This window comes from Lactuca sativa, chromosome 2, assembly GCF_002870075.4.
Source record: "Lactuca sativa cultivar Salinas chromosome 2, Lsat_Salinas_v11, whole genome shotgun sequence".
Lineage (NCBI taxonomy): Eukaryota > Viridiplantae > Streptophyta > Magnoliopsida > Asterales > Asteraceae > Lactuca > Lactuca sativa.
Window position 1 is genome coordinate 229912576 of NC_056624.2, and position 72089 is coordinate 229984664.

At 35.3% G+C, this 72089-nt stretch overlaps 2 protein-coding genes and 1 long non-coding RNA gene across 8 annotated transcripts; 2 read left to right on the top strand and 1 right to left on the bottom strand.

Annotated features, from left to right (window-relative positions):
* Positions 1 to 7794: 7794 nt before the first annotated feature.
* LOC122196656 (uncharacterized) lies at positions 7795 to 9389 on the bottom strand. Its single transcript, XM_042899807.1, has 4 exons — positions 9356 to 9389; positions 8922 to 9164; positions 8003 to 8116; positions 7795 to 7868 (listed from the first exon to the last, which is right to left on the bottom strand). Exons 1-4 carry the CDS (start codon positions 9387 to 9389, stop codon positions 7795 to 7797), a joined length of 465 nt encoding a protein of 154 aa, XP_042755741.1.
* A 31415-nt stretch (positions 9390 to 40804) lies between these two features.
* LOC111903267 (uncharacterized) lies at positions 40805 to 42157 on the top strand. Its single transcript, XR_002854087.3, has 3 exons — positions 40805 to 41084; positions 41348 to 41433; positions 41721 to 42157. It is a non-coding gene; the product is annotated as an uncharacterized LOC111903267 (long non-coding RNA).
* Positions 42158 to 46931: 4774 nt separating this feature from the next.
* LOC111903216 (uncharacterized) lies at positions 46932 to 57030 on the top strand. Of its 6 annotated transcripts, none has more exons than XR_008230479.1 (6): positions 46932 to 47236; positions 47653 to 47792; positions 47882 to 47964; positions 49785 to 55501; positions 55607 to 56695; positions 56801 to 57030. XR_008230479.1 is itself a non-coding variant. In XM_042899629.2 (4 exons), exons 2-4 carry the CDS (start codon positions 47675 to 47677, stop codon positions 56975 to 56977), a joined length of 378 nt encoding a protein of 125 aa, XP_042755563.1. In that variant the 5' UTR covers positions 46932 to 47236; positions 47653 to 47674; the 3' UTR covers positions 56978 to 57030. The 6 variants fall into 6 exon arrangements, 2 of the variants coding, with proteins under 2 accessions (XP_042755563.1, XP_023754760.1); XR_008230480.1 differs by having other exon boundaries at positions 49785 to 55159; positions 55258 to 56695; XR_008230478.1 differs by having other exon boundaries at positions 49785 to 56695.
* The last annotated feature ends 15059 nt before the right edge of the window (positions 57031 to 72089 follow it).

The window sequence follows — 72089 nt, forward strand, 5'->3', positions numbered from 1 at the left end:
TCCGCAATACAAAGATGATCCAATTTTACAAGACCAAAATCAACCATTTAGCGCTCATGTGCCTCAAGCTCTGCTCAACGGAATGAGTTGCGACCCGAAATCTCACGACATTTTCAAAAAAAAAAAAGGAGGGAGAAGAGTAGTACGTTACTACTGCTACTTGTGAAGCATTTCAACAGAACCCCGACAAAAAATCAATTAGCTTGTGATTTAAAGAAAATATACTAACTCACAAAATCGATGTTGTTGTCCTTTCAGATGATCGCTCCGGTGCCGCGACACTCGGAATGCTCCAACAACAAAATTGCGGAGTAGAACTCGGTCTGTAAAGCATTTACAAGGGACTTGTGAAGTGTGCACCGCTGACCAGTCACTCAAAGTTCCCATCCAGCGGGCAAGGGACTTGATGATATATGGTCCATTAGCATGGCCTAGACTGATCTAGAGAGCCATCCTGGCCTGGCGCGCTCCTGCTAGCCCTGCCTGGCCTTCCCCTGCCACCCTTGCCTGGCGTTCCCTTTCCAGCCATGTTGGGGACTCTCCTACCGGCCCGGCTTGGCGCTCCCCTGCCATCCTTTCCTGGTGCGCGCCTGCCAGCCTTGTCTAGGGTGTGCCCGCCAGCCCCGCTCGACGCCTCTGGGCAGCCTTGCCCATCTGCTTGCTAGTTGGGTCAGAATTGGGCTGGCCCAAAGGCCTAACCTAATTCCCTTTGACCTAATTGTCCACTATAGATAGAATAGTGCCTCCTCCATGATGGGGAACCTTTCCAGGGGACTCTTCCCCAAGTGGCTCAGCCGCCTCTAGACCTCTCCCCATGGCTCAGCCGCCACCCGTCGCTGTCAGACACCATACACCACCACCAGCACCAAGATGGTTCTCTCCGGCTATGGAGAACCATCTCAGATCTACCAGATGATATAACTTGATCGTCGGAGTCCGCTCCCGGGGCACAGTCCCTGGGTCAGCTCTAACAAATTTGCTCTGTGATGTCCAGATCTCCGCCGCAGCAGAAGACCAGAAAACTCGCCGGGGGTCGATGTCGCATCAATATATATATATATATATATATATATATATATATATATATATATATATATATATATATATATATATATATATATATATATACACACACACACACACACCATATGCATCTGTATACATCATATGCATAGACAAATCTACATATGCATATACATATGTATATGTATATAGTATATACATAAGAAAGTAAGCATTTGTTAAAACCAATAGCAATGCAAATAAAAGTTAGCATTTGTTAAAACCATTCAAATTACGTTAAAAACAAATTTTCTAAAAGTTGGACCATACTCGTCCCCGTCCTTGATTTTGTCTTGATTATCAACCCAAAACAGATGTGAATAAGCATAAACAACCTTACACTGATCTGGCTTCTTCAACAACTTTGCTGAATATTGTACCATTTTTTTTTAAAAAAAGGAAAATGTAAGTAGGGATAAAAGTGTAATTTTCACAATACAATACTAAAGAATGAATATTAAATGAAAACGGTAAAATGGTAAAATGCCGAAGCTGCCCGGAATGTATCATATGATGCTACAACATCAAAATAATAGAGTTTTAATTTCTTTTTATTATGCACAAACAAATCTACGTATGCAAATAAAAGCTAGCAAATAAAAATGTCTTTTCTTTTACGATATAAACGTAGAAAGTAAAGTTACCATTTGTTAAAACCAGAAGGAAAGCAAATAAAAATAAAAGACAGATTGAATGAGGAATGTTCTGTTAAGTGATACTGCCAAATTAATTGTTGTATTTAAATTCAAATTGTTATACTGGGTCAATTAGAGTTTGTTGTAGAGCATTATTTTTCTCCTGTTATTTCTCTTATTCACTGTATATGTACGTACCATTGGTTTTGAATAGAATAACAAGATTTTACATCTAAAACTATTGATATCAAAACCTTTCATATGGTATCAGAGCTCGGCTCAAATCCTTCTTCGCCAAGTTCTTCTCAGTCTTCATCCCCAGTTCATCCAAAATCTCCGATCAAAATGGCAGACCACTCGTCTTTCTTGGTTAACCCATCCATGAAAAACCTTACAGTTGTAACATTCCCTGCAACCCTAAAACTAAACCCATCCAATTTCCTGGCCTGGAAAACTCAAGTTCAGGCGCTGCTCTACGGTCTTGATCTCTTTAAATTTCACGATGGCTCTCACCCTAAGCCGTCACCAACTATTATTACCGATGGAAAACAAGTTCCTCATGACGACTATCCACAATGGTTCCGGCAAGACAGGCTGATTTTTGGTGCTCTTGTTGGCAGTCTCTCTGAAGCGATAGTCCCAATAATCCAAGGTGCTGATTCTTCTCGTGATGCTTGGGAAATCTTGGAGAAAACCTATGCTTCTCCTAGTCGTGGTCACATAAAACAGCTAAAACATCGACTGAAACAAACTACAAAACTTCCAACCCAATATGTTTCTGACTACATGCGACAGATCAAAACTATAACTGATGAATTGGCAATCCTAGGAAAGAAGATGGATAATGAAGAAATCATTGACATCATTCTTGATGGTCTCGATCAATCTCAATACAAACCCATACTTGATGCAATTCATGCTAGAGATACCCTGATCTCATTCAACGAATTACATGAGAAACTAATTAATCACGAGCTTTCTCTGGCCCAACAAACTCAGGTCACTGGACTTCACCAACCAGCAGCTGTGTTTCACATGCAACAGAACCATCGGCAAGGTTCCGGCCATCGTTCTTGGCCGCCAAAGAACCAAAATGTGTCTTCTGCCCATTACAACAGTTCTCCTCATCATGGACAAGGCATATTGCCCACTCCGAATTCTAATGGCCATTCTAATGCAGGTTCAAAACCGTTCCTTGGCAAGTGCCAATGGTGCCATCAAAAAGGGCACTCTCTCACACACTGTTAATCGTTCAAGAAGATGCATCCCAAGATCATTCCTCCACCATATGAGCGTAACATACAAACAAAACATGCTCAAGTCAACACCATGGGACTAGCTTTTGCTCCAGATCAGGCTAGTTGGATCTTTGACAGCGGCGCATCACATCATGTCACCACCGACCTTAACAACCTCTCTTTTCACGCACCGTATGATGGAACGGAAGAGCTCGTAATAGGTGACGGATCAGGTCTTCAAATCACTCATATTGGTTGTCTTTTACTTCACACCACACACACATCTATTATTCTTAAAAATGTTTTGTGTGTTCCTTCCTTATCCAAAAATATAATCTCTATTTCACGTCTTTGTCTTGATAACAATCTTCTCATGAAATTCTACTCTTCTGTTTTTGTTCTTTAAGGATCGAGCAACCAAACTCAAACTTCTCCAAGGAACAGCAACCAAGGGCATGTATGAGCTTCGCTCAAGACGTGTACCATCCTCACCAGCCTCACCTACAATCTATACCATGCATAAATCCGATTCCACTACATGGCACCATCGGCTTGGACACCCACATAATAAAGTTTTCAAGCTTTTATCTTCTCATATTTCTTTTAGTTCCAGTTGCCCTCTTTATTGTAATGCATGCTATATTAATAAAAGTCATCAACTCCCTTTTGCACATTCATCTCTTACGTCTACTTCTCCTCTTGACTTAATATTTTCAGATGTTTGGTGTTCACCTATAACATCTTTTGACAACTACAAATATTATATAATATTCGTTGATCATCACACCAAATATATATGGCTTTACCCTCTCAAAAATAAATCCGACTCCTTCAATGTCTTTATCAAATTCCAAAAGCTTGTTGAAAATTTCTTCAACACCAAAATTAAACGTTTCTTCTCCGATAATGGTGGTGAATTTCTCAAACTCGCCTCTCATTTCACTTCTTGTGGGATTTCTCATCTCACTAGTCCACCTCACACTCCTCAACACAATGGTTATGCCGAAAGACGACATCGACATATTGTTGAAACCGGCCTTTCCTTGCTTTCTCATGCCACACCTCCACTCACATTTTGGCCGCTAGCATTCACCACCGCTGCCTATCTTATCAACCGGCTTCCTACCCCAACCTTAAACAACCAATCTCCTTATTTCACCTTATTTCAAACACATCCAAACTATCGGAAACTCCGTTCTTTTGGCTGCCTATGCTACCCTTGGTTACGACCATACTCTCCTCACAAACTCCATCAACGTTCCACACCTTGCATTTTCGTTGGTTATTCTCCCACTCAAAGTGCCTATTACTCACTTGATCTCACTTCTTACAAAATATACACTTCTCGGCATGTTACCTTCATTGAAAATATTTTTCCTTTCTCTAAAATGACAAAATCCACACACGAAACCGAACCTCCAAACTTAGAAGTTTGGGCCCCTTTTTTTGTTTCAATTACTCCTCAAACTCTCCCTCTAACTCAGCCGTGACCCCACCTATCTCCTCAACATCTAATTCTACTCCTACTGATTTCACAATACCTATGTCTCCTACTCCATCATCAAATACCTCACCTACCTCACCTACATCCACCACTTCACGAACCTCCACTCCACCACCCAAACCAAACACACGCTCAAAATCCAAAACCCAACTCTAAATATCATAATTCTTATTACAAACTTTACACTCTCTCTTTAAATCCATCTACTGAACCTCCTACCATTGCTCATGCTCTTAAACACCCCTCTTGGCGTGCTGCCATGCAACTTGAGTTCGATGCACTTCAACACAACCAAACATGGACACTAGTTCCCTCCACACATGCTCCTAATCTTGTCGGTTGCAAATGGGTATATCGAACCAAGTATAATCCCGACGGTTCAGTCGATCGTTTAAAAGCTCGCCTTGTTGCTAAGGGCTTCACCCAACGCCTCGGCATTGACTATTGTGAAACTTTCAGTCCCGTTCTCAAACCGGCCACTCTTCGTTTAATCCTCACTCTTGCTATTTCCCAGAACTGGATTCTTCATCAACTTGATATCAACAACGCCTTCTTGCAAGGCACTCTTAATGATGACGTGTATATGGCCCAACCACCCGGCTTCATTGACCCTGCCTTCCCTTCCCACGTCTTTAAATTAAATAAGGCCATTTATGGTCTGAAACAAGCTTCTCGAGCTTGGTATGACGAGCTAAAAACTTATCTATTATCTCATGGTTTCAAACTTACTATTTCCGACTCCTCTCTTTTCACCCTTACGGTTGGTTCCTCCCCAATCTACATCCTAGTCTATGTTGATGATATCATCGTTACCGGTCCCTCTACTCCTTTAATCACACGTTTTATTAGTCTTTTATCCACAAAATTTTCTCTCAAAGACCTAGGTCCTCTTTCATACTTTCTTGGTGTTGAATGCATTCCACATTCTCATGGTCTTCTTCTCTCTCAACAAAAATATATAACTGATGTTCTCAAAAAGGCACAAATGAGTGATTGTCGACCTATTTCCACTCCTATTACCTGCTATGAACATCTCACTCTTAATGGCGCCCCTGCATATCCCTCTCCCAAGGATTATCGCGCCATTGTTGGAGCTCTGCAGTATCTCTCATTTACTAGGCCGGATATTGCCTTTACAGTGAACAAGCTCTCTCAATTCATGCATGCTCCTACCTTTCAGCACTGGTCGGCTCTTAAACGCTTACTTCGGTACCTCCAAGGTACCAACTCTAAGGGACTTCTACTACAGAAAGGTTCGGCTCTTAATCTGCATGCCTTCACAGACGCTGACTGGGCGGGTGACAAAAACACTTATCGAAGCACCACTGGTTATATAGTTTTTCTTGGTTCTAATCCTATAGCATGGAGCTCAAAGCGCCAAAGTACTTTAGCCCGAAGCACAACAGAGGCTGAATTTCGAGCGGTCGCATCTGCCACAACCGAGGTTCAATGGCTTGCAAATCTTCTTCAAGAGCTTCGTTATCATCTATCTACAGCTCCCACCATCTATTGTGATAATTTAAGTGCTACCACATACTCCGCAAATCCAGTTTTTCACTCTCGAATGAAACATCTAGCTTTAGACTTTCATTTCGTACGTGAAAAAGTGCAGCTTGGTTCTCTGCAGGTTACACATGTTTCTGGTGACGATCAATTAGCGGACGTACTTACAAAACCATTATTAAAACCTCGCTTTCAGTTGCTAAACTCCAAGATTGGTCTTGCTTCCCGCTCGTCCATCTTGCGGGGGAATGTTAAGTGATACCGCTAAATTAATTGTTGTATTTAAATTCAAATTGTTATAATGGGTCAATTAGAGTTTGTTGTAGAGCATTATTTTTCTCCTGTTATTTATCTTATTTCTCTTATTCACTGTATATGTACGTACCATTGGTTTTGAATATAATAACAAGATTTTACATCTAAAACTATTGATATCAAAACCTTTCATATGTTCAACCTAATATTAACATTCATACCATAAGTACATCCATACCCCAAACAACAGACATTAATCATATTAACTTGAAGAAACCAAAAAAGACATGTAGAACAGAGTTCTTATCTTTATTGTGATAATCATATTAACTTGAATTAAGATTCACAATGAGGAATAGAAGCTCTCATGTAATTCTACTTAAAAATTGCTCAAACATCTCAAGGATCAAAGCATCACACTGAAGGACCAACATCAACAAGCATGATTTGAATTTAGCAACGAATTAAAGAATGCGAATGGATTTGTAATAATTGTGACCCGTAACATTTAAAAGTTGCTCCCCAAAAGCCATCACATTTAGCTAGAAGATATCCTGTGTAACAAATAGTTATGGAGATACAAAATATTTAGATATATCGAATTTTTAAAGGATTTGATTCTTGTAGTACATTCATAATTTCATCCTTGTAAGGTGGTTCTGGTGTAATTATTCTTGCTACATGATGCTACTAAAACTTTAACATCCACATCCGAATGCTTTAACAATACATCGAAAATTAACGCACCCATTGAAGGCACAAGTGTACCTTGCATTTTGAGAGATGGTGTGCTTGAGTCACAAATGTCAGTAGTTTCAGGATTTTCTTATAGAAAGAATTAGAAAAATATTAAGGGTTAATATTATAAAAATCCTAAATTTTTAACCTGTAATTGGAAAAAGCCATAATATTTTTTTTATTATTGTTATGCCCACAACTTTTTCACAGAATTATTACTCTAGCCCACTTAACGAATTTTATGGTTAACTTGGTTAAATTTTTTGCAAAATCAGTCCTAAAATGTTCAAATTTAGTCCCTGAGGTTTGTAAAAAATTACACCACATTGCTTTTTAACTTTATTTTTCGTTTTTTGTATACTTTATTTATTTTCGGTTTTTTTTATAAATATATATACATTTTTTATTTTCTTTTTTGTATATACTTTATTTATTTTCATTTTTTAACTTTATTTTTCATCAATTTGATTTTTTTTACCTTTTATACCTTTTGTTTTCTATTTTATAGTGTATATATAGAATATATTAGAGTTTTTTTTTGGTTTTTTTCATATTTCTTTTCGTATTATATTTTATATTTTCATCTTTTTATTTTTTTCTTATTTGTTTTCCAATTATTTGTTATTATTATTATTATTATTATTTTTGTATTTTTAACTTATATGGACCGAGTATTTTGAAAATCTTCTAAATTTAAAAAGCATGCACTTCCTAAGCCATTTTACAATGTAATATACAAGAAAAACCGATACTTATACATGAAATATATAATATAATTCCTACATAATATATGAAAAAACACACATGACTATTTGGTTTCCTAAATGCTCAATTTTTACTTTGCAAATCGTTGAGTGCATTATGCAGCTAATGCATCATATTTACTTCGGTCTACCAAGTACAAATGAGCAATTCCTAGAACTTGAGGTTTATCTGCAACAATTGAAAAACAAAATTATCAACTTTATCTAAATTTCAGATTTTTAAAGATGCTAAAATATTATAATATAACAATTCAAATAGGGAATTTAAGGATTAAACTATAACAAAAAGAATGAAATACATACAAGGGTTAGGGTTGGTGAAGATTGATCTCAAAGCAAGTAGCACCTTTGAAATTATTAAAGCACAACTCCAACTATTTTCTTCCAAGATATCCAAGCTAACATTGCCTGGTGAATCTACATTGCAATGATATATCCGTGTTTTGAAATACAAAAAATAAAAAGAAATAATTGGAAAACAAATAAGAAAAAAATAAAAAGATGAAAAAAATAAAATATAATACGAAAAGAAATATGAAAAAAACCAAAAAAAACTCTAATATACTCTATATATATACACTATATAATAGAAAACAAAAGGTATAAAAGGTAAAAAAAATCAAATTGATGAAAAATAAAGTTAAAAAATAAAAATAAATAAAGTATATAAACAAAAAAGAAAAAAATAAAAAATGTATATATATTTATAAAAAAAACCGAAAATAAATAATATATACAAAAAACAAAAAATAAAGTTAAAAAGCAATGTGGTGTAATTTTTTATAAACCTCAGGGACTAAATTTGAACATTTTAGGACTGATTTTGCAAAAAATGTAACCAAGTTAACCATAAAATTCGTTAAGTGGGCTAGAGTAATAATTCTTTGAAAAAGTTGTGGCCATAGCAATAATAAAAAAAAATATTAGGTTTTTTTCGATTAAAAATTTAGGCTTTTATATCACAACACAACAAAGAGGAAAAAGTGAATAAATACACAAATTCTGGAAATGGAACCCTAATTTGAAACAACAGACATGAATCATAAAAGACAAATTGGAAATGGAACCTTAATTTGAAACCATCACTATGATTGGATGGTCGGAGATGAGAAACTCGACACTGAAGAAGCTAAGGAAGACATGTAAAATAGAGTACTTATTTAAATTCCTCGTGTTTGCCCCAGTTTCATGGATCTATCGATGCGGAAACACAAGACATTACAAAGACAAAGAACGAGAGCTGTAACGATGACGCCAATAATTTTAGAGACGGCGTCTTTGGCGGAGGCGTCGTCTAATTTGAAGAAACCGAGCACGTTAGCGACCCCTTTGGCGGCGCCGACAATGAGTGATAGAATGCAACCTAGTGAGATGCTCCAGTGACGTAGGAGAGGGCATGGAATCCCAGATGCGATGGAGGAGGAAATGAAGGTGATAAGAAGTGTTGGAGCTTGTTTAGTTAAATCTGTTTTTTGAGTAATTAAAATCATAAACTACAGAATGTATTCTACCCATGGAAAAGGATTATGCAAGAACATGTAGATTTATAATGGTCTTTAGTGGAACTTTTATTAAACCATATGTACATTAAAAAGGACAAAACAATGATTTGTTACATATTTTCTTTTGTTTTGTAATGTTTCACTTGCATTGTACATGAAAGAATTGTCTGCACGATTGCTTCAGCCATTAAAAATATAGCAAAAGATTGTATTGGAAGCAATTATTTGTTTTCTTTAATTAATGCTCAAAAAGCAAGCAAATTCAAGTACAAATCATGAAAATATGAGAAAATGAACTGAAAGTTCTTCAAATGACATTTTAGTGTAACATGTTAGCAAATGCTTATAGCACCAAGAAGTTTACATAACAAAAAAAGAGTAAATTATAAAAACAATCCTAACATTTGACTATGGAAAAAGGCAAGAATATGTCATTTATATCTCTTTCATCAAATATTTAGCAGTATTGTAAACAAATCTACAAGCTTCGGATAATCGATGGTTTGTCTTCTTATTCTCCGTGGTTAAACATGATGTATGTTTTCCCCTGCATATCTATTACATGTAAAAGTACTATCTCTCATATTTTTTATCTCACAGGTGGCCCTTGTTCTGCTCTTTCTATCCTTCTGTATGAAATAAGTATTTCTAAGATTTGCAGTTTTTGTTACTAAATCAATTTTTAGTTTTTTAATTATGATATTGTAGTACTCCAAATATAGGGTAAAGTGATCCTTCAAATAGTTCATTTAGTGCAGAAAACAAATTGTTGTGCATTTGAAGATGTCCATTTTTTATCATATGACAAGGCATCCACACCCATTAAAGGGAAAACCTGAACAATTTAAAAATGACATGGCCCATTATGTGCATTTTGCTTAGTTTTCTTGCAGAAGACCAAAAGACACCAGCTATTGCCTTTGCCTCTCCTCTATCAAGAACCTTACGCCTCGTTCCCAAGTTTAACAAAAGATAATATTGTCATTTGTGACATTATCAAGCTTAGAACCATGAACTTGACCATTGATTAAGAATTAATTTTAAGCTAGTTGAAACTAAAAATCAAAAGTAAGAAACATTTGGAGTTTTAAATAAATAAGAACCTGATGAGGGACACGAAGAAGAGAAAGAGTTCCATAACAGTCCAAGTAAAGAGCTTATTCGGATCCAATGTTTTCACCATAGACAAACTTGAAACACCCAAAATCAAAATAATCAAAGTGAGCAACACTTTCTTCTCCATTTCACCAGGGTCAAGTAAAATGCCTCAAAATCTTCAAACTGTGTTCTTTATTTATTATTTTCTTTTTTTGATATTAGGGTGTTATAAAAATTTAAGAACCTTGTAGAGGGAACATCTGGACAAACACATCAAAGCTTTTCATCCAACACCTGTAACTGATACGTTAACTTCCTCAAATCAATCTTCCTTCACATATTTGTTATCACCATTGGACCACGCCATAAGAAAACCCATCTACAAAATCAACCAAAAATTTAACATTATCATCAAAGTTTGAGCCTTTCACTATTTAAATTTACAACTAACTTGAGTTGTTAGTGCCTAAACGTAGAAGAAACCCATTAACTTGCGTAGAGAAAAAAATAATAATAAGAGAGGGTTGCAGGCCTTATAGATACTAAATAGTTACCTGATGATTCAGCAGCTTCAGGTCTTACGATAAGGAAATCTACCCCTTTCAATTCATGAAGCAATTTCTACAAATCACCAAAAACCCAGAATATTCCTGTTGGTAATTGAAAATTCAAGCCAAAATGATCGCATTACCAAACAAGAACAATATCCAGAATCTACAACAAATAACAGAAAATAGAGGAGAAGAAAACCGCTCCAAACATTCGTGTTTGATGAACTCGATACCTTTTTTTTAGGGATGAGATAAATACACAAGAAAAATCATGAGAAGGTGGAACCGAAGGAGAAGCAGACGATAGTTTCCAGCGGTATGCAAGAGTGGAGCTTTGGGGGAAACCCCGACGACAAGAAGGAAAACCGATCATCAAGTTTTCTGCTTCAGCATGAGGCCAGGATGACCGGAAGCAAGCAGACAGCTACCTCTCAGCCGGTGAACAACTACGTTTGTTGGAACTTAGTCTTACTTCACTCTGAGTTAGGGATGAGGGGAGGTTGAAGCAGGCAAGAAATCGTTGTGTGCTATGAAAAAGAGAGATATGATAGCGGTGGTGGATTAACTTAATGGAGATGTGAGAAATTGGTAGTGACATATCTGGGGGAAGAAGCCTGGTCTTGGGAAGACAACATAGTTTGCGGTAGATTCCAAGAAGCTGCCACGTATCATGGAGAATGGCATGGTGGAACGTGTAACCGAAGACCCGAATGAACAAGGATCCACTTTTGTCTTGATGCTGAGGTGGAACTCCAAAAAAAAATCACCATAATTCCAGCATAAATCATCCAAAAAATCGCTATTAAATCTCAAGACCCATTTTCCTCCGTTTTTAGTACATACGGTATATATATATATATATATATATATATATATATATATATATATATATATATATATATATATATATATATATATATATATATATATATATATATATAGGGAAAAGTGAATATACCCTTAAGGGTATATAAGCTTAGGTACCCAAACTCATCATAATACGTTGTTTTGTATCATATAATACATTCTAATTGTCTAATGTTCTTATAATTTAACTTCTAACTTGATTTACTTCCAAGATTTTTATAAATTACACATTTATCTTTCTCTTTCATAATTTTCATTTTCATCTACAATATATAGCCTAATAAGTGTTCGGCAAAAAGATGTGATGTAAGAGAAAGATTATACGGAAATTTCGAATATCTTGAAAGTAAATCAACTTAAGATTGAAGTTTATGAACATTATAATGAATATATCAAACAAAACGACGTATTATGGTGTGTTCGGGTACCTAAGCTTATATACCCTTAAGGGTATATTCACTTTTCCCATATATATATATATATATATATATATATATATATATATATATATATATATATATATATATATATATATATATATATATATATATATATATACTAGTTTATAACCCATGGGCACCACGGACTAGAAAGGTAAAAATAATTTTAATTAATTTATAAGGTAATTATTGAGCAATGATAAAAAAAATTAATAATTTAATAAATTAGAAAATATATATTACAAATAAATTTTTTGTTGACATGTTTGATATGTGTAAAATGGATGAGTGAATTAGTGGAAATTTAATTAATGAGGAAAAACCTTAGAATAACAAGTGACAAATAATTAATGTGAAGCTCTAATTGATTGACACGTGGCAAATGTGCTACTCTTTTATTAGGTAGGGAGATATATATATATATATATATATATATATATATATATATATATATATATATATATATATATATATATATATATATATATTAGGTGTGAAACCATGTATTACATGAGTTTATTTAAAAGAAAACTTAAATATTAAATTTTAATGACATGAAAAGTTTGAATTTATAAGAAAAGTAAAAAAGTTATTGAATTATTAAAATTAAAGTATTTTTTCTCTTTTAAATTAAAAAAAATAATAAGAAGAAGAGAAATTACATGAATGGTCCCTATGGTTTGGAGTAATTTGCGCGTTTAGCCCTAATTTATTTTTTAACTCGAAATGTTCATACTGTTTGTTTTTGTTACGTGTTTGGTCACTATCTTACCTAAAAGGACTATTATGTCCTTATTTTAATAAATTAAAATAATATTTTTAGGTAACATAAGGTGAGGTGGGGGTGAGGTTGGGGTTGTTTATCTAAATAAATTAAAAAAGCAAAGGAAAATATATGTTTTAGATAAGACAGGGACCAAGCGCGGAACAAAAACAAACAGTAGGGAACTTTCGAGTTCAAAAATAAGTTAGAGACCAAACGCGTATATTACCCCACGCCATAGGGACCATTCATGTAATTTACTTAAAAAATAATCTTCTCAAATAATGAAAGTTTTTTTTGTCACTTGTCACACTTTTATTCAATTTGTCAAATGTAATTTTGTGGTTATTTTGAATTAATTTTTTTCCACATGTCATTTTATGAGTTTTCTATTTTATTAAATTCAACTTAATACTTTAATATAATAATTATAATAAATGTAGTAATAAATGAATATCAATTTTATTAATGAACTTACCTTTTAATTTGAAAATTCTCAAAATTAAATCTTATTAGTTTCTTTTATTTATTTCAATTATTTGTTTAAATTTAAAAGATAAAAAATATTTTCATTATAATTATTCATTAAAGTCTTAAAAAAGCCACTATATTATTTTTTTTGTACGTTAAAACCCTTATATTTTTTAAAATGTATCATTTAAGGCATTGAGCTCGGTAAATCCTAGATAGTAAAAAATGTTAGGTACTCGATTCCCAACGTTTCTATTGTTACAATTCATTAGATTAAAAAAAGGGATATATACAATAAAGTTCCAATATTTTCATCGATTTAACAAGAAAGTCCTAAACTTTTAGTTTTTTTACAGTAAAGCCCAAATTACCGGTAGTTTTTGACACTTTTACCATTTTTTCCCGGTTTACCGGTAATTAGGATTTTTTTTGTGAAAAAAATAAAGTTTAGGACTTTCTTGTCAAATCGTCAATTAGGACTTTAATGTCCAAAAAATAAAGTTTAGGACTTTTTTGTCAGATCGTTGAAAATATTGGGACTTTAGTGTATATATAATTTTTTTGGTTAGAAATTTAATGGTATGATACACTTTAAGCATAAGATTTATTGAAACATTCTCTAATAAGTTAGATCCTATTGAAATCCTTTACGTTTGCTTCTTGTTAAATCGTTTTTTAAATCTAAACAAACCGACATTGAAAAAAATTGAGATAATCAAGAAAGAAAGAAAAAACCAGTGTAGTGTTGGCTTTTTGCAGTCTCAAAAATGGAGAAATTAGAAACCTAAAAAAACGAAATTGCCCTGACTTTATACAAACACAAACAACACATGCCTAGTAAAAAGGGTGTGAATGTGGATAAGGGAAAGAAGGGCAATTTTGTTTTTTTCAGTTTCTTATTTCTCCATTTTTGAGACTGCAAAAAGTAAACACAACCCTGGTTCTTTCTTTCTTTCTTGATTATCTCATTTTTTTTCAATGTCGGTTTGTTGAGATTAAAAAACGATTTAACAAGAAGCAAAACGTAAATGATTTCAATAGGATCTAGCTGATTAGAGAAGGTTTCAATAACTCTTATGCTTAAAGAGTATCATACCATTAAATTTATAACAAAGAAAAATTATATATACACTAAAGTCCCAATATTTTCAACAATTTGACAAAAAAAACTCCTAAACTTTATTTTTTGGACAGTAAAGTCCTAATTGACGATTTGACAAGAAAGTCCTGAACTTTATTTTATTGACAAAAAAAGTCCTAATTACTGGCTAACCGGGGAAAAAGGGTAAAAGTGTCAAAAACTGCCGGTAATTTGAACTTTACTGTCAAAAAAATAAAGTTTTAGGACTTTCTTGTCAAATCGATGAAAATATTGGGACTTTACTGCATATATCCCTTATATATATATATATATATATATATATATATATATATATATATATATATATATATATGAGTGTTTAAATGCAGTAAAAAAAATAATATAATGTTTTTTTTAATCCTTTCATGAAAATAGAATAGGTTTTTCTAAGCTCAGAAAACCTTAAATACGAATTTTAGAAAATGTAAGGGTTTTAGTGTACTAAAAAATAATATAGTCGTTTTTTTAAGCATTTGGTGAAAATACATTGGATTTCTAAGGTTTTCCCTTTTTGCTTATTTTCTTATAAATTCAAAGTTCTCAAATATTTGGACCTTTATATATATATATATATATATATATATATATATATATATATATATATATATATATATATATATATATATATATATATATATATATATATATATATATTTTTTTTAAATTAACTCATGTAGTACATGGGTCTCACAACTAGTTTAGATAAATAAACAAATGAAACTAATGAGACTTTAATTTATTAATTTTGAAATTAGAAAGAAAGTTCATTAATGAAATTGAAAAGTATTTATTATTATTTATTACATTAAATACTATGTGGAATTTAATAAAATAAAAGAAAACATAAAATGACATGTAGAAAAAAATGAAAATAATAAGAAAAAGTCATATGACATAATGTATTAGAAGATGACAAATGATAAAACTATTTTTATTTATCAGGGATTATATATATATATATATATATATATATATATATATATATATATATATATATATATATATATATATAAACCCTACAAATCATAAAAATACATAAAAAATACTTAGAGATCACAAATATTTTTTTGATATTTTTTACCTAAAAATCGTAGGTTTATTTACAAAAATCACTGAAAAGAAAAATAAATAACCGATTTTTTTTATGGTTTTTTTTTCAGAAAAAATTTCAGCTAAAATAAAGAAAAAGCTGCGAAAATTCATAATATAAAGTAAAAAAAAAAAAAAAAAAGATTTGTGATGTCTAAGGACGACCCACGAAGGGCAATTTGGGTATATCTTTTACTGCTAGTTAAAGTATATTGTGCTAATTACCAAAAACGTAAAAGTACAATGTTATAAATGGGTGGGTTTTCTATGTAAAATGCATGAATAAGAAAATGAAAATGAAAATGATATTGCGATTTAATGATATGATTTTTCACCTTATGGAAAACCTCTTACTTATCAACATCATTTTTTGTGCACTTTGTGGATATTGGGATAAATCATGAAACATCATCTTTGATTTCTGAATCAAGGCTTTAGGCACTTGCTACTTGGTTGCCCATTGATCTTTATTTTTACACAACTACTTCTTCATTCGATGTGACCTAAATAATTAAACATGAATTAGAAGGATTTTAGACTTTAAAAGCTTTTTTTTTATTTTGCAACCGTTTATACATACTTGTTGCATTCAAATAGGTATTTGATGCGTTATTTAATTGAACAAAAGTGATTTCGAATATCTTGTTAATGGATGTTGTGTGGTGGTAACTAATAAGTTCAATACTTTAACAACACTCATCCCCCTAATGACCTTTTTTATGTGTATCAATTCATGTGTCTGAATTAAATGAGGCACAATTACTAACTTGCACCTCATTTTATGTCATGATATTAACTATTATATATGATATTTGTGTAGATATAACTATGATTCTAATTAAAGGCTTACTTTGAACTATCCAAATATATTTTATAGATCTACCAGTAGCTAAGCTTCCATTAAACTGTTTCGATGGATAAATGTAATTTTAGTATAATACTAACAATTAACAATTATGTATTTGTTTTAAACCATTCTATACATATATAAACCTCAAAATTGAACAAATAAACAAACACTTTTTTCAGTCTGTTTTCAGATGGTCAAAAGTTTTGGTTTAACTCTTTTCTCGATCGGAAACAGCTGAGAATACGAAAATCCTTAAGAACACATCTCAAGTTAAGCAAACCAGTTGTGAATAAACTTTTGACATTACTTCTAGACCAAGTAAAATTAAGTGTTGATGGCAAGATCAACATTAAGTGTGATGAGTCTAGACATTCATAATGGACGAGTTGATGGTAAGACCAAGTAAAGTGTTGTGAGCCTAGATACTTGTGGGGTCGATACGGACCCGTTGCATGCATTGTATTTGTATTGTTGTATGGAGTATTTTGGGGAACTCACTAAACTTTGGCTTACAATTGTGGATTCAAATGTTTTTCAGGTACTTATCGGATTAAGAAGGCGGGACTGTACACACGCACATCAATGGTTTTATGATTTGAGATTCCACATTGTTTTCCTTATAACTCTGATTTTGAATTATGGTTTATGAACAAATTGTTTGACTTTAATGTGACTATATAAAAATGGTTGTTTATTCTATTTTAAAAATGAAAATTTTATTCTAGAATTTTAGATGTTACAATACTGCTAGCTAATTTTCTGAAGTTTGATTGCATCAGGTGATGTTCAAAGATTATTGTGGTGTTCCTTCCAATCGTCATAATGTAAATAACGAATCATAACTGTTAGAACAATTTACTTTGAAAATCTCTTTCAATTATAGCAATACAATTAAGAAATGGAAATGTACATTCATATTTTTATAGCATACGATCAAAGAGAATAGCAATGTACTTTACTATGGCTACCAATTCAGGCAATGTACTTTAGCTTTACACAAAAGAAACACCTTCTACCCCCCGCTACGCGGGGGAGACCTTCTAGTTGTTTATTAAGATACTTGTAACAATATTTAAAGTTTTTTTTTTTTTTCAGAAAAATCCTAATATTTGGGAGAAATTAATGAAAAGATCCCAAAATAAATTTTTAATAGAAAAACCCAAAAATAGTGTGTGATGTCTCGATCAATCAAGACTTAGGATGGAAATTGATTAGGCGGATTACATAGATCTAGGGGTGTGTATGTGATGGTTTGGTTCAGTTATTAGACAAAACCAAACCATAACCGTTATAATCACTAAATGCATTTTGGTAACCACTAGGTGTCGGTTAGTAATGGATTTGTTATTGATTAATATCGATTAATCATAATAGTACAAAAATTACATAAAAAATAGAAAGTACATTATTGTAAAAATGAAAAAAAAACAAAAAGTAAATTGTTATAAAAATGATAGAAAATACTATTTTGTTAACTTAGTTGTAATCTTTCATCTATTTGTAACAACCACAAAAATTTTACCAAAAATTTAAACTTTTCAAAACCAATTCGGGTAAATAAAATTATTCAAACACCAACATAGTTTACAAATTGTTTTCCAAACGGTTTCATATCAGAGTTTCCAGAAACCCCAAATCATAAAATGTGAGAATGTGTACATCACGCCTTCGCCTTACCATGGTCACGTAAAGTACTTGAAACAATAATCAATAAATGTACGCTCGAAGGCTTAGTGAGTTACCCCTAAAATACTAACATATACAGTTCAACAGAATAATAACAAACAATATGCATAATGAGCCTTCAGCATGATTGGATTGCCTCGGAGGGCCTACAACCTATCTGGACCGCTCCCGAGCATTCAGCATGACTGGACCGCCTCGCAGGGCCTACAGCCTCGTCGAGCCTTCGGCATGACTGGACTGCCTCGCAGGGCCTACAGCCTATCCGGTCTGCCCCGGGTATGTTGGCCTACAACACAAAGCAGGACCGCCTCAACCCAACCACTAGACAAACAATCATGTGCACATAGATAACATATGCTAGCATATAAATATCTCAAACGACCGCCCTAATAAATCAATTAGCATAACAACATCCTATAACTAGGATACCAACATAACAGGCCTCTAGGCATACTATCAAGCTAACTAGTGCTAGTCAATAAGCATAACATGCAGTAAACCCGGATACAACCCGAAGGGCCGACATTGGTGCCTTAAACCCTGTTGAAATAACTCACCTAACAAGTAGTGCATAAGTGAACTGAGAGTCTCCAACCCCTATCTCACCGACTACCTTGACTGCCTAAAATAACTAATACTTGATTATTAAATGGAATCTTCAAAATTGTCAAAAGGCCTATATTGTCCATTTCTTTAATTTGGGCCCAAGGCCCAATATCAATCCACTACCTAAAGTCCATAAACATAAGTCCATCAATGGCCTAATTTTCCCCATTGGGCCTTACCATAGGACCCTGTAACATCCTCCTCTAACACGTATCACAATATTGTCCTCTTTGGGCTCCCAACGCGAAACTTACCAAGGGGTCACCCATCCCTAGATTGCTCTCGCCTAGGCTCGCTTAACTGCAGAGTTCTTATGGGATCTGCTGCCCTCATGGCTTTAAAACGTGTTGTGACAAGGAAGGTATCCACACCCCTTATAAGGAGTGTTTAGTTCTCCTTCCAAGCCGATGTGGGATCAGGTGCAACCCACCAACACCCCCATTATAGGGTTCGACGTCACCATCGAACACATCGACCAGTGCCCCAGCTCTGATACCAACTTGTAACACCTATAAAATTCAAGCCAATTTAAAACATTTTAATACATTTAAAACCATTAAGTTATTACAATTTGTTTTCAAATTAATTTAAGCATCAGAGTATCCCCATAATCAATCATGAAAATATGAGGAGGTGCACGATCATGCATTCGCCTTCCCGCGATCATCGGAAGTACCTGAAACAAAATCAACAACTATAATATAACAAATACAGAACAACATGCATAATGAGCCTTCAGCCTGACTGGACTACCTCGTAGGGCCTACAGCCTATCTACACTACTCCCAAGCCTTCGACATAACTGGACCACCTCGCAGGGCCTACAGCCTATCTGGACCGCTCGTCGAGCCTTCGGCATGACTGGACCGCCTCGCAGGGCATACAGCCTATCCGAACCTCCCCGGGTATATTGGCCTACAGCACAAAGCAGGACCGCCTCAACCCAACCCCCAATCAAACAAACATGTGCACATAAATATCATACACTAGCTCATATCATATAACAGTCAAACCGATTTAACATATCACTAATCATAGCAACATCCCATTAATCGGGATACAGACCCAAAATGTAACGCCCGGGTTTCAGGGCTAAGCATTTTTGTCAATGTAATAGTCTAGGTCAACTCTTGTAACTCTTTTTGAAGTAATAAAGATGAAATATTTTAGTATTATGTGAATTATATGTGTTTATTATTTAATTATAAATGTATAATTAATAAAGAATAAAAATGAGCGTCAAAATTAAAGTGTGAGATAATCCTGATATCTCTACATAAATTTGTAGAATATGTCTCAAGGTTTCCGTGCATATAAGGAACGCCGAAATCCGAGTCATAACGAAGAAGTTATGACCCGTCGAAGTTTCACGACAGAACCGGCACGATACCGGGAAGCGTGAATAGTGAATTTACGATAGAGCGAGATTTAGCCTTAGTGATCTAAACGAAAGTCGTAGAATATGTTAAACTAAGAACATCGATAAAAAGAACGCCCAAATCTGACTTCGTATGAAGAAGTTATGAGATTTTAAACAGACCAATCCTGTCCCGGCTTGTTAAAAATATAACTTTAAAAATAAAGTCAAAATTAGCCGACGGAGTCTAAACGAAAGTTGTAGAGTACGTCTTCACCTACGCGTGGATATAAAGAACGTCAAAAACGGAGTTCGTATGAACAAGTTACAAATTATAATAGCATATTTACGTATTAAAATAAAGTATAAATCATGTATACGTACACATATATATACATATGTATATATCATTAGAAAGGTATCGACGATGCGGTCATTATAAGACTAATGTTGAGTTCTTTCGACATTAGTTTAGTACAAATATCATTAAATCCATTTAAAATAGTATTATAGAGGGGTGTTTAGTTGTTTATATAACTAAAAGGTCATTAAGTAATTATGGAGGGTAGTTTTTGAAAATTCAATTAGTATAAATAAGAGCCTTGGGCTCTCATATTTCTTGCACCATTCTCTTGATTCAAGAGTCTTTCTCTCCTTATCCCCCGAGCATTTCGGTCTCTCGTGATTCGACTTCTCTTTCTGTAGTTTAGTATAGTAAGGTGAGCGCTGAAGCGCTGCACGAATCTTTCTTAGAAAGATTCAGCGACGAAGTTCTGCCCCTGCAGAGCCCGACTCCTAGCTAAAACCCCCTTGTAAGTAAGTTATGCTTACCTTATTTTAATATAGCTTATATTTAAAATTAGTATTGTTATTATGAACTTATAATAAATATTTGAGCTATTATTATAACTTATATAAGTGTCGTTATAATATTTTTTTTAACTACTCGCGGTACGGGGAATCTGGTTTAAAGGGCCGCATAGGGTTGTTGGATTTCAGAAGTGCTATATGCCAAAATGGTCCTGCCCTCCGGTGTTTTGTGTCTGGCCCCTGTCTGTACATAGTGGTTGGAAAATATTGTTTAACGCTTATATAATAATAATAATACTAAGACTAATAGTTGGTCACGGTAAATATTAGACTAAAATTTAGCGATAATAATGCTAGGTTTCGTCGAAGGAAAATAGAATCGTTAGAAGCAAACGCTGACCGATTTTGGAATCATCACCTTAACAAGTGAGTGCATAGTTACTTTCAACTTACACATAGATATGAAGTATTTTATATAAATTACGTGTTATGTGTGCATATTATCTGAATACTTGCTATCTATGCTAGATGAACGTTGTTATACATGTTTTCAATGATTTAAACTGTATATGTATTTTATATCTACGAAAATGTTGGGGTAAAACATGGGTGGATGCAATAGGTGATGTGTGATAAAATGATGAGAGGCCTCGATGTTGATGTTGTTGATTCTGTCATCTAGCGGAGTATGGATGACGACCACGGACTCTTCTAGACAGTCCAGTGGAACACTAGCAGGCTCGCAACCTGTAGGTGTTTGTGAACGATATGTTCACCGGTGTACTCCATCCCCCACATGGTTGCCTTTAGGACATTTACTGCTGAGGAATCCCCTTAGCAGTAGTGTCCGTCCCGATGATGATCCTTAGGCTAGGTCCCTTATGATAGGTGTTTAGGGACGTAAAGTGAGGATAACGGGAACGGGTAATCGGGTTATTGTTTATCGATGAAATTAATAAACTTATTTATTGTGGTTTGAAAACCCTATGTGCTCACCAGGCTCCCAAGCCTGACCCACTCAGTTTTATGTATTACAGGTAGTGGCGCATGAGCATAGGTGTGATGTTTTGGACGAGGGATTACGGATATAGGCCTGTAGATATGAAATAATGTAGTAAGGCTTATATTGTACTGTTTATGCTTTTGATCTGTACGAACATGACATCCCGAGTCTTTTAATGAAATACATTTCTATGGAAATGCTTTTGATAAATCTTTATCATATTTTTGTTTTGGGACAAATTCCGCAACACTTTCATTTAAAATGTAACTCTGATTTTTAAACAAAGCATAAACAAACCGGTCTTTTCTGACCGTGATTTTGGGGATGTCACAGTTGGTATCAGAGCATTAGTTTAAGCGAACTAGGAATTTGTAGGATTTCTAGACTTAAACTTAGAATGCTAAGCGATGATTGTGAGGTGTGAGCACTAGCTTATTTTAGGAATTATGCCTAAAATGCTTTTATGTGCTAAATGCTTTGTGCATAATATGCTGTTAATTGTTCGGATCTATGGTCTGTTGCCGACCGGATCTGGAAACCTTATGTGTTTAGGATTCTAAACGTACGACTACGATATTAGAACTAGCATGTAAACGTTTTGGAGTGATAAGGACGATTTAAAACGTCTATCCTAAATAAAGATCTAAATTCACCTTATTTGGTGTATAGATCAAGATGGCAAGGACCCGTAGCGGAAACGTGAACGAAAATGGAGGTAGGAACCAACCCCCAGTGGTTCAGCAAATACCTGTTGTTGAAGAAGTTGCACCTGAGCCAGTCACCATGGCTGGAGTTCAAGCCATGATTCAGGCTATGCTAGTTGAACAAAGGGAAGAAATGAGACAGATGCTCCACAAAAATAGGGATGAACCTACCATACATGATGAACCGACGGAGCCGGTTTCCGAGCCATCTGAGGAAGGGAACTATAGCCGCCAAGTGAGTCAAGTAGGGACTCAAGGTGAGCAAAAGGATGGCCCAGAAGGGAGAAACAACAAGGATGGGCGGATGTACAAAAATTTATTGGGTGCGAAACCACCAAGTCTCTCAGGAAGCCCAAAGCCTGTTGAGATTATGGACTGGATCTCCGAGATGGAGATGGTGTTTGAGAGCTGCGACTACAGCGAGAAGCAGAAGACTGTCTTCGCTGTGAGACAATTGAAAACTGGAGTCTTGAGCTGGTGGAAGCTATTGGCAGATACAATGCCACGGGGAGAAGCTCTGAAAATGTCATGGGATGAGTTCTTGGAACAACTGAAGGCGCAGTACTGTTCAGAGATAGACCTGATTGATCTGAACAATGAGTTCCAAAATTTGAAGAAGGGGAGAATGAGCATCGATGACTATGCTGCTGCATTTACGGAAAAGATGAAGTTGTTTCCATACCTAGTGCCAACCGAACTTTCCAAAATTGAGAAATTCGCAAACGAACTGCCGGCTGACTTTGGCCCAACAGTCAAGATGGCAAGCACTCTGAAATCAGCTGTTCGAGCAGCTAAGAACGTGGAGACCCAACAAAAGGAAAGAGGTTTGGAGAGGGCTGAGGTTGGTGAGAAACGGAAGTTCAATGGATCCTCGAAGTCCAACAAGAAGAGTAGATTCTCGAAGTCTGGTTCGAGGGGAGGAGGATCAGAAGCGAAATGGTGTGACAAGTGCAAGAAGAAGCACTCCGGGAAGTGTGACGGAGGGGTCACTTGTTACAAGTGCGGAAAGCCTGGGCACTACGCCAATGAATGCACCCTCAACCAGAAAGCCTGTTATGGGTGCAATGAAGAAGGGCACATTTTGAAGGAATGCCCGAAGAAGAAGGAGACAGGAAGACCCAACATACCACCGAAGCCGAAGGCGAGAGCCTTCCAGATGACGCTCGAGGCTGCAAAGGAGGCAGCAGACGTCGCTTCAGGTACCTTTCTTGTAAATGGTTTGCTTGCAAATATACTATTTGATTCCGGAGCCAACTACTCCTTTGTGTCGCATAAATTTGGTGGGAAATTAGCATTGCCTGTAGAAAAACTAGATAATGCCCTGATTGTAGAAGTTGCCAGTGGCAAATTCGTACCTGTTAGTAATCGTATTAGGAACATCGTCATTGACCTAAACGGAAACGAATTCCACGAAGAGCTATTACCCATAGAGTTAAACGGTTTCGACATCGTTTTGGGTATGGATTGGCTTAGCGCCAACGATGCTGAGATTCAATGCCGAAAGAAGATAGTAAAGGTAAACCCACCCGAAAAAGAATCATTTATGGTGTATGGGGACAAACGCAGAGTGAATTCTGGAATCATCTCCCTGATGAAAGCCAGGAAATGTTTGTCCAAAGGATGTGCATCATACTTGGCATTCGTAATCGATGCCAAGAAGGAGAAGAAAGAGGTGCATAATATACCGGTTGTGTGTGATTATCCGGAAGTCTTTCCCGAAGATCTTTCCGGATTACCACCTGATAGGCAAATGGAGTTTCGTATAGACTTGTTACCAGGAACAACACTGATAGCAAAGGCACCTTACCGATTAGCACCGACGGAGATGAAGGAGCTCATGACGCAACTTCAGGAGCTGTTGGACAACGGTTTTATTCGACCTAGTTCATCACCCTGGGGAGCTCCAGTGTTATTCGTGAAGAAGAAGGACGGAAGTATGAGAATGTGTATAGACTACCGAGAGCTGAATAAGGCAACGGTGAAGAACAAGTATCCATTGCCGAGGATTGATGACCTATTCGATCAGCTGCAAGGTTCGAGCTACTTCTCAAAGATCGATCTTAGGTCAGGATATCATCAGCTAAAGGTGAGAAAGCAGGATATTGAGAAGACTGCATTCAGAACGAGATATGGACACTACGAGTTCTTGGTTATGTCATTCGGGCTAACCAATGCTCCCGCAGCATTCATGGATTTGATGAATAGGGTTTGTAAACCATTCCTCGATAAATCTGTGATAGTGTTCATCGACGACATTCTCATCTACTCGAAAAGCCAAGAGGAGCATGGCAAGCATCTACGGGAAGTATTAGAAGTGTTGAAGAAGGAGAAGCTTTTTGCAAAGTTCTCCAAATGCGACTTTTGGATACGGGAAGTCCAATTCTTGGGTCATGTTGTTAACCAGGAGGGAATAATGGTTGACCCCGCAAAGATCGAGGTTGTAATGAAGTGGGAACGTCCAAAGAGTCCCACGGAGATTCGAAGCTTTCTAGGATTAGCCGGATATTATCGACGATTTATCCAAGGTTTTTCTTCGATGGCTGCTCCATTAACAGCTTTGACTCATAAAGGAGCTACGTATACGTGGAGTGAGAAACACGATGAGGCATTCGAGAAGCTAAAGAAGAAGTTATGTGAAGCACCGATACTTTCTCTACCCGATGGAGTCGAAGATTTCGCGGTTTATAGTGACGCTTCTGGAGTCGGGTTGGGTTGTGTTCTGACCCAAAGAGAAAAGATGATAGCATACGCATCTCGACAATTGAAAGAGCACGAAAAGAACTACCCCACTCATGATCTGGAGTTGGCAGCGGTAGTTTTTGCCTTAAAGATATGGAGGCATTACCTCTACGGCACGAAGTGCAAGCTCTTCACTGATCATAAGAGTCTCCAGTATCTCTTTAATTAGAAGGAGTTGAACATGAGGCAACGACGCTGGCTAGAACTTCTCAAGGACTACGACTGTGAGATACTTTACCACCCAGGTAAAGCAAATATTGTTGCTGATGCTCTCAGTCGGAAAGTCAATCTGGAAAGGAAAAGGCCAAGAGCGTTAAGAATTGAAGTCGTCTCGACGATTGTGGAAAGTATCAGGAAAGCTCAAGAAGAAGCTTTAGAGAAAATGACCGAAAGGAAGAACGTTTGGGAAGAACGTTAGTGTTTGGTACAAACAGTCGAGGACTGAAGGTATTCCAAGATCGAATTTGGGTACCTAAGACGGGAGGAATAAGAGATCTTCTGATGGAAGAAGCACACAAGACCATGTACTCGATTCATCCCGGTAGCACTAAAATGTATAGGGACCTAAAACCCTACTACTGGTGGCCGACGATGAAGCTCGATGTTGCGAAGTATGTGGCCGAGTGCGTAACATGTGCGAGGGTTAAGGCACAACATCAGAAACCGTATGGGAGTTTGGAACCTTTACCTGTACCCATGGGTAAATGGGAAGACATCACCATGGATTTTGTGACTAAACTGCCCAGGACGAAGAACGGTCACGACATGATTTGGGTAGTCGTGGATCGTTTCACCAAGAGTGCACACTTCATAGCAGCCAACGAGAAGTGGTCTATGGATAAGCTCGCAAATGCTTACGTGAAGGAAATTGTAAGACTTCACGGTGTCCCTCTTACGATTGTATCAGATCGTGATAGTCGTTTCACGTCAAGGTTTTGGAGGAGTCTACAAGAGGAGTTAGGTACAAAGTTGTGTTTGAGTACTGCTTATCATCCGCAAACTGATGTGCAGAGCGAAAGAACGATTCAGACGCTGGAAGATATGCTGAGAGCATGTACCCTCGAATTCCAAGGGAATTGGGACGAGCACTTACCTCTGGTAGAATTTTCCTACAACAATAGTTTTCACTCGAGCATCAAGATGGCTCCTTATCAAGCCTTGTATGGTCAGAAGTGTCGTACGCCGTCTTGTTGGCTTGAAGCCGGAGAGAAGCAGTTTATGGGCCCCGAGATAGTCCATGAGACTGCTGAGAAGTTGAAGGTGATTAGGGAAAGGATGTTAGCAGCCCAGGATCGTCAGAAGAGCTATGCTGACAAGAAAAAAACGACCGATAACTTTCGAAGTTGGGGATTCCGTTTTGCTTAAAGTCTCACCGTGGAAGGGACTTATACGATTTGGGAAACGAGAAAAGTTGAGTCCAAGGTTTATTGGACCGTTCAAAGTTCTCCAGAAGATAAGGAACCAAGCTTACAAGCTGGAATTGCCCGAAGAACTCAATGGTATTCATAACACCTTCCATGTGTGTTATTTGAGGAAATTCACGGGAGATGTTCCCGACATAATTCCAATCTCAGAGTTAAGGATGGATGAAAATAAAAGGTTGATCGAAGAGCCTGAGACAACTGTTGACCGTAAGACTAAGAAGTTACGACGCAGGATGGTCGACTTGGTGCTAGTACGATGGAAACATTCGAATGAGCTGAATCTCATTTGGGAAACAGAGGATGACATGATGAGTCGCTATCCACATCTGTTTGCTGATGCATGATTCCGGGACGGAATCATCCTAAGGGGGAGAGAATTGTAACGCCCGGGTTTCAGGGCTAAGCATTTTTGTCAATGTAATAGTCTAGGTCAACTCTTGTAACTCTTTTTGAAGTAATAAAGATGAAATATTTTAGTATTATGTGAATTATATGTGTTTATTATTTAATTATAAATGTATAATTAATAAAGAATAAAAATGAGCGTCAAAATTAAAGTGTGAGATAATCCTGATATCTCTACATAAAGTTGTAGAATATACCTCAAGGTTTCCGTGCATATAAGGAACGCCGAAATCCGAGTTATAACGAAGAAGTTATGACCCGTCGAAGTTTCACGACAGAACCGGCACGATACCGGGAAGCGTGAATAGTGAATTTACGATAGAGCGAGATTTAGCCTTAGTGATCTAAACGAAAGTCGTAGAATATGTTAAACTAAGAACATCGATAAAAAGAACGCCCAAATTTGACTTCGTATGAAGAAGTTATGAGATTTTAAACAGACCAATCCTGTCCCGGCTTGTTAAAAATATAACTTTAAAAATAAAGTCAAAATTAGCCGACGGGGTCTAAACGAAAGTTGTAGAGTACGTCTTCACCTACGCGTGGATATAAAGAACGTCAAAAACGGAGTTCGTATGAACGAGTTACAAATTATAATAGCATATTTACGTATTAAAATAAAGTATAAATCATGTATACGTACACATATATATACATATGTATATATCATTAGAAAGGTATCGACGATGCGGTCATTATAAGACTAATGTTGAGTTCTTTCGACATTAGTTTAGTACAAATATCATTAAATCCATTTAAAATAGTATTATAGAGGGGTGTTTAGTTGTTTATATAACTAAAAGGTCATTAAGTAATTATGGAGGGTAGTTTTTGAAAATTCAATTAGTATAAATAAGAGCCTTGGGCTCTCATATTTCTTGCACCATTCTCTTGATTCAAGAGTCTTTCTCTCCTTATCCCCCGAGCATTTCGGTCTCTCGTGATTCGACTTCTCTTTCTGTAGTTTAGTATAGTAAGGTGAGCGCTGAAGCGCTGCACGAATCTTTCTTAGAAAGATTCAGCGACGAAGTTCTGCCCCTGCAGAGCCCGACTCCTAGCTAAAACCCCCTTGTAAGTAAGTTATGCTTACCTTATTTTAATATAGCTTATATTTAAAATTAGTATTGTTATTATGAACTTATAATAAATATTTGAGCTATTATTATAACTTATATAAGTGTCGTTATAATATTTTTTTTAACTACTCGCGGTACGGGGAATCTGGTTTAAAGGGCCGCATAGGGTTGTTGGATTTCAGAAGTGCTATATGCCAAAATGGTCCTGCCCTCCGGTGTTTTGTGTCTGGCCCCTGTCTGTACATAGTGGTTGGAAAATATTGTTTAACGCTTATATAATAATAATAATACTAAGACTAATAGTTGGTCACGGTAAATATTAGACTAAAATTTAGCGATAATAATGCTAGGTTTCGTCGAAGGAAAATAGAATCGTTAGAAGCAAACGCTGACCGATTTTGGAATCATCACCTTAACAAGTGAGTGCATAGTTACTTTCAACTTACACATAGATATGAAGTATTTTATATAAATTACGTGTTATGTGTGCATATTATCTGAATACTTGCTATCTATGCTAGATGAACGTTGTTATACATGTTTTCAATGATTTAAACTGTATATGTATTTTATATCTACGAAAATGTTGGGGTAAAACATGGGTGGATGCAATAGGTGATGTGTGATAAAATGATGAGAGGCCTCGATGTTGATGTTGTTGATTCTGTCATCTAGCGGAGTATGGATGACGACCACGGACTCTTCTAGACAGTCCAGTGGAACACTAGCAGGCTCGCAACCTGTAGGTGTTTGTGAACGATATGTTCACCGGTGTACTCCATCCCCCACATGGTTGCCTTTAGGACATTTACTGCTGAGGAATCCCCTTAGCAGTAGTGTCCGTCCCGATGATGATCCTTAGGCTAGGTCCCTTATGATAGGTGTTTAGGGACGTAAAGTGAGGATAACGGGAACGGGTAATCGGGTTATTGTTTATCGATGAAATTAATAAACTTATTTATTGTGGTTTGAAAACCCTATGTGCTCACCAGGCTCCCAAGCCTGACCCACTCAGTTTTATGTATTACAGGTAGTGGCGCATGAGCATAGGTGTGATGTTTTGGACGAGGGATTACGGATATAGGCCTGTAGATATGAAATAATGTAGTAAGGCTTATATTGTACTATTTATGCTTTTGATCTGTACGAACATGACATCCCGAGTCTTTTAATGAAATACATTTCTATGGAAATGCTTTTGATAAATCTTTATCATATTTTTGTTTTGGGACAAATTCCGCAACACTTTCATTTAAAATGTAACTCTGATTTTTAAACAAAGCATAAACAAACCGGTCTTTTCTGGCCGTGATTTTGGGGATGTCACACAAAAGGTCACTAACATAGCATCATCCTATATACTAGGATATCGACCTAACCAGGTCGCTAAGCATATCACCATCTAATTACCAAGATGTAAATCAATAACATATCATGTAAATAACCCAGATACAAATCCAAAAAGGGTCAGCATTGGTGCCTTAGACCCTGTTGATATAGTGAGGATAACTCACCTGGCACTGCTGAAGTCCCGCAGATAAAACTCAAGCTGCTGGTTGACATATTCCCAGACTGTCAACATCAAACAATACCTAATTAATAATCGGGTTCCAAACCCAAGGTCCAACTTACACACCAAAAGCCCAAAAGTCAAATAATGGTCCAAAGCCCAACATGTGGCCCAAATTTCCAAATTGGGTCCACGTCCTTCACATGGGCCTTACCTTAAGGCCCATCTAATTATTTTGGTCCATTAACTTGTTCTTGGATAGCCCATCAATAGTCTAATCACCAAAGCCCAATAAGAAGACCCAACTCAAGGCCCAATTGAAATTAGGGTTTCCTCATGAAATGACGATTAAGGTTAAGTGTTTCTTACTTAAACCTTTAAGGACTTAATCCATTAACTCCAATATTGCCTTAGGTTAATTTGCCAATGATTATTAATTATTATTATTTTAGATTTAATAAATAATTCTCGTGCGGTCCCGATCAATCCCAAAATTAGGGTTTCAAGGCATTAGGGTTTTCCAAACCCTAATTAGGGTTTCCAATCCAAATACTAGCCCTATTAGTCAATTGGTTGGGCTTTTAGGTCAATTTAGATTTCATTGGGCCTATTAGGGTTTCTTTGGGCCCACTAGGGTTTTAATGGGCCCATTAGGGTTTCATTGGGCCCACTTTGTCCAAGCATCCCCAAACGAGTCCAAAACACAACAAAGCACACTGTCACCCTACATGGGGGTTGGTGGCAGCCACCACCTCACGGTGGTGGTTATTGATTTTTCTATTGATTATTATGGCTTACAAATGATATACAAATGGCATTAGCAAGAAGTTTCCTGAGTCCTCAGGCATGTTGGATTGCCCTCTAGAGGTCGAGATTGCAGATGACTGATCAATGTGAGCATCAGAGGTTTTCAGGGATTTGTGTTTTGAGATTGTTCGAGGAGCGTTATCTGGTAGACTTGGTTATCATACCGTTGCAGGGGAACAAGGTCATTATTGGTATGGATTGGCTAAGCCCCAATGGGGCGGTGATAGACTGCGCGCAGTAGTTGGTGCGGATCAGGACGCCAAGTGGGGGAGAGTTGGTGATTCAGGGTGAGAGGCCACAACGAAGACCAGCTTTGTGTTCAGCGGCGAGAGCTAGGCGCTACCTTCAGCAGGGTTGCGCAGGATATGTCGCCTATATTGTGGATACCCGAGAGGCAGGTAAGGCGACGGTGGGCGATGTACCAGTAGTGCGAGAGTTTGCGGATGTATTCCCCGATGAGTTGCCTGGGATACCTTCGGAGAGGCAGGTAGAGTTATGGATCGACCTAGTCCCTGGTGCGGCTCCGATAGCCAAGGCACCGTATCGGTTGGCTCCTCCTGAGATGCAGGAGTTGTCTACACAGCTGCATGATCTGTTAGACAACGGATTCATTAGACCGAGCAGTTCGCCCTAGGGAGCCCCGATTCTGTTTGTGAAGAAGAAGGACAGGTCGCATTGGATGTGTATAGATTATCGGGAGCTGAATAAGGAAATGGTGAAGAACCGTTACCCACTCCTAAGGATTGATGATCTCTTTGACCAGCTACAGGGAGCGTCTTGGTTCTCTAAGATTGATATGCGTTTAGGATATCATCAGATGAGGGTCAAAGAGGAGGATGTATAGAAGACTGCCTTTCGGACACGTTATGGCCACTATGAGTTTGTGGTGATGCCCTTCGGGCTCACCAATGCTTCTGCCGCGTTCATGGATCTCATGAACTGCGTGTGTAGACCGATGTTGGATCGGTCTGTGATAGTTTTCATCGATGACATCTTAGTTTATTCCAAGACGCGAGATTTGCATGAGGAGCACTTGCGGGAGGTTCTGGATACTCTGAGGAGGGAGAGCTTGTATGCTAAGTTCTGCAAGTGTGAGTTCTGGTTGCGCGAGGTGCAGTTTCTTGGGCACCTTGTCAACCAGAACGAGATTTCGGTTGACCCGGCCAAGGTGGAGTCCGTGATGAAACGGGAGGTTCCAAGGTCTCCATCTGAGATTCGGAGCTTTCTGGGACTGGCAGACTACTATCGGAGATTCATTCAGGACTTCTCCAAGATAGTTGTGCCCCTGACTCGGCTGACGAGGAAAGTCGTGGTCTTTCATTGGGGGCCTGAGTAGCAGGCTGCGTTTGAGACGTTGAGACAGAGATTATGTGAGGCGCCAATCTTAGCCCTACCGGAGGGCATGGAGGATTTCGTAGTATATTGCGACGCGTCCATCTCAGGTTTGGGAGCGGTATTGATACAAGGAGGGCATGTTATCGCTTACGCTTCGAGACAGCTGAAGCCTCACGAGGCGAACTATCCAACGCATGATTTGGAGCTGGGGGCTATTGTTTTCGCCCTTAAGATTTGGCGTCATTACCTCTATGGGGTCCACAAGAGCCTAAGGTATCTCATGGATCAGCCAAATCTAAATATGAGGCAGCGTCGGTGGCTTGATGTGGTGAAGGACTATGATTGAGAGATTCTCTATCATCCGGGGAAGGCCAATGTCGTGGCCGACGCGCTTAGCCGCAAGGCAGCACCGATCAAGGACATATGTATGAGGCTGATAGTTATGACTCTGTTGCTAAAGCAGATTCCAGGGGCCCAGTCGGAGGCCATGAAGGAGGAACATCGGAAGAGCGAGCGCATTGTGGGTTAGGTTTCCTCCTTCAACTATGATAGTCGTGGATTGTTGACTCTGCACCGTAGGGTGTGGGTCCCATATCATGGAGGTGTACACCAAATATTGATGGAGGAGGCACACAAATCCAGGTTCTCTATCCATCCCGGGGCAACAAAGATGTACAAGGATCTTTGTCTTGATTATTGGTGGCCATGTATGAAGAGGGATGTAGCTTGGTTTGTAGAGAGGTGCCTGATCTGTAGGAAGGTCAAGGCTGAGCACCAGAGACCGCATGGCAAGGTCTAGCCACTGGACATCCCTCTATGGAAAGGAGAGGATATTACTATGGATTTTATCACAAAGCTTCCTAGGACAGTGCGAGGAATGAATTCGATATGGGACATCGTCGATCGATTGATCAAGAGCGTCCATTTTATTCCGATTCGGGAGAGCATTTCGGCTGAAAAGTTGGTGGACATCTATATCAGGGAGGTAGTGGCGTGGCACAGGGTGCCAGTTTCAGTGATTTCCGACAGAGATGTGCGGTTCACTTCCAGGTTTAGGAGGAAGTTTCATGACGAGCTGGGTATTCGTCTGCATTTTAGCACCGCCTTTCACCCGCAGACGGATGGTCAAAGCGAGCGGACCATCCAGACCTTGAAGGATATGTTGTGGGCCTGTGTGTTAAACTTCGGATGTAGTTGGGATACTTACCTTCCTTTGGCGGAATTCTCCTATAATAACAACTATCATGCGAGCATCGACCGTCCTCCCTTCAAGATGTTGTATGGGAGGAAGTGCAGGACCCCAATATGTTAGGGTGAGGTTGGTTAGAGAGTCATAGGAAGTACCGAAGTGGTACTCAAGACTACGAAGAGGAACCAGCAAGTTCGGAGCAGGCTTCAGACTGCTCGGTGTCGGTAGAAAAGTTATGGCGACAAGTGTCGATCGGACCTGGAGTTTCAGGTCGGGGATATGGTGCTCTTGAAAGTGTCGCCATGGAAGGGCGTCATTCGATTTAGGAAGTGGGGCAAGTTGGGCCCCAGGTATATTAGACCCTTTAGGGTTGTAGCCCGGGTGGGCAAGGTGACATATAGGCTGGATCTGCCAGCCGAACTCAATCAGATTCATAGTACTTTTCACATCTCCCAGTTGTGGAAGTGTCTGGTGGACGACTCGGCAATGGTGCCATTAGAAGACATTCAGGTGGATGACAGCCTAAATTACATTGAGCGACCAGTGGCAATCCTTAACAGGAAGGCAAAGGATCTGAGGAACAAGCGAGTGGAGTTTATAAAGGTGCAGTGGCGACACCGCAAAGGCTCGGAATGGACTTGCGAGTCGGAGGACGAGATGAGGGAGCATTACATCGAGCTTTTTCAGGACCGAGCACCAGACTTCGAGGATGAAGTCTAAGATAAGTGGGGGAGATGTGTAACACCCGATTCCCGGTATGCTTTTAATTCAAGTATTCTTGTGTTTTTCTCTGGGACTCAACTAGTTGGAGGCTTAACTCGTCGAGTAGAGTCGTGATCTGCGAAAAGTTTAAGTGGTCTACTCGACAAGTCGGGAGGCCGACTCGGCGAGTAGACGCTGTTTGAGTGAAACCCTAAATTGAGGGTTTGCACCCTATTTAAACCACTTATCTCAGCCTCCATAGTCCCTATTACTCCCAGAAAGCATTACCTCAAAACCCTAGCCGTTTTTGTGTGTTCTAAGGCCATTTTGGTGCATTTTGGTGGATTGTGAAGCTTGAGAAGAAGAGATAAGCTTGAGAATTCGAGTTGGGGCTTGGAAATCCAGAGATTTCGTTCCATTCTAGCTCATGCCAGGTAAAATGCCCCTGTCTTGGTCTTCCATGTGTTTATTCTTCATCAGGGCTTGGATTTTGAGTACATTTAGGGCTTTCCAAGCTATTTTCGGATTTGTGAAGTGTTATATGGAGTCTTGAATTTAGATCTGGGCCATTTGAGGGGTCTCATGGCATAAAGGTGCCAACTCTATGGCCAAGAGAGCCCCATGCATCTTGTAGAACACCTTTTATGGCTTTTTGAGCCAAAGACCCCATGCATGTGCACCAAGGTTGGAACTTTACGTGTAAAATGGACATTAGGAGGCCAGATCTATGGTTTTGATGTGTTAAGACCCATTTAAATCGACTGTATAGAAATGGTCAAGGATGGACTCGGCGAGTCGTTCTTTGGACTCGGCGAGTCGGGGTGCAAAGACCACCAAATCCTTTCTGTTGATTGGACCAGATGATAGTGTGGAAGGTCCCTCAGTGTTTAGAACCATTAGGGGCCTGGGAATTCATGGGACTTGACGAGTGGTTGAGCAAACTCAACGAGTCCAAGGCAATCTCCCAACCTTTGAAGATGGACTCGACGAGTTGTTCATACAACTCGGCGAGTCATAGACTGGACACGTTCTTATTAGGGAGATGAACTCGACGAGTTCAAGGGCAAATTCGGTGAGTCGGATGAAGATGGTCCTGATGGTATGATTGAAGGAGAACTCGTCGAGTTCTTTCCAGACTCGATGAGTCGAGTCGGGGTTGGATCGGGTTAATGGAGTTTGGACTCGACGAGTTGGTAGACCAACTCGGTGAGTCAGGTCAACTGGATGTTGACTTGGACCAAAGTTGACTTTGACTGAATTGGGTTGACCCTACTTGGGGTTGCGTATTCAAGTTGATAACTTAGATGGGTTGTCGTGTAGGGATTTAGGAGTCGAGGAGAGTCGATTTACACGTCGATGACAGTTCAGACACTAACGACACCGAGGTGAGTTACCTTCCAGTAGAAGTGGGTCTAAGGCACCAAGGCCAGCCCACTAGTAGTTGTTTGGTTGAGATGATTGTCTTTGTGATAATTGTCTATTTTGCTATTGCTTGATATGTGTGTATGCTAGTATGATATGTTATGTGAGATAGTATCAGTAGAAGGGGACTAGTCCTCGATTCGGTCGTTAGGACCAATGGGTAGGTTGGACACCCCGGATATGTCTGATAGACTTTGGGAAGTCCTGGGATACCCACTTACCCTTAGTTGAATTCTCGTATAACAACAGCTACCATTCGAGCATCAAAGTAGCTCCTTTCGAAGCGCTATATGGACGTAAGTGTAGATCACCGTTGAGTTGGGCTGAAGTGGGCGACACCCAGCTAGCGAGGGAACTAACATCAGACAAGACGTTAATGGGACCGGAGATCATACGTGAAACCACGGAAAAGATAGTTCAAATCAGAGCTCGACTACAAGCATCGCGCGACCGACAAAAGAGCTACGCCGATAAACGACGAAAGCCCTTAGAGTTTCAGATCGGGGATCGAGTACTGTTAAAAGTTTCACCCTGGAAAGGGGTCGTTCGTTTTGGAAAACGGGGAAAACTGAACCCACGATACATTGGACCTTTCGAGATCCTTGCCCGAATAGGCCCAGTGGCGTACAGACTGCTGCTACCCACTGAGCTCAGCAGTGTACACCCCGTGCTTCATGTTTCCAATCTAAAGAAGTGCCTATCCGATGAAACTCTCGTCATTCCCCTTGACGAAATTGAAATCAACGAGAATCTCCTGTTCGTTGAAGAACCAGTCAAAATCATGGACAGGGAGGTGAAGCGTACTAAACAAAGTCGTATCCCGATCGTGAAAGTACGGTGGAACGCGAAGCATGGGCCAGAATTCACGTGGGAACGCGAAGACCAAATGAAGCAAAAGTACCCTCATCTATTCTAGCATTCTCAAATCTAGCTTTCAAAAGAATTTCGGGACGAAATCCCCTCTAACGGGGGGATGATGTCGCAACTAGAAATTTGTGTGCCTTGTAACTACAACACTTATGCCAATATTGAATCAAAAACATGAAAGCATGTATGATGCTTACTCTATGACAACAAAATTTCAATCAAACACTTCATACAAGCATTGCAAATAGTCAACAAGCAATTGGAAACCTTAGAAATCCTTGTTTAAGTCCATTATGGATTAGGATTTCCTTATTGGGCCCAATGGACCAATAAGCTCCCAATTGGACTATTTTGGGCTTAGAACTCTTGAATGGGCTCTAATTGGACCCACTTCCATTTATTTCAATATTTTGGGCCATATTGAGCCTAGAATGAAATAAATTATTTAAATGAACCATATTGGGCCATAACTAACCTAACTTAGCCCTAATAGGTCACAAAAATCACATTTATAATTATTTGGACCAAAAATCACTCAACATAACCATGAAAATTGGGCTTAAGCAATTAAGGCCCAATCCCTTCCCTTTTCTTCACCATTCTTGGCCCAAGCCCAACCAAAGAAGGAAGAGTTGACTTGTGAGGTTGCCACCTCATTTTTATATGGAGGATATCTAAGCTTTTGCACTTCAAACATCCATGCAATCTCATCTTTCCATGCAAGCACTTCTCTTCTTCTCCCTCTCTCTCCATCTCGGCCGAAACCAAACAAACACACACACACTTCACTTAAAAATTTCCTCTCAAGAAACTCTCCCCATTTCTCTCCAAATTTTCGAGATCTAAGAGGTGTTCAAGGGATTTCTTCCATAAAAATCATCATCTAAGGTAAGATATTGATTAGATCCATACTCTAGCTACTTCTTTTCATCAAAAATCATCTCTTAATCCATTTAAGTTCATGATCTAGCACCTTAGAGACATCTAAGTTCAAGATCCATCCAAGGAACTTGATGATGGGTTTTGGTCATAAGAACATCCTATGTGCTCATACAAACCCTAATGCTTGGATCTAGGTTTCTCTATTGTACATGGAAGTTATCCAAGACTATAAACCCTAGATCTAGCAAACAAGTAATCATATTAACATAAGAATGGGTTTAAGATATTACCTTGATTGTTATGTAGCAATAACAATCCCAAATCCTTCTTGTATTGACTTTATAAAGCTTAGAGTCACAGATGTCACTCCTCTAATGGTTCACAAACACCAAGAGCAAGAGGATGAAGAGGATAAGAGAAGGAGGCTGCCCAAAACGTGTGGAAACCCTAGAGAACTAGTTCACCACGTTTTTCGGGCATAAGGGCTCTATATATAGTGAGCCTATTAGGGTTATCTAACAAGGAAACCCTAATTTGGATGCTTAAGCCCTAAGCAACCCATGGACTCCTTTCCTTAAAGGCCTTGGACGATTTCTAGTGGGTTTCCCCATAGAATTCGTTGACTCCTCAATATAATGCAATCCATAGCCCAAATTGCAATTATCTTATAATTACAATTCCAGTCCCTTAAGATTAATTAATCTCTTTTTGTCACAAACTTAATTCTTATTAATTCTTGACTAATATTAATTAAACAATATGATTTCTCCTTTAATATATTATTCTCATAACATATTAATGAATCATATTTAATCCTTTCTCTCCATAATTCATACTATCAAGTTGCTTTGGTGAAGGCAACCCAAAAGGACCATGCACCATCGGGTCAAGTACATACCAAAATGGTTATGGACTTAGACACTAATCCAACACTTGATAGGGCCGAAAATAGCACCAAACTTCTCCAAATCTTCTTCAAACCCGAAAACACAACCCAAGGTGAGTTTCATACCCTCTTTCTTTTCGATTTTATGAGTTTTTATGGGGGAGAATACAAGTAAATGTGTAGATCTATGTGTAAATGTATGCTATGTGTGATTTGATGCATGTTTGTGTGTGATATCATGTGTTGTGATGAATATGTTATCCAAAAAGCGTGTAAAAACCGAGATCTAAAACATGAGGAAGGAAATAAACACAACTTAAAGAAAAATAACTCATATGGTTAGGATGGACATACTTGAACATAAAACCCATTTTTGGGCTTAAATTGTCAAAAATACAAAACTAAGAGCCCAAACCGACAAATTATAGTTTCTGGAGGGTCAAAAGAGTCCAAATGGTTTCTATAATAATTTTTCTGAAACAAAACATTTTTGAAGGACTTAAAATGAGAATTGTGCACTTAATGGGCTAAACTTGGGCTTTTCGGCCCAATAAGCTTCAATATGCGAGATTTTCAAGTTTAAGGGTCTGAAAAGGAAGTTTTATGTAAAACAGGGGGTTTGAAGTATACTAAAACCATTTCAAAGGTCAAAAATGTTTTTCAAACTCAAAAAGGATCAAAAATGTAAAAATTTTCTATTTTGGGCGAAAACTATAAAAGTTGTGAAAATGGGGGTTCTAACCGAGAAACTTCATTCTGGAAGGACTTAAGCTGTTTACAAAGTAATTTTGGGCTAAAAATGTCTTTTCAACAAGTTTTGATACTAAAGTGTCAAGAAAAATGGTTTAAGGATTAAAATGGAAATCCTTTTATATAAAGGACTAAAAGTGCTAATTTTATAAAATAAGGGTCGTGAAAAGGTAAAAATCTTACTTTTAAACAAATAAATCCCTTAAGACAAAATACGAGATCCATGACTACCGGCGAAACGTAATAACAAATACACTTTCAACACCAATATCGTTACCAAACGAATTGATTCAATCTCGAATCAATAACAAAACAAAAATCAATAAACCGTAGTACTTCAATAAACACGCGATAACTAAGAGGAGTCGATATTCAATCTTTGGGCTTGAAAGTTTCAAATCGTGCTAGTTGGGCCTTGCTAGCCCAATAACATGATCTTTGGGCCCGAAGGGAACGCGCTTACATGTTAATGGGCCTTCTATGACCTAATTCCATGTAAAAGTACTTTGAATAGCTCTATTGTGTTGTTGGGCCCCAAGGGTCCATTGGTACTGCTAGCGAAGTCGAGAAGTCAAATGCGAGTCGGGTCGAGTGCTTTTCGCATTCCCGATAGCCTTGAACAACTTATGGAAATAAAGGGGGCTTCGTACCCTCCTTTCTACTCGGTTGTGGGGCTATGAGAAATCGAGTAGACAGATTCATGGCGTAAATCAAGAGAAGTCAGGGTGGTTGGATTAAGTGAGTAGTACGGACGACGCCTAAAGGATCGTTTGTAATTGGTAGTTATAAACTAGTCATTTTCATTAATGCGTGATTATAACAACTCACAACCCATAATTAATCCAATGTCACCTGGGTAATAAAAAACAATCGTCGTATCGGTATAACAATAAATAAGACACGTAATTTTATGTATTGGGAAAACATCGGGTTTTCTCGGGGAGTTCAACACTTTTACCTATGTGATGTATACAAAGTTCAACAATTATACATGTTTACAAAAATCGACAAGCATACTTACGGATCTTCACACTTTTTATAAACAATACTCTTTTCAGAAAATATCGGATTTTCTGGGTTTTCAAACTTCACAAAAATCATTTTCCATAACATTACTTATGAACTCACCAACATTTCATATGTTGACATTTTTCCAAAATAACTTGTATTCTCAGGTAACAGGTAAACCGAAGAATAAGTACCAAGTGATGTCATGGTGTTTTGCTTAGATTTACTATCGAATGGTTCATGTTATGAAATTGTAACATCTAAAACAATGTACTGAATGTAAACGTTATCAATTGTAATATTTCAATGCATGGTGATGAATTATGTTACGATTCATGTATATTCATTGTGATGATATTCAATTTAAGTCACAAGAGCCCTCGGACGTTTCCGCTGTCTGGTTCGGGGGTGTGACAGCTATCCTATGTTTAATCCATGTAAACACCATGGACTGAATGTTCCCCGCTAGTTGGTTAGGTGATATCCGAATCTTATTAAATATAAAGTCGCACCTTGCTTTCCAGATTAGCCATGCAATACCATAACAAATGCTAATTAGGTTCTTCCTCTTATTTAAGCATTGTCCCCATGTAGAACAAAACTTCACCATGTCACTTAAATTCCCAAATTGGGGTTGAGGAATGCCATACCACCTGAACATCACCTCTCACACCTTTGCTGTCATCGAACAGTTGATCAAAACATGATCAGTATCTTCTCTTTCCAGATCACAGTAGCTGCAATTAATTGTATTGAAATTGATTCCTCTCTTTTGGAGAGCACATGCAGTTGGGATACCATTTAGGACCGCCCTCCAAATGAAACACCGCACCTTAGTCATGACTAGGGATGTAAACGGGTCGGGGAATCCCCGCTACCCGTGGGGACCCGACCCGAACGGGTCAAGGATTCCCCGCTTTAGCGGGTAACGAGTCGGGGATGGGGATTAGATATCTTACCCGGGACGGGGATGGGTAAAGTAGTATCTGCCCCATTTAAAACCCAATATATATATATATATATATATATATATATATATATATATATATATATATATATATATATATATATATATATATATATATATATATATATATATATATATATATATATATATATATTCGAAATCAGTTTCAATTTACATTGATTACTAATTAATAACATTAAATTTACAACAAATACAAACCATTTTCATCTCTTCGAGACTTTAGAGTCGTAGTCGACTCTTCGTTCTTCGTGTTTCATAGAATCATGATTCAAGTATTTAATATACTCGCTTTTCAAGAATCAAACTCGATATTTAATCCACCATTGCCCATTTCTCCTTCAACCCTAGATATCGGCACAATAGTATCAAGATTCCTAACAAAATATTAGGTCTTCAAGAATAATTTTAGGCTTTCCATGGATGATCTTCCTTTTCGATTACAAAATCCAAACCTCAGGTAAATGTTTTTGATCGATTGTCTTGCATCTGCACCTACTTATTGTCTTCTCTTTATTACTGATTTGTCAATTCATGTCCAATTAGTATTAATTGATTTCTCTCTATGACATATTTTGTAATCGATTTCTCAAGAATGCATGTGTAACATGAATGGATTTATTCAATTTTCTTTATGTATTTTGGTTGAAATCAGATTTCTCGTGTAAGAGTTTTTATGCTTGTAATCTATCTGATTTTCATTAAAACTTTCATGTTATTTAGTTGGGACCTGATTGGCTGTCTTAGGGGACATTAGGGCTATATTCAAGCTTGATTGTCGAAGCCTGGAATCGGAAGAAACTTGAATGGTATAACTTGATTGGCTTAATTTCTTAAAGTATGTATAATCAATAATCATTTGAATAATAAAGTTTGAACTTCTATGTAATTGATAATCATATTATTTATTGTGTTCTTGACAAATGTCTGTATAAACAGGTATATATGAATGACTTAATGTGAATAGCATGAATTTTGGCTATATGTTGTCCAACTGAATATCATATGAAATTTTGACTATGTAACATATTTTTTTTCTCTTTATAATTCGTATTCTGTGTAATTGTAGTTCTCTAATTTTAATAACTCTATGTAGTGACACTGAAGATCAACAACCGGGCAGCCAAAAAGAAGATATGCTTATGCGGTTTGGAGTCATTTTAAATGGAAAAAGATTGATGGGGTTGATAAGGCTATATACAACTATTGTAGGAAGATATTAACAGAAAAAATCAAGAATGGAACGACACACTTAAGTTACCATTACAAGAATTGTGCATCCAAGTGCTCTAGATTTTGATATTTTGTTTATAACGATGTTTTAAATAAGAACTTAAAGAGTTTTTGATGATTTTATGATGTTGAAAATATCCGTATGTTTTGTACTTTATCATCTATTATACTAAAGTATGAAAATTAGAATGTTTTAGTTGTCATGATTGTTGTTTTTGTTTTGTAGATTTAAAAAAAAAATTGTTGTACTTTATCATTTGTCATAGTGAAAGTATGGAAATTTGAATGTTTTAGTTGTCATGATTGTTGTTTGTGTTTTTTAGATTTAAAAACACTACACCTTTATACTAAACGGGTATCCATCGGATTCCCCATACCTGTTGGTTTTTTTTTTCACCCGAACCCGTCGTGGATTTGGTGGGGCGGGGGCGGGGATGGTATGGGGATTGGAGGTCGGGTACGGGGATGGAGATTGCAGTCCCCGCCAATATCCGCCCCCGTTTGCATCCCTAGTCGGGACCTCCGATATCTAATCGATCTTCCCTCCTTCAATACTCGAGCTCTCTTTGTCAATTTGTTCCCTTACCACATTAACGTGGTAGACTCCATCCCCAGAGATGTTACATACCCACCTATCTGGTTCGGTGTTTGGCAGGAATGATTCCACTTTAAAAGCTAATTCATCAAATTCACGTGCTTGAGAGTTAGAGGATGGACTCGATTTCCATTCCTGTGTTATCCCCCCCAGTCTTTGTCCTCTCCCTAATTTTACATTTTTTACTTTTCTTCAGCTTGTACAATCCTAGGAACATTGATTTTAAATTTTCGTTGTCTAACCATTTATCTAAGCAGAATAATGTGTTATCTCCTTCACCCACCTGTTTTTTGATTGCTTCATCAAAGTTGATTCCATCTTTCAAGAACTCTCTTTTTACCCTTGCTATATTGTTCCAAACACTCATAATGGACTTTTTTGAGATATAATTTGCAGCCTAGTTCTTGAGGTTATGGATATCCATAATAGTCTCCCTCCATAGACTTGCTCCATCACTTCGCAACCGCCACCACCATTTGCCAATTAGTGCCAGATTCAAAACTTTAAGTGAACCCAAACCAAGACCGCCGGCTTCTCTAGGGGACACCACCTTTTGCCAAGAGACCCAGTTGATTTTTCTCTTCCCATCTTCATTCATACCCTGTAAGAATTTCCTTCAAATACTTTCCAAAGAGTTTATGACTCAAGCAGGTGCAACGAATAGTAATATAGTATGTAGGTAGGTTATCAAGAACCACTTTGCATAGGGTGAGGCGTCCCCCCATTGAAAGGGTTTTTGATTTCCATACAGATAATTTGCCCTGGAATCTCTCAATCACCGGTCTCCAGTTTTTCTTCAACTTCATGTTTCCTCCTACTGGTACACCAAGGTAGTTGAAAGGGAGTTTGGCCGGTTCACATCTAAGGGGAGTGGCATACCGGGTAACCTCATTCATGTCAAATCCAACTCTAATAACATGTGATTTGTGAAAGTTGACCTTGAGGCCAGAAGTTACGTGAAAGCACCTTAGTATTCTTGCGAGATTTTTAATGTTTTCCTTATGCCATTCGCCCATGAATAGAGCATCATCCATGTAAAATAAATGAGAGATAGATGTCTTTGTATTTGGAAGAGATATCCCGGTAAAAATGCCTTTCTCACAAGTTGTTTTTATTGCAATATTGAGACCCTCCATGGAAATAATGAATAGCAAAGGCGATAGTGGATCGCCTTGTCTAACTCCCCGTTCCATCTCGAACTCCTTTTTGGGTGAACCATTTACTAGTATAGATGCTCTTGCAGAACGTAAACACCCTTGAATCCAACCACGCCATTTGTCTCCAAATCCAAGTTGCATTTGAATCGAGTAAAGGTTTTCCCAGTTGACTGAATCAAAGGCTTTGTCGAAGTCCACTTTAAAGAGCAACATTTTCTTTTTGGCTTTCTTACTCCAGGAGCATAGTTCGTTTACAATTAGCGGACCATCCAAGATATTCCTTCCTTCGACAAATGCAGATTGCACCTCTCCAATACACTTACCAATAACCTTTTTTAGTCTGTGAGCCAAGGTTTTTGCAATATAGACATCCAATTAGACTTATTATTGGTCTATAATCTCCAAGCGTGATCGGATCCTTGATTTTTGGAACTAGAGTAATGAAAGAGGAGTTTCATCCTCTTCCAAGTCTCCCATAATTTTCGAAGTATTTAACAACATTTATTACACCATCTTGCATCTCCGCCCAATACTTCTTAATGAATTGGAACGAAAATCCATCAGGGCCTGACGCCTTTTCATTACCGCATGCCATACAGCACATCTGATCTCTTCATTAGTGAATGGGGCTTCCACCTGAACTTTATTAAGTGCACCCAATGAGGTAAATTTATTGCTGATCAACTTTGGTCTCGACGACCATTTCTCCAACAACTTCCTTTGATAAAATTTGAAAGCTTATTGCTTAATGGTCTCTGCATTTGTGGCCCATGAGTTGTTAGTCTGTAGCCTCATTATTCTGTTCTTTTTATGCTTGTTATTCACATATCCATGGAAGAAGGATATGTTCTCGTCCCTGTCTATCACCCACTTTATTCTAGATTTTTGTTTTAGATCCAAGGTCGCTAATTTCTCCATTTCAACTATTTTATGTATTCCAGATCGCCTTTCATTAATCTCCATTTCGCTAAGTTGTCGCATTTCCGCCAAGCAATCAATGTCATGCACCTGGTGTTTAATTCTCTTTAATTCAACTGTCTCCCTCGGGTATTCATTTGCCCTCCATTTTTTAAGTTCATTCCTCCAAAATTTTAAGTTAATTAATCGTAAAGTTAAATTAGTTAATTCCCTTTACACCGTCACTCATACTATAAAACTCAAAACAAATATGAATCCACTACTCTCACGCGCGCTTAGAGCATCTCCAACCCACTCCCATTCTCCATTTTCCCCCATTTCCTCCCCCATTTCACTCCAACCCACCTCCATTTATTCCCCCAAATGGGGATGAACTTTGAGTCGTCGGTTTTAGTCCCTGGTTTTATATATTTATACATTTCTGGTTTTTTTATCTACTAATTTTTATTTAAATGTAATATTTAATACTTATAATATTGTGTTATATATTAAATTATATTAATTAATTATAAATATAATGTTTATTTTTTGTTTATCAAATTAATATTAAAATTTAAATACATATTGAAATTTTAAAATACAATAACGTATTTTACAAAAGCTTATAATTACTTATTATAAATATAAACTTATTTATTTAATATAATTGTAATGAAAAAAATATAGATTATATATTTGTTAATATCAAATTAATAGAAGGGGTGTGTTTCACAATTTATATAAGTTATAAAAATGAAATATACTTTTTGGAGGTAAAAATGGGATGAAAAATAGAGTAGGATCAGAGATGAAACACTTTTTACTCCGGATTTTAGGGAAAAAATAAGAGTTGGTTGGAGATAGTCTTGTACCCACCCTTTGAACAAAACACTTTTTACTCGATAAAACTGTAAAATTGGTCCTTGTGGTTTGCAAAAAACTTTGGATGGAGTCCAAAAAGTTTTTGACTTTCATGGAAAGTCCAAAATCATGATTTTTCTAGGTTTTTAGTCCCTCATGCACTTAAAAAGACGATTTTACCCTTTTCATTTATTTTTTTTTATTTTCTTTATTTATTTTGGTATTTAAATAATTAAAAATAAAAAATAAAAACTAAAATCTTACCCACCCCCCATTTTCTCTCTCTCTCTTTCTCTCTCTCTCTACCCACCGTCTTCCCCACCCTTGTTCCTTTTTCATCTAATGGGAAAACCTTTCAGCCCTTCTCTCTTTCTTTTCTCCATTACATACTACCCCAAATTAGTCATCGAAGGTTTCTTTCCGGTGATAATCTCCAATATCGAAATCCCCAAACTATAACACATTCTTTCCGACCACAGACGTTTCAAAGCTGGAAAGACGAGGTGAGAAGTCGCTTTGAATCAGAAAGTTAGATGATTTTATCACCCCACTGAGAAGCCTTGACTGTGAATCGATGCTACTGCTTTCGTTGCTCCGAGCGCTATTTCCTATCCGATTTCCCAATTTAACGGCGTAAATTGAACGCCTTCGCTTCTTGCGAAATCGAAATCGGTTAAAGGTAAAATTTAGAAACCCTAGTTTTCAATTATGGGATTGCTTACCATGTAGGAACTCCTCCAAGCTAACTAAACATAAGTAGTCATGAATAACAAATGCTTCGCCGCCGTACCAAAAACCAAATTAGAGCGGCAACAACCACCGGTTGCCACGAAGGCCGCCAAAAAAATTAATCCAGTGCTCGATTTGCTGCCATGGGTGATGTTCTTACAGATCTTTCTGATTGTGATAATGGAGCCAGAGTAGGACGATAACTTAGTGAAGTGTGCCTAAGGATCCACCACCGAGTCTATTCTTGGGGAGTTGAATGAGATCACATGGGTTGAATGTTGTGATGGTTTCATGATCTCCGAAGATCGTTCTGGTAGGAAGCTTGATTTTGACTTGTAAGGAGATTGGGGTTTGGTTTGTGAATTGGGTGGTGGTGGGTTTGGTGAGTATGGTTGAGATGATCTTGTCTGGAAGAAGATGGAGAGAGAGAGAGAGAGAGAGAGAGAGAGAGAGAGAGAGAGAGAGAGAGAGAGAGAGAGAGAGAGAGAGAGAGAGAGAGAGAGAGAGAGAGAGAGAGAGAGAGAGAGAGAGAGAGAGAGAGAGACCCGTCCTATTATTTTTCTTTTTCTTTTTTGCTTTTTTAATTATAAAACAATTAAAACAAATAAAGAAAATGTAAAAAATAAATAATAAGGGTAAAATTGTCTTTTCAAATTTTAAAGGACCAAAACCAAAGAAAATTATTGATTTTGGATTTTCCATACAAGTCAAAAACTTTTTAGACCTCATCAAAAGTTTTTTGCAAACAGGACCAATTTTACAGTTTTATCCTTTTTCGTATTTTAGGGAAAAAATAAGAGTTGGTCGGAGATAGTCTTTGTACCCACCCTTTGAAGACAGTCCATCCCTTTCTTTCCTGGTTACCGTACATCACCTTCCTTTATTCCGTTTTCTTTTTCCGCAAGTGTTCGTCTTCCCAATTGATATCTCTCTCTCTTCACACAGAAAAAACCTCTCACCACGGTAACAAAAAAAAAACCCTAAATCGACGCGTCTCCGTACACTGCTCCGCCTCCACTTTCCGCTGTTTCAACTTGTTTCAACTTTCGAGTAACGGAATCCTAGCAGCTTGCTGCTGCTAGTATCTCATTCTCGCCGCCGGAAGAACGGTTTCGCACCTCCGATTCAACGTGTTTAAAGGTTTATGCGCCAAATTTTCACTTGCATTTGACAATTATACCTACATTTGGACTTAGCATTTTTAGTCCCGTTATCCAATATATATATTTTCAAAAAGCTTTCATATGTTCCATTAACCTAGACAAATTTCGTCATATCCTGTGTTCTGTTTAATTTTTTAACAGATATTTTGCATATGAGACTTGATTAAGTTGATATATTCTATTTTTCCTGTTTAAGCGGATTTTCTTACTCACTATAGGTGTGTAATGTGTTGCTTGTTTGGGAATCAGGAATGTGGTGCTTATTTTTCCTTCTGATCATTCGCTTGTTTTATTTGAAACGCATGTCTAAACCCTAAAGTTTATCTTTATTTTATTTGAAATTTGTGGCATGTTATTAGGATAGAGTTTTAACTTCATTAATCATGTGAATAGGTTTTACTACGTCTGCTGTTCAATGAGCACTGGTATTGCATCTACATCTTGTGTTCCAATGGAGATTTCTGAGGCTGAAACGTTATTCAACGCTTTGAAATCTTGTGGGATTCTACACGGTGGTAATATAAACCCCTCAAGTATGTGTTGTTTCAAAGCTGGGCAAGTATTTTTGTAAATAACATAAACGCTAGTCATTTAGTTACATCTAAAAACATTAATATTGTAGAAATTGCAATGGGACTTGAGTATGAAGAAGCTAGAAAAGAGTCGATAGAACTGAAAAGTCATCTCGGGAGCGTTAGAAATCAGGTAATAATTAATATACATGAACAGTAATTTGTGTTTGAGTTTCACATTTTGGTCCAATTTTTTATTATTACTATTATTTTTTTTTTAGTTTTTTTGTTTTAAATACACAAAGTCGGTTTTAATTTTTATGAAGTTTATAAAATATTTATATATATATATATATATATATATATATATATATATTTTGTGTCCCACAAGAACTTGAAAAATAATAAGATTCTCAACATATAAGAAAAAAACAGAAAGATTTTGTAAGACACCTAGAAAACAATATATATTTTTTCAAGATAAATGATATGCTTCATATCAGTTAATATACTTAATATTTATTTTATTTCAACTACAAAAAATATCAAATTACTTGGGTATCTTGTCATAAGATCAAAGTAATAATAAGCTTTGGAGCTCTTAGAAAACTAGCTATATATTAGTTGGTAGGTGAAAGTTCAAAACGTAACTTTTATTTCTCTAAAGGTATTTAGGGGGTGTTTGGATTAGATTTTTAGCTTATTGCTTATAGCTTATTTGCGATGGGAATAAGCAATAAGCAATAAGCATGGGGAGGAATGCTTATTAAAATTAGCTTATTTAGCTTAATAAGCTGGATTTTATCCAAACACTTAAGTTAGCTTATTGTGAGAATAAGCAATAAGCACCTCTTTTTTTCCTATCCAAACACCCTCTTAGTAGAACTAATTGTTAGTTTTTAAATATGTAAAACTAATTAAAAACTAAAAACTAAAAGCTTCAAAAACTATTTCAAGTTGTTTTTGTATGTAAAGATTTTTGTTAAAAATACAAGTAAAAAACTCATGGTGTTCAAAGAATTTTTTTTTTCTTTTTAAATTTAACTTTTACAAAATAAAAAGCTAAAATGCCCAAAATTCAAAAAAGTTTTATTTTTGAATTTAACTTTTTCAAAACTATAAAATGCCCAAAAATTCTGAAATAAGTGTTTTTTTTTTTTTTTAAATTTAACTTTTTGTAGAAACAGCCAAATTAAGTTTCTTTGATTTCTTATTGTCGTTGTTTCTCTACCACCACTTTATTCGATATCATTATATGATTTATATCAATCTGATTCTTTTCAACTGGATATATGTTTCTCATCTGAGTCGAACACACATCATCATCTTCCATTCTTAATTGGTTATGTTATGTGTTTTGGGTGACTGTTTTTCATTTCAATAGTATTGAAATCAGCGAAAATTTGGAACACTCCCATCTGTTTGTTTCTTGTTTTTCATCTGAATTCAATACACAATCATCATCATCGACCATTTCTGAATCTTTAATGCTATATGTGTTTCTTGACGATTTGGGTCTCTCTGTTTTGATCACGAATAAATACCGATTCTACACTATATTGTATTTGTTTCTTGAATTGAGTGCGTGTTTTCATTTAAATTAAACAGAAATTCTTGTGTTTTTGCATATTAATCCTGAATCTCTGTCTTTCTTGACCCATTTTGAAGATCCCATTCCTGATTTTAAAAATTATAGTGTCTTTTTTTTTTTTTTTTTTTTTTTTTTTTTTTTTTTTTTGTCTGCAAGTAATGATGTTTAATCTACTTAACTGTAGATATCAATTAAAAATCATTTGTTTCACCTCACATTTATGAGGTTCGTTGAATCAAAAGTCTTTAAAAACTATCATTCATCTACAGTTTTACATTAAAGTGTTGTCAATAGCAACCATAGCGATCACTATAGCGAATAGCGAGGCGAGGCGATGTAGGGTCGCTATGGGGTTCATAGCGACTGAATAGCGACGTAGGGACCTTTTTTAATTTTTTAACTGTTTTTATTTTTTGAATCAGGTATAAATAGACCTGTTATAGGGTTGTCAGTTGACTAAGTCAAAGAGAGCATTGGATATCTAAATTAACACTTGTTTTGTTGTAGCATGCGTGTTTTACAACTTATTTGAACCAATAGTCTGATAAGCTCACACTAGGGTAATCTAACCAAAACTGTAATGTGAATTCAAAGAACAATGGAATGGTGGTGAACTCGTATGATATTCATAAAAAGAAAGATAAATCTCACTTTCGAGAGGTGGGTGCTCTCCAAGTTCGCATAAGCAAATACAAGTTCAACATATCCCTGAAAAGATACCACCACTAACTATTAATACTAATAAAAGGACAAAAGACTGCCATGCTGAGGACGTTAAACATTCCTTCCCCACCAACAATATTTCCCATACCACAGCCATTAGAAAACACCGAAAGATCAAACTACCCCTGGTTTGTCCCCTGTTGATACTTGGGGCTGATCATGCCTCATTGGCCTGTTAACAGCTGCTAGAAAACACCGAAAGACCAAACTACCCCTGGTTTGTCCCCTGTTGATACTTGGGCTGATCATGCCCCATTGGACTGTTATTCTTGGGCCTTTTCTTATTCTTACGAGTGTAGACATGCATGACTGGGGGCCTATCATAGTCTTGGTTTTAGCTTACTTATTAGTTATAATCTCTAATTAGGTGAAGATAAAATTAGTATTAATTTTCAATAGAAATTCGCTAAAAATGAAATAGTCGTCGCTATTTCATCGCTATCGCTAAATAGCATATAAGTAGGTTGTTGCTATTACCTCGCTATCGCTATCGATTACACAATATATTATTCTTATTAATAATATTTAATTTTTTAGCTTTATTTTTTCTTAAAATCGAAATGAACAGTTGAAAAGTTAAGGTCTATTCAACTTTCATTTTTCACAATTAAAAATGAATATCAATTACAATCTGAATTATCCAACAAACAGTTAATATCTTTTTGTTCCTCAGGAAGTTGTATTTCATATCGGCCTTTATTTGAAAGTTCAGTTGGATTCCAATTTTTGTTAACAGTTTACCGACCTGCAAAACAAAACAAAACCAGTGGAAATAGTTTTTAGGGCTTTTATAGAAACTTTAAAATAAAAATACATAAAAAACTTTTAAATAAAAGGATACATTATCATACCTTCTCTTTCAGCACCGAAACATTGTCTCCAGATTCACCATGCCCAGTGATTACATATATCACTTTTACAACTTTTATTAAAAAATAAATAAATAAATAATAATAAACAATTAAATAAGCTGATTGTATTGAGCTTACTCCGAAGGTTATAAAACAAGAATAGATGAAGCTTTACAAACCATAGAGCTTCATCAGGATGGAGACCATGTAAATCAAAAAATTATTTGATTTCGAATTTCTTTATGCCTGAAAAAATGAAAACATTTTAATCAACATGAAAATCTTATTGATTATATGTTAAGAAGTTTGAATTGAAAGGAAACAAGGTAAATTTAATTTATTACCTCAACTCAATTAGCTTGAAGCTATTTTTCTTCTTATTATTATCTATCTTCTTTCTTTCTGCTTTTACATGTTCCCATTCATTTACAAGCTTCTCCACATATTTGATTTGAGTTTCCAGTTCTGATGTTTGTTTCTTGAAATCTCTACAGTCGGCAATTGTTTCAAGTTGCCGACTGTAGAGATTTCAAGGAACAAAAATCAGAATTGGAAACTCAAGTCAAATATGTGGAGAAACTTGTAATAATTTTGTTAGAGGAGTATTTTAGTTTTCACCTCACATTTATGAGGCTCGTTGAATTCAAAAGTCTTTAAAAACTATCATCCATCTACAGTTTTACATTATTCTTATTAATAATATTTAATTTTTTAGCTTTATTTTTTCTTAAAATCGAAATGAACAGTTGAAAAGTTAAGGTCTATCCAACTATCATTTTTCACCATTAAAAATGATTTGAATGATATGCGTAATTCATCAAAAAAAATTGTATTTTGTTCTCTCTAAAATAAATATGATAATAATGTTTCTTTATTACTAGACTTTAAGTCTTTCTCTTTTTATCTATCAAGTAGAAATTGTGACATCATATTTGCAATATCTATCTATTTTTTTATGTGCAATTAATTTCTTAAAACAATGTTTTTCATAAATTTTTGTATGTTGTCTCCTTCATATATTCTTAAATAATGAATAACTTCAAACCATTAATGGTCAATAGTCCTACATTTTATTTTTTTCGTTTTTATTAAATTGTAACCCATTGGGCATTTTCATTAACTTAAGTGTCAAAAGCCACCATTAAAAGTCAATCTAGATGTAGAGAACATAAAATCTCATGACCCTTCCACGAAAAAAAGAAAATTTTTTAAATTCCCTTGAATATATCATCGCATAAAACCATAATCGTTTTTCTTTAATGAACTTCACGTTTAGAAGTATTCTCTCACAAACACTCTTTCATATAATCACAGCTATGTTTCACTTACCTTTCGGGTTTCAACCGTCTCTTTGTTACACGAGAGGGTATATTCAAAGAAATCTCATATCGTTCAAGGTCTTTTGTTCTGATGTGGCATGCATTTTGTTTCTAGGTGGAATAGGTGAATTTGAGAAATCAACTTAAAAATCGAAAAAAGCGAAACGGTTTTATTATGTTAGAGTCAAGGTTAGCAAAATGTTTTTTTGTTATTTATTTTATTTTTTAATGAAGTTGGCTTTTGTTTTTTACTATGGATGTCACTTTCTATTTTCTTTAAACAACATATAACACATTAAAACGAAATTTAGTTATGCATTTTTTAGTAATAAGCGCTTTGATACCACTCTCAGAATTGACCTCAAAGATCAAAAACCACTGCAAGCGATTTCGTTTTTAAAAATCCATATATGGGTCGGCTACAACCTCAGAAATATATATATATATATATATATATATATATATATATATATATATATATATATATATATATATAAAACCTATTAAATAACTTTTTATGTCTTAAACTAATCATGTAAGGTTTTTTTTTCTAATCTAAACTGTTGTGCGTCTCATAAATGTAATAACTGGAAATGCAAATCAAGATTTGAACTTAAAGTTAAAGGTATAAATTTGTTTATTTTACGAAATATTATCAAAATGATTAATTGACTTCCAACATCTACAACAAAATAAAATAGTTATTTGTGAGGTCTTTCTAAGCTAACAAACACAAAAATAAAATGCCTAGAATACTTTACCTTGCAGGTTAATATTTTCATGAAATTTGTTACATGATAGTAAAGATTGTAAAACTCTCTCCCAACTTTGTACTTCAGAATCATTACCCGACTGAATCTCTTCACACGGAAAGATAGCGTCTTTTTGTTCCGGATAAAATGCAATATCGAATCCATCTCTATCGTTGTTTTCTTCGGAATGAACATTTGTATGAAATAAGAAATTACTGATCTGCAAAGCTTGTTTTTGCAGATCAACAATTTCTTATTTCATACAAATGTTCATTCCGAAGGAAACAGCAACAGAGATGAATTTGATATTGCATTTTATCCAGGCCAAACAGACGCTATCTTTCTGTGTGAAGAGATTCAGTCGGGTAATGATTTTGAAGTACAAAGTTGGGAGAGAGTTTTACAATCTTTACTATTATGTAACAAATTTCATGAAAATATTAACCTGCAAGGTAAAATATTCTAGGCATTTCTTTTTGGTGTTTGTTAGCTTAGAAAAGACCTCACAAATAACTATTTTATTTTGTTGCAGATGTTGGAAGTCCATTAATCATTTTGATAATATTTAAGTAAAGTAAACAAATTTATACCTTTAACTTTAAGTTCAAATCTTGATTTGCATTTCCAGTTATTACATTTATGTGACGCACAGCAGTTTAGATTAAAAAAAAACCTTACATGATTAGTTTGACATAAAAAGTTAATATATATATATATATATATATATATATATATATATATATATATATATATATATATACTTCTGAGGTTGTAGCCGATCCATATATGGATTTTTAAAAACGAAATCGCTTCCAATGGTTCTTGATCTCTGAGGTCAATTCTGAGTGTTACTGAAAAATGCATAACATAATTTCGTTTTAATGTGTTATATGTTGTTTAAAGAAAATAGAAAGTGACATCCATAGTCAAAAACAAAAGCCAACTTCATTAAAAAATAAAATAAATAACAAAAAAACATTTTGCTAACCTTGACTCTAACATAATAAAACCGTTTCGCTTTTTTCGATTTTTAAGTTGATTTCTCAAATTCACCTATTCCACCTAGAAACAAAATGCATGCCACATCAGAACAAAAGACCTTGAACGATATGAGATTTCTTTGAATATACCCTCTCGTGTAACAAAGAGACGGTTGAAACCCGAAAGGTAAGTGAAACATAGCTGTGATTATATGAAAGAGTGTTTGTGAGAGAATACTTCTAAACGTGAAGTTCATTAAAGAAAAACGATTATGGTTTTATGCGATGATATATTCAAGGGAATTTAAAAAATTTTCTTTTTTTCGTGGAAGGGTCATGAGATTTTATGTTCTCTACATCTAGATTGACTTTTAATGGTGGCTTTTGACACTTAAGTTAATGAAAATGCCCAATGGGTTACAATTTAATAAAAACGAAAAAAATAAAATGTAGGACTATTGACCATTAATGGTTTGAAGTTATTCATTATTTAAGAATATATGAAGGAGACAACATACAAAAATTTATGAAAAACATTGTTTTAAGAAATTAATTGCACATAAAAAAATAGATAGATATTGCAAATATGATGTCACAATTTCTACTTGATAGATAAAAAGAGAAAGACTTAAAGTCTAGTAATAAAGAAACATTATTATCATATTTATTTTAGAGAGAACAAAATACAATTTTTTTTGATGAATTACGCATATCATTCAAATCATTTTTAATGGTGAAAAATGATAGTTGGATAGACCTTAACTTTTCAACTGTTCATTTCGATTTTAAGAAAAAATAAAGCTAAAAAATTAAATATTATTAATAAGAATAATGTAAAACTGTAGATGGATGATAGTTTTTAAAGACTTTTGAATTCAACGAGCCTCATAAATGTGAGGTGAAAACTAAAATACTCCTCTAACAAAATTATTACAAGTTTCTCCACATATTTGACTTGAGTTTCCAATTCTGATTTTTGTTCCTTGAAATCTCTACAGTCGGCAACTTGAAACAATTGCCGACTGTAGAGATTTCAAGAAACAAACATCAGAACTGGAAACTCAAATCAAATATGTGGAGAAGCTTGTAAATGAATGGGAACATGTAAAAGCAGAAAGAAAGAAGATAGATAATAATAAGAAGAAAAATAGCTTCAAGCTAATTGAGTTGAGGTAATAAATTAAATTTACCTTGTTTCCTTTCAATTCAAACTTCTTAACATATAATCAATAAGATTTTCATGTTGATTAAAATGTTTTCATTTTTTCAGGCATAAAGAAATTCGAAATCAAATAATTTTTTGATTTACATGGTCTCCATCCTGATGAAGCTCTATGGTTTGTAAAGCTTCATCTATTCTTGTTTTATAACCTTCGGAGTAAGCTCAATACAATCAGCTTATTTAATTGTTTATTATTATTATTATTTTTTTTTTAATAAAAGTTGTAAAAGTGATATATGTAATCACTGGGCATGGTGAATCTGGAGACAATGTTTCGGTGCTGAAAGAGAAGGTATGATAATGTATCCTTTTATTTAAAAGTTTTTATGTATTTTTATTTTAAAGTTTCTATAAAAGCCGTAAAAACTATTTCCACTGGTTTTGTTTTGTTTTGCAGGTCGGTAAACTATTAACAAAAATTGGAATCCAACTGAACTTTCAAATAAAGGCCGATATGAAATACAACTTCCTGAGGAACAAAAAGATATTAACTGTTTGTTGGATAATTCAGATTGTAATTGATATTCATTTTTAATTGTGAAAAATGAAAGTTGAATAGACCTTAACTTTTCAACTGTTCATTTCGATTTTAAGAAAAAATAAAGCTAAAAAATTAAATATTATTAATAAGAATAATATACTGTGTAATCGATAGCTATAGCGAGGTAATAGCAACAACCTACTTATATGCTATGTAGCGATAGCGACGACTATTTCATTTTTTTAGCGAATTTCTATTGAAAATTAATACTACTTTTATCTTCACCTAATTAGAGATTATAACTAATAAGTAAGCTAAAACCAAGACTATGATAGGCCCCCAGTCATGCATGTCTACACTCGTAAGAATAAGAAAATGCCCAAGAATAACAGTCCAATGGGGCATGATCAGCCCAAGTATCAACAGGGGACAAACCAGGGGTAGTTTGGTCTTTCGGTGTTTTCTAGCAGCTGTTAACAGGCCAATGAGGCATGATCAGCCCAAGTAGTTTGGTCCTTCATGAGATTTTATGTTCTCCACATCTAGATTGACTTTTAATGGTGGGCTTTTGACACTTAAGTTAATGAAAATGCCCAATGGGTTACAATTTAATAAAAACGAAAAAAATAAAATGTAGGACCATTGACCATTAATGGTTTGAAGTTATTCATTATGTAAGAATATATGAAGGAGACAACATACAAAAATTTATGAAAAACACTGTTTTAAGAAATTAATTGCACATAAAAAAATAGATAGATATTGCAAATATGATGTCACAATTTCTACTTGATAGATAAAAAGAGAAAGACTTAAAGTCTAGTAATAAAGAAACATTATTATCATATTGTAGATGAATGATAGTTTTTAAAGACTTTTGAATTCAACGAGCCTCATAAATGTGAGGTGAAAACTAAAATACTCCTCTAACAAAATTATTACAAGCTAAATTTAATCACTGGGCATGGTGAATCTGGAGACAATGTTTCGGTGCTGAAAGAGAAGGTATGATAATGTATCCTTTTATTTAAAAGTTTTTATGTATTTTTATTTTAAAGTTTCTATAAAAGCCCTAAAAACTATTTCCACTGGTTTTGTTTTGTTTTGCAGGTTGGTAAACTGTTAACAAAAATTGGAATCCAACTGAACTTTCAAATAAAGGCCGATATGAAATACAACTTCTTGAGGAACAAAAAGATATTAACTGTTTGTTGGATAATTCAGATTGTAATTGATATTTATGTTTTTATTTGTTTATTTATTTTTATTTTAGTATTTGTAAAATGATGAAATTGAGGACTTAATCCATAAATTGCAGCAACACGTGTTTTGTTTTGTTATTGATTGTTTTACCTAGTCTAATGTTTTGCATAAGTGGTCCCTGCTCTACTTTCATGCAAATTAGGAAAGGTCCCCTGCGTTGCGGGGTTTGGAAGACTTTGCTATTTATCATGTTATCTATCAGTGTTCATTACATAGCCACTATCTATTTGCGTATGAAAACATCGCACTTTCAATTGGTAGAATTTTAAGAGAAACGGAAGTAGAATGCTATAACAAACAACTTGATAAAAGTAGATTGATATTTCTTGTATTTTAACCTGTGTTTTGTACTAATTTGTTTGCTATTCTGTGTATTCAACTCACGAAATCAGTGACATCCCCCTATACCAATGCTATTTAGCTAGAGCTTTCAAATACCACTATTAGCCACACATGTACAATGGTATTTGGTACTTGTCTAAAACTTGTAATATTACACATAGGTAAGATCTAATAATTAGTCCACCTTAGCTACTTCACTGGATAAAAAGATTTGATTAATTATGTAGTTGTTCCATCAATAGCAACATTAAGAGCGTTATAAACCTGAAAAAAAAAAGAAAAAAAAAACAAACGTGCTTACATTGATATGTTTATTATATCATTCTACTTTCATTTATTTATATATGTGGATAGATCTTTTTAAGTACAATGTTATAATTGGATAGATAATCTCAGTAAAATATCTAAAATAGAAAATAAAATTAAAATTAAAAAATTTTAATAAAAAAATAGGTTAATATAATGCAATTTCATAAAACTATGTATGTGGTGGTATCGAGAGAGATTTTTTGTTCATAAAAGTCACATTCACAGCACAATCGCTGAAAAATAACTTATTTTCACAATTGCTTTTACATTACAAACCTCCCAACCACTACCTTCTTTCTAACATTCCACCCGCCAAAAAAATTAAATAATGAAACACAAATGGGAAAATAGTTAGGAAAAAAGTCAAAGTCATTGTTTACATATACATACAACGTCCAAAACGTGATTCTTTTCCGTGGATCTGCCAATTGTGTACAGTGTTTCTCCAATCACAAAAGCACCAAAATTGCCTCTACAGACTTCCATTTTTCAGTAGAACCATTGCCATTTAATGGCAACCCTTCATTTTGTTCATATCTGGAATTTTTAACCATTTGTCTTCATTTTAGCCATTTAATGAGACTTTAATACATTGAATACATTATACATATAAATCATTTCTAATAAATACCTTATATATATTACCTTATATATTAAATGTGGAATTTTAATTTAATAGAATGAAAATTATAATAAAATGACAAGTGGGAAATAGAAAATTTAAAAATTCTTGGAAATTGTCATGTGTCCAAATGAAGGAGAAAAAAACATGTGACAAAAAAACATTTATTTATTAATGAGGATACTTTTATTTTTTTCTAATTTTAATGCTTATAATTATAATATATTACAAAAATAAAGAATAATCATTTGGCATTTAAATAGATTAATTTTTCTTTAATTATTAGGCGAAACGAATATATCGATCACATATCTTCAAAAATGTTTTTATAAAGAAAACTAGATGTTAAAACTATTTACTTGGTTGACTCTTTGTTATAAAAAAATTTATACATAAACTTCATTGTTTTTAATTGTGTACTGAATATGAAAATTTATATGTAAATTTCATTGTATTATTATAAATTATATTGTACTATCACAAAAGTGACTACATTTTATATATATATATATATATATATATATATATATATATATATATATATATATATATATATATATATATATATATATATATATATATATATATATATATTATTTTGACACCCAAAATATGATGTCACCATGTAATTAGGGTCGTTTACTATTCGGATAAAACCGAATTATCTAATTGGACAATTTGGATTGGACTATTTGGTTTGGATATTCGGATTTTTTTATTGATTTTCAACAAAAACCGAATAAACATTTATTATTTATCTATTTATAATATATATATATATATATATATATATATATATATATATATATATATATATATTAATTTTGTAATTTATTTTTTTAAATAAGTTCAAAACGTTTCACCCGATAAAAAAACATTAATATGCATTTTCTCTCAAAAGTTTTCTACCTATAAAATATTTAACTATAATATATATTCTTATTAGTTGTTTATAAATTTCAAATCACAACTAAATAATTTGTTTTTGCTGCTTGTGTAATATTATAATTATATGTTGTTTTAAAATGTTTCGGTTTTTGAATACCGAGTTATAAAAATCGATCCAACCGAATTGTAATTGCATCGGATCGGATCGGATTTAATTTTTGGTTTGGACTATTCGGATCCATATTTTGAAAACCGAAATCAATTTGGATTCACTTGATTGGATCGGATCAAACCGATTTATCCAAATGAACACCCCTACATGTAATGTCATCTACATCAGCATGTCATGTCAAATCGCAACTGGATTGACCGGTTAAGTAGTTAAAATTGTAACAATCCGATACAAGGGGTGTCCAATTCAAAACAAAAGAAAAATACAATGTAAAATTCGATTTTTTGTGAAAACTAGCAACCTTTATGAAATTTGCCCTAAACTATTTTACCCGCATAAATAGGAACAAAACTCAATTTAAAAACAAAAAAGTTTCTAAAAAATAATAAGTTTACTCCAGATAAATTTGCAAATAATAGACAAAACACAAGTGTTAAATAAAATAATCTCGTAATTGAACTATATTTAGGAGCAAAATAACAATTTTTATCAACTGTCAAGTTTTGCAAGTTCTAACAAAAAAACAAAGAGAACTCAAATATTAAAAAATCTAGACAAATAATTTCACCATGAAAGTTTAAATAATTTCTAATGCAAAGCGAAAGAATTCTCAAATATGAGCAGATAAAGCAAAAATTGCAAATTACAACAAGTAATGTTTATTTTTCAAATAATCAAGACATAATATAAAATGATGAAAAAATTGACATTAGAATCATCAAAAAGGTGGTCAAAAACTAGTCACAAGTAATGACAAATACTAATCATATATACCAGTCAAAGTTGGAATTTTTGTAAATATTTCAAGGGAAATCTTCGGAAAAGTCCTAATATTTTATCATAATTTAAAAAAAAGTCTCAAACTAAAATTGGTTTATGAAAAAACCCGATTACTGGAAAAAAATAACGATTTGACCATTTTTTTTCTGGTTTATCGGTTTCAATACTTACTCGGTTTCATTAAAATCTTGTTATTTTACCATAATTTTCATTAAAGTCCCATTATTTTACAATAACGTGAGACTTATTCGTAAATTATGGTAAAATAGTGAGACTTTATTAAAACCAAGTAAGTAATGAAACCAGTAAACCGGGAAAATATGGTTAAATCATTGTTTTTACCGGTAATTGAGATTTTTTCGTAAACAAATTTTAGTTTGGGACTTTTTCGTAAATTAGGGTAAACTATTGTGACTTTTCCGGAGATTTCCCATATTTCAAAACATTGAGTACACATTTTGCAAATATAAGGTACAACCGGTACCTCCGGTACCTCCGTAAACATGATTCCTCCCTTTGTGGTACCATATTGAATAGGTTCATGAACCCGCTATCCTGATGAATCTCCATTCTCATCTGTCATTTGTACCATATGTATAATAAGTTGTACCAAATTATGTGGAATGGAAGACATGAATTTATATATGTTGTGAGTAGAAAGAATAGAAGAAGGAGAATAAATAAAAACTGATAAGTTTAGGTGACATATAAGTTAGATAGAACTAGGGAAGAACCCGCTATTGGATTTCATTCTATTTCTTTTGAAAGAAAAATGTGATAGATTACGATTCTTTAAAACTATTTAACAATAAAATCTATTATCAAAATTTTAATCACAACCAAGGCAGTTTTCCTCACCTCAGTCGGTGGTCCTAATGATGAATCAATCATAGTATATTGTTCAACCTATAAAGAGTACAAAACACAAAAGATACTGTCATTTGAAGGTGCCACTTGGAAATAAGTTGTAAATGCTACAACCAACAATCCAAATCTGATCATTTTTCCTTCAAGGGCAATTACAATGGCAGTGCTATCACATGGTCAAATAATTCATTTTAGTTGCCACCTACAAAAAAAAATGAATGTTCATATGAAAAAGTTTAGAATGCATCACACTTTGTCATTTTATTTAATACCAATGTCATTAGAATTTTATGTTAAGTTGAATGTCAAAGAGATTGGATAAATATTAAAGCATTATGAATAAATTAAATAAATTAAAGATGAAGTAATGTAGTTACATTACTTTTTATCAGCAATCACTGCCACCATTTGCGAAAATCAAATCTATTAACCTTATCTACGAAATTAAGCCAAACCTCTATCTACTCTTTGAAAAAGTGATTGTCCTTCGGTTCCCTCATTTAGTCTCATTTGAAATGGTTAGTTCAGTCTAGAAAAAGAAACAGAAAAATATCTTATGTAAAAAAAAACACTTTATCTGGTCAGAGATCTATATGCATGAGAAGCTTTCTGCGTGACAGTCCTAAATGAACAGTTATGTGAGCACAGCATATAATGTAAACTCTATTATATAAGTATACCATTATAACAGGTAATTGGATATTTTAATGCTAACTGTGTATATCAAAGAATACTTGTTGGTTGTGTCGTATCCTCCACCAAAAAACAAATCCATACCTGAAAAGTAGCAAACAAAAACACCACTGGCTTGTTCCAAATGCTAAAGGATATGTCCCTGTAAATGGAAGGTTATTTTAGTAAATTCAACCAAATGAAAAGGCATTTGACTCAAAAGATTAAGGTTTAAAGTTTTTTTATTAAAGAGATTACGCAAATGTAAGTTGGGTCAAGTTAGCCAACACTTGTGGAAATTGGTCCTCTTAGACTGTTGTTATTTAGCCTCTTGGTATAGTTCAAACTCCAAAAGTTCAATAAACTAAAATCATCATAGGTGATTATTAAAAAAAAAGGTAAATAGCTAATTTTACTACTTAAAAATATTGTAAGGTGTTAATATTAGTTAAATAAGGACGACGATTTTATCCTTGTAGGAGTTGATAAAAGTAAAAAAAGAACAACTAAACTTGTTTCAAAGGAGACATATATTACCAGTTACAACAGCTGATGAAGAACCTCCAGAAGCAATATGGACAGGTTTCTCAGCAGCTAGAGACTCAATAAATGAAGGAACACTCTGATGTTGTCAAGATCCATGTCTACCATACCCCAACAGAGCACCCAACCAACATCTTTCAAATAAAAAAACAATAAATCATATCAGTGGAAATATTGTTAAAACTGTTTGTTCGAATATAAGGGTAAAACGGTCAGTAAAGTTAACAAAGGGGACAAAAAGTGTTACCAAAGGTGATTTTAGGGGCAAAATGGTCATGTTACATGAACTTCACACCACATCATGTGGAATTTTTTTTACCAGACATCAACAAATAGCAATGTTCTTTTACTTTTTACTTTCATTTATTCATGTATTGCAGCATCTTTGATTAAAAATTTAAAAAAAATTTTAAAAAAATACCTGAAATCGCTTTAATGCAATGGTAAGCACATTTGGCGCTTCCAACAATGTCAATTCTTTTTGGCTTTCTCATAGGATTTACACCTGTAAGTTAAAAAGTTAATAAATAAATAAATAAAAAGTTTTAAGGTAAGATTAGATGAGAGATTTTGAACAAACCTGCTGCATTTGTACTTTTTTCACTATCTAGTACTTCAGACTTCAGTGCATGTAAGCTTCTTCAAGAGTTTCTATATCACCTTCAATTTCAACAGTGAGATCCATCATCCGCTCATGTCGCTATGAATTTCCACCACATTTCATGCACTTTATCTACAATTCAAAAGCCACAGTAGCTTTAGAAATTAGAAGCTTCTTGTGTTTTAGATAAAGATGATTTGAAGTAGTTAATAAAAGACATTGTTACCTTAGATCTTAGATAACCACCAAATGTAAGTCCGATTAGAGTTGTTTCTTCTTCTAAGGAGTTGGAAGATTTTGTTCCAGCTTCCTTAAGACTATCGGATTGCAAAGTATCAATAGCATACCTGTAATAACATCACTTGATAACTGAGTCAACCGAGTCAACTCACTAAGAGACTATTACATCAATTTAAATGGCATAAATCATAAATGCAAAAGTATAAGTCACTTTACCTTAAAAATTAATGTGCATCTTCTTCTTTCCCATGGCCAAGATTGCTTCACTGGAAGACCTTCAATCGATCATCGTTTTTCAAAATTTCTGATAATCGATTATCGTTTTTCAGAATTTCTAATAATCGATCTTTGCAAGTCGATGCTGATAGAAGCATGAAAGGGAAAGAGAAGTACAGGCACCGATTCAAAGTAAATTACATACCTCAACGCTTGTGGCTGCCTTTGACCCCATCATTCCTTCTTGCTCATCTAAGATTGCTAGGATTTACTTCAATCTCAACGTGAAACCTCTGTACATCCAACCTGAGAAAGCAGCAGACAATTTAGATTTTATTTGGGCTTATCAAGTAAGCGAAGAAACCAACTGCATCTTAATTATAATACGAAATGGGTGATGATGTTGAACAGATAAGCAACAGACAAACCCTAGAAATTTAGAAAAAAGAAATCGAGTCGACATATGCGAAGAATATACCCGAGATTAGGTAAACCGATCGGGAAATCAGAACAGATCTAATTGCTTCGTTCTCTCGTTTGTGTCCTTTAGACGACAAATTAGAAGGGTGGAGAGGGTGGTCTGGAGTTGATTCAGACGGAAGCCGGTGGAGGATCAAACCAAGGTGGGGAAGGTGAGTAGTAGACGTAGAGAGATACAGAAGAAGAGAGAGGTATATTGACGGATGCTTATTGAGTCGGTGGACATTAAGTGGAGGTGGACACTAATCTCTTTTCCACTAGCTTCTGTAACACGTGTATTTGTAGACACTTCCATATATCAACAAAAAAAAAATTAAAAAGCGGTTAACAATGATTTAAAGGAAAGCAAAAAAAAAATCCCCACCAATGAAAAGCAAGTCCTGTTCACCTGCCACTTCAAAATTAGTATATATATATATATATATATATATATATATATATATATATATATATATATATATATATATATATATATATATATATATATATATATATATATATATATATATATAAAATTTCAGGGACGGAATCCCACCACCAAAAGTTTGTCACATAACTAAATTCTATGACTATCACAAGACTAAAAATGATTGGAATAAATGCAAATAAAAAATACAAATTCCATCCTAGACTATATGCACATGGCCATATTAATAAAAAAAATCGAACACATAAAAATATAGATAGTAAGTTTTATTATGTCTAAAATATAAACTGCAAATTACCATTCAAATACCGTATTCAAAGCACATCTACAAGAGTTGATACGAGCAACTGGGTAACAATTATCTTATAAAATTATTTGAATAATAAAAAATTCACATATGCACTAAACACAATTTGAGAATATAAATATTGATAATCGTAGTATAATCACTAAATATACTGGCAAAAGATTTTATCAACAAAATTTAATTGATGCGTCGTGTCCAAACATCCAAAACATAGATCTTGCTCAAGGGAAACATCTTAAATGATAAAGTGATCAACTTGATTCATTTACGTGGCAAAACAAGGCCCAACACTTATTTCTAACACTCTAACTTCACATTAAGACGGTCAACTCATGCATGGTTGAGCTAAATCCATCAAAATGCCATTTTTATGAACAATGGACCTCAAAAATATCAAGATCTACAATTCTAAGCTTCCGGAGTAACTTATACTCACATGAATCAACCAACGGGACGAAAATATGCAAAAAAAAAAAAAAAAAAAAAAAAAAAAACAACTAACTAGCGTAGATCAACAAGGAATCACGAAGATTAAGACTTTATACCTTTGAAAGATGATGAAGGTGGATAGATTCTGGATCCACAATCTTCAGTCCAAAAAATGCTTCTCCAAAGGGTTCTTCTTTCTTTAAGATACCCCAAAACACATAAAAATGCTCGGTATTCTCTAAAAAAGGATCAAGGTTTCGTGGGATCTGCTTTCGGACGAAGGAAATTGATGATAGAAGGGGCCTTGAGGTTATGAAGTGATTCAATAGGGTCCAAACCCTAAATTTTAGGGATTTTCCCTGGCTCAAGTACGCCCAGCATAAGCTAGGTACCCCCAACGTACCAGGGGAAAACCCCGTGTCCAATACCAAGATTCGCCCGATGTACCTCAATTACACCCAGTGTAATTGGCCAACATGCAAAATAAATAAACACTCTAGGATTTTATGAAATGTACCTGAAAACCAGGCGTTACACTTGGGGTGATAGTTGGTCTTGTTAGGAAAATAAAACCCAAATGCACGAAAGAACAAAAATCATGAATTATTTACTACTGAGGCACGTGTTTAACACAATTTCCTTAAAACAAATTCGTCTTATATTGGTGTTTGTTTCCCAAGATACAATAATAGAAAACAATTCTTCAAGATTTCCAGAACTGTCACCTAGTCAGATTATACTTTGGTTGCAGCAAGATGTGGAATACGGATCGGTACATAATAGAGGAAGGGAAATTTTTTGTTTCATTTGGTGTAAACTAATCAGTCACAAAGGTGCAATATATTTATCCCAATATGTAACTGGTGTATTAAATTAAAATCGTAATAGTCAATTTAAAGAGCACAATTAACTGAGAAATCAAAACTAAAATCTATAATTAGCAGCTCTTACTTTCTTTTTGTAATTCATAATTGAAAATAAAATAATTGCAAAAAGGTCCTTGAACTTTTCTGGTCGACCGATGGTGCATTCGTACCTGCAATACGCGCGCTCGTACACTAGTTCAGTGAACCGAAGCCAAACTAGCTCGCATTTGCAAACCCCCCCCCCCCCCCCCATTGTGCGTGCGCGTAAGAGAGAACCTAGGTTCTATAAGTCTTTTAAAGGTAGCTAGTCTTTGTAGTTATAAACCAATACTTTTTCATACTCCCACCATTGTAGCATGAGTTAAAAAGTCATTTGACTCGCGTATTATTTTCTTCCGGTTACCTTACTTTGACAAGTAATTTATCATTCACCTTTAATCCGTTTTAGACATCTGATATATCAAACGAATGTATAACGGAGGAGAAAACGAATATATAATGATTAGTCTGCTTTGATTATATTTAAAGTCCGAAATTTGTGCTAAAAATAGGGAAACCCCTATTTTGTAAGTTAGTAAAACTAATTTTCTAACACATCTTTGAGATCTGATCTATCGATTTCTCAATTGAGTTAATTAAGGGGTTGGCTACTTTTTTCTTTAGTTGTTGTTGCCAAAATTACTTTCAATGAGTTTTTCACTTGAGGATGAAGACTTGTGTCTCATTTACCATTTTGCATTTTGCAATCTTGTTTTAGTTGGCCTTGTAATTTTAGTTTCATTGTTGTATTTTATTTTTGTTCACTCTTATGTATTGTTACAGCTCACGGGTTTGATTTTTTTTCTTTAATCCATTTTACTATTCAAAAAATGTAGTTTATCAATTACTTTTTACCAAACATTAGGCTATCCAGAATGGATCCTCAAGTCATGCATGAAAGCCTATGTAGCATAATAACCCACTAGTGAACATTGCCCCAGAGGCTGGTGGGTTAGATGTGGAGTGGCCTTGGAGACGGCTGAAGACGGTGTTTGATTAGCTAAAGATTTTTTGATCGTTTCTTTTGTGAGGTTAGAATAATTTTTTTTCATTGGTTACATGAATAAAGGAGAATGTTTATGGAGTGATGACCATTTCCAAGGGCTAGTGGTTTGGTAGTGAATAGGTAGTGAAGATTATGTAGCATATATGTGGCAACACTTTTCTAGTGGATTGGTGGTGACCAATCCTCTTAGCCTTATTAATTAATAAGACAACTTATCAGATAACTACCAACAACTTTTTTAATTAAAAGCCCAATTTTCAGCTAGTGTGCCAAATGTGATCTAGCTCTAACAAGTTTTTGTAATATCAAATCACACTTATACTTATACATTACTTTACAAATAAGATTGTTTTAAGCGAAATTGAGTAATCTAACCCTTATAACAACCATCTTAATAAAAATAACCAACAACTTATTTTTTGAAAAAATGATCACTTGATTCGGAATACCATATTTTGGAGCATGATGTTTTTGTTCTGGAGGTGTGCTCCGGAATATGATAATCCAGAGTATTTATGATATTGTTCCGGAGGGGTTGTTGGTTAGTAGGGATGAGGACTGGAATCTGACACTTCGTACCTTCTAGATTGGATTAGTTTTTTCTGTACAGACATCCGGAAAGTCCGTACATTACGGAGTGTCATTCCGGAGAAAGAGAATTAGGGTTTTTCTATGTTTTTCTTGCAAATATGCAATACATTTGTGTTTTTAATATATTTGTGTGTTCGGTACTTTCAAAAAACGTTCCAAAATGAGTATGTATACGGGTTTTTTTAGTTCCACTTTCTAGTAGAGGGCAATGGCGACGTATCAACGGGTGTATGCAGTATCTTGCTCCGAATTACACATGCTTTGGTGTAGATATAACCAGTCATACCAACTTCGTTGGGTTAGTTATGTTGGTTGCTTCCAAGTCCAGGTTACACACAAATCAAATTCATCTATCTTTTTGATGTCCCAGATCAAATATAGTTATGCAAATTCTTGACGATAGTGATGTTAGATATTTTTTTTAGTTTTGTTACTACTATGCCTCCCAACATAATAAATCTTTTTGTTGTTAATAATGTTATGGATAGTGGTACTAATCGATTTCCTATGGAAAATCGTTCTGGAAATGGTTCTTCCGGTGCTGTAAGTAACAAAAATTATAATTTATTACCTATGACAACCAACCATTTTCCTTCTTACAAGGATCCTATACATAGGGGTGATTATAGGTCTAAAGTTAAAGTTGTTGATTAGGATGACCTTACTGTTGATTTGATAAATCTGTGAATAATGAGGCAAAACTAATGGTGTTGGTTGACGATGGTAATATAGTTCCACATGGAAAGCCAGTGGAACATTTTCAGAGTTACATTGAATTTTATGGGGATGATCATGAAGATGAAGAAGAGGAAACTGATCCCTTACCATAGCCCCGAAAAGCACAACAAGAAAAGTTTCCTTATTATTTTTCCGATTCTGAAGAAACACAACCCACCCATTGGGGTATGCCTGATCCTTTACCACTGCCCGAATTAGCTCAAAAAATCGTAAAGGGGCCTAAACACACAACTATAATTCTCATGTTAAGTTATTCCAACTCTTCAAAAACAAGGAAGAACTTAAGCTTAATTTAGGAAAGAAAAGTGTTAGTGAAGGTTTTTAATATAAAGTGAAAAAATCTACAAAAGACAGGTTTAAAGTTGTTTGCTATATGGATAAGTGTGACTGGCGGATTAGGGCAAAAAAACATAATACTACTGATTCATTTCAAGTGGTTAAACTATCGGAGAAACACACTTTCTCAAACACACAACTACATCCCCATCACCGGCAAGCCAACAAAAAGGTGTTGGGTCACTTCTTGAAGGGCATATTAGTTTATAGTACCGATAATACGTTGCGGGAGAAACAGATAAACCGAACTTTAAATGATTGTCTTTTTGTACATATTTCATACTGGCAAGCATGAAATGCTAAAATGTATGCTCTAAATCTATTGAGAGGGATCCTTAAAGAAAGCTTTCTTAGACTACCTATATATTGTTACAATTTAGAGAAGAAGAATCTAGGGGCGGTTTCACATATAAAGACGAGTGATGAGAACAAATTTGAATACTTTTTCATGGCTATAGTTTGCACGGTAATATATTTTATATACCTACTTCTTTATATTTAATGTCCATACATATGTGTTTGCTTTAATTAGATTATTAATTACTTTTTAGGTTCGAGCGTTTCAAAGATGTTTGCATCCTATTATTATCATTAATGGTGCACACCTAAAAGGGAAATACTTTTGCACCATGTTCCTAACAGTAGGCATGGATGGTAATAACCAAATCCTTCCTATTGCATTTGGTGTTGGGAAAATTGAAAGTGGAGAGTTATGGATTTGGTTTTTATCAAGACTCAAAGAATGTATTGGGGACATGCCATATTCACATATCATATCAGATAGAGCCAATTCAATTGAAATACCCATTCAAGTCGTGTTCCCTAATGCATATCACAGACTCTGTTGTCGCCATTTGTTGATGAATACGAGAACAAAGACTGGCAAGCAATAGAGAACATAGATTTTGTTTTGGGAGGCTATAAAAGCATATTGAGAGTCTGATTTCAAGGAAATCTTGAGTGGTCTACATCGTGCACTAAACGATGATTTCCAGACTTGGCTAGACACAATCGATAACGAGAGATGGACAAGGTCGTGTTTCCTCGTGGTTCGATACAATATTATGACATCAAACAGTGTCGAGTCCATCAATGCATTATCAAGAGACGTAAAGAAACTATCGATATCAATGTTGATCGATTTCTTTCGAGCAACTATGCAACAATGGTGGTGCCAGCGATGTAATGTTGGAGGTAAGTGTTTCCCTATATTATAATAGTTTAATCATAATTGTGGTGTATTTTACTGTGCATGACAACGTATATGTAAATTTTTGTTATAGTTGAAAGCAAAAAGGACGTCACTTAGTGTCACACCCCGAAACCGAAGGCGGAAACGTTCCGGGGCGGAGGTGACGTCATGTTAAGTATCACAACCAATGTACATAGTAAACGAAGTAAACAACCATTACATTATATAGATGTATTTACATTTGTTTGAAAGTAAAGTTATACATGATTATATATATACATCCACAATGAACAAAAGTAAAGACGTGACTCCTATGCGTTCCGTCTTCTCCAAAAGATTCGCGGGATACCTGTCTAATGTGGACCTGAGAATACAAGCAGTTTGAAAATCAGCATAAAGCTGGTGAGTTCATAAGCGGTTTGTTTTTCTGAAAATGTACAAGTTTCCTTTGGTTTTCTGTAAAAGTTGTTATCCAAGAAAATCTCATATTTTCTTATAAGTAAAGTTTAGTTATCCGTTTGTTACACAAATCTGGTTATGAACAGTTCAGTTATCCCAGGAAAAATCCTTATTTTCCTAAAAGTTAGTTACCAATCCGAAATGAAATGTACAAGTATCTACCATACTTGCTGTGTTAAGAGATGTATTCTGAAAACCTGGTTATCCTTGTAAAGTGCATTAGTTTTAACACGTATATAAAACTAATAAGTGGGTAGTAAACTAATTCTGAAGGTTATTAGTTCACAAATTTCATTATTACTAACAAGTAAATCTCTGTTATCCAAATTGCGAGTTCCATAACCATACGATAGACTAGATATGGCAATAAGTAGTCCAATATCATTTTATGACTTTTGTCACCCTTGAACCTTTCGGTCCGGCTGTATCTAGCAGCCAGATGCGGGGTAGTCAGCCCCGTATAGATCTATACACTCAAGTCACGTTCTCCCTCCAAGAGATTCTGGTTACAGGGGAGGTCCTCCACTCGCGTATCTCTGTGGAGTGTTTACGAGGACGTGTCTCCAATTTTTAAGAATAACAAATTTACAAGTAATAATCTGGAAAAATCCTGTTTCAAAAGGTGATCCTCCACTCGCGTATCTCTGTGGAGTGTTACTGAGGACAAATCAAAAGTACTAAGCTAATGCTTTTAACAGTAATGACACGGAAAAATCATTTGTGAAATATAAAATATGACATTTTATAACGAGTTTCACAAACAATTTGATAACTAACTTTACAAGTTAGACGGGTGGTTAATACGATTTCCAGTGTTAAAAGCATACGGAATATGAAACAATTCAAATGAAATAATAAGTTTGAGTACAAGATATCCTTTTACTTTTTCTTGTATCCCCCCCCCCCCTGAAAACATTGAAAAACACGAAAAAAGGTGTAGGGGTATGAACTCACCAGACGAGAAATGTGCCGGATAGGAAGCTAAGTGTTAGTTCGGGGCTTGATTACATGTGAGGTTCCTATGTAATATGAAGAGATACACATTTGTATCTAATTAGACTTTGAACCACTAATCAAATATGAATAGACACTTCGAGACACGAAGACACTTCAATTCAAGTGTTAGGAGTGACCCGGGTAGCATATATGGATGTGTATGGCCTAGATATGGAGTTTGCTCTTTAAGAGTAAAATCCAAAGGGAGTTTTAGGCCCAATGACCATGTCCCCATGAGTTTACGGCCGTAAAATCATGGGTAGTGTGTTCTAGGAAGTTCAAAGGTCATACATCACTTGAGGAATTTGGCTTGGATTAAATCTAGGGCATAGGAAGTGATTAAACCACCAAAGGGACCATTTAATGGAGTTTATAGCTGTAAAATAGGAGTTTATGGCCATAATCTCTCACATACCCATTCCTTTTGTGTTTTGGTGGTTCTAGGTTAATCACATGTGATTCTAGCTCAATATACAAGCCATGGAAGGAAGTTAGGGCACCTTTTGACCACTTTTGAGGAGTTTACGGCCCAGGAACCATTCCTTGGGGGGTTTACGGCCGTGAACTCCTAAGGGGATGGTTTCTTTCATGTTTAAGGTCCCTAACACAAAGGTTGATGGTTCTAGACATTATTCCAAGGCTTAGGAGGTATTTAAGGGGCATCTTAACACCTTAAAAGGTGTTTACGGCCTAAGAAAGGGTGTTTATGGTCCAAGCATGTTCTTGGGCCGTAAACTCATGTTTACCCCTCAAATGTTAAGGTGTTGGTGTTCCAAGTCCACTCATACAAGCCCTTAGGTCATATCTAAGCTCCAGAAGTGGTTTGGGAGGGTTTTGGGGCTCCAAAACCCCATTCATGTGTGTTTATGGTTTTGGAGTGTTCCAGGGCCGTAAGCACATGTTCTTGGTCCTTTTGGATGATTTTAACACGAAATTGAAAGCTAAACATGCTAATCTATGAGTTAGGATGGATTCCTTACCAAATTGGAGCTTGAAATGGGGTGTTTTGGATCAAGAA

Coding starts and splice junctions, on each gene's coding strand:
- LOC122196656 (XM_042899807.1), bottom strand. CDS start 9,389: ATGGCTGAAGCAATCGTGCAGACAATTCTTTCAT. Junction 8,117..8,921: donor AGCTCTCGTTCTTTGTCTTT/GTAATGTCTTGT, acceptor ATTGCAATGTAG/ATTCACCAGGCAATGTTAGC. Junction 7,869..8,002: donor CTTCACCAACCCTAACCCTT/GTATGTATTTCA, acceptor CAATTGTTGCAG/ATAAACCTCAAGTTCTAGGA.
- LOC111903216 (XM_042899629.2), top strand. CDS start 47,675: ATGAGCACTGGTATTGCATCTACATCTTGTGTTCCAATGGAGATTTCT. Junction 47,793..47,881: donor TGGTAATATAAACCCCTCAA/GTATGTGTTGTT, acceptor TTAATATTGTAG/AAATTGCAATGGGACTTGAG. Junction 47,965..56,800: donor TCGGGAGCGTTAGAAATCAG/GTAATAATTAAT, acceptor TTTGTTTTGCAG/GTTGGTAAACTGTTAACAAA.